Raw genomic sequence first — 72,089 nt, 5'->3', positions numbered from 1 at the left:
AACTCTTGTACAATGCTTCTCAAGCATGTTGCAGTGTAACTTGGTCTCTAAGCCATGAAGACCTCACCTAACAGTTATTGGTCCCATTTCTTAGTTAAGTCAGACCCACCGTATAACCGTAGGAATAAAGTCGTCATTGGGTCCTCACCTAACAGTTATTGGTGCCCAACCCCACCTTTACCCTACAACATCTCATGTCTATAGAGAGGTCCAGCCCCCCGATGCAACTTGACCACTGTGTCCAGCCGAGACAAATCAACATCAGAAAAGCCTTAGCAGCTCTACTACAGTGGAAGACCTATTGACTTAATATTGGTTAATCAGGTCTTAGTGTTTGCAACTTGAGCCCTTCATAAGAGGTAATCGAACAATTGGCCAGGTAAGCAGGTGGGAGGCTCCCCTTACTCAAAGAGTATGGTCCTAATTAAGTAACCACCTTTCATGCTTTCCTAGACACCAATTAGATCAATTAATCTAATATGACTTGCTCATGTCGGTTCACTCTCGACTTGATTGAGGAGGTTTTGTTTTAGGTCTCAATTGGGTTTGCTACATCACATGTAAACCTATCTACCCGACTCGCATTCACATCACATGCAAACGGTACATCACAGGCAGTTATAATCGCAGCATCAAATTAAAGTTAAACTTTAAATAGGTGATGATCATGGATTCTAATTAGGTCGTATTACAAGCACATGCACATCAATTGATCAAGTGGTCTTCAACTCTTGAATTGGTTCTAAGCCTCATTGATTCGATCCTTGATCAACTCTTGATCCCATCGCCATCAACCGCTTAGATCACCTTTCATCTCATGCCTTTGCTTCAACTTGATCGTTGATGTACATCACATCACAGAAATACAACCAGATGTAAAATAAAAATAAAAATAAATTACATCTCCTTTTAGGAGGCACGCATGCCTCTCAAAACATCAAATAAGATGCATGCAAGCATCTGAAAAATTACATGACATCGCAGATCACATCGCAGGTCATTACATTTGATACCAAAAGGGTTTGAATCCTATGATCATCACCGTATGCAACAATTATAATTTTCAGATCTGAAAACTAACTGATTATATCATGACATAGGTCGCTGATCATGCTAATCATGATTCTAAACTTTGTAATCCCATTAACAATGCAATTAGAATCATCTTTTTATCACATAAAAATCAGCATGTAAAAAATCAGCACCCCTGAAAAATCTGCATGCAGAATTTTTCAGCATGCATGATCATTCAATTTTCAGATCTAATAAGCCTTTAGATATTTAATTCTTACCTTAATCTACGAAGCCTAGGCTCTGATACCACTGTTGGGAACCCGCCCATGCCGCTGATATTTCAAAAATTAAATCAGGTGGCAGCGGAAGAGGCATGCACGGGTTCGACGTTCATCGCATGAACGTTGTTTCGAGACCTTTCGTAATTAGGTAAGAATTAAAACTTTTAAAACTATTAGGAAGATCAAATCTTCACCTTGCACGGGTAGATGATCACCGCAAATCTGAATTCGTGGTTTTTGGAAGAGGGTTCGCTTGAAGCCGTTCAAACGTCCGGCCTCTACGGGTATCCACACGAAGCAGGATCCGATCCAAGCTCTTTATCTCACCGGGGTGCTAGCTCCCTTGCAAAGATAGCTTTGATGGCTGATGTCCTCTCTTTCAATCAACTCTTGATTGCACTAGAGAGGAGGAAGAAGAAGGATCTTGAAGAAGAAGAAGAAGATCAAATCCCTTTGCAGCCTTCTTCTCTTCACACGCGCTGAAGCCAAGGAAGAAGACCAAGAGGAGGGAGACGCCTCCTCTTCTTTTCCTTTGCTGATGGCGGCTGAACCAAGGGTGGAGAGGGAGAGGGTGGCCACGGCTTGGAGGAAAAGAAGTCTCATCTAGGGCGCCGGCCCTAGTGCCTCTCTTATAGCCATCAAGGGCTCCTCCAAAGTAGGAGCCCTAGATGATTTTCCAAAGAGGGGGGCGCCGGCCCCCTCTCTTGTGCCGCACCAACCAAGATGAGAGGAGGAGGGGCGTGATCCCTCCTTCTTGTGATGCCCTAATCCTCTTCCAAAGAGGATTAGGTGCCTCTCTTATGGTTTAATCCCAATCCAATTAGGATTAGCCAAATTGGGTTCAATCTATGCTAGTCCTAATCCAATTAGGACTTGAATGAACCATGACTCAATTGAACTCTTCAATCCTAATCCAATTAGGAGTCATGTTGATTTATTAGATTATTAATTAATTTAGACTTAAGGAATCCTAATCCAATTAGGATTTGTTTAATTTTAGTCCTAATCCAATTAGGACTCTATTTGAATTCGAAGTCCTAATCCAATTAGGATTTCTAGGAATCCTACTCCAAGTAGGAATCCAATTTTAATTCAAAACTCCTAATCTCATTAGGATTTTAGGAATCTTATTCCAAGTAGGAATTTCAGTCCTACTCCAACTAGGATTCCCAGTCCTAATCCAATTAGGACTCTAGGAATCCTACCCGAAGTAGGACTCTTGTTTCAAGTCCAATTAATTAATCCCCTTTCCTTCTTCAACTTCTTTATCAATCAAATTGATTGCTCGTGATTCATAATCACTTTTCAACCATCGGATCGGTCAATACTTCTAGTGTGTGTGACCCCATAGGTTCTATTCTGACTGGTAGTGAGATATATTGTGATCTCTATCACTATATCATTGAAAACTCCTTTCAATGGGTTGGAACGATTCCAACTCAACTCATTAGGGTTTATCGATCATCAAGATAATCCCTATGAGTCCCACCATCCACCAGTGACACCTAGCAGCATGTAGTGGCTACCCAGCAGAATGGAATGATGAACCTCTAGGTGCAGTTAACATGTGATACAGTCCTACTATCGTGGATCCCTACAGGACGGAGGTCATGGACAACTCGTCAAACCCCATCGTCTGTCATATGTCAAGATTTATTCGACTCGAGTTCGATAGTGGAAAACTCTTTCTCCACTTTATATTACTGCCCTGGCCAAGGTCTTAGAACTCAGTCTAACAAATCACATAGGATCACTCCTCTTCTATCAAGGTCGATAGATTCCTTATAGGTGCATACCCTACTCCTACAGTGAACCTACTGCAGCCAATCTACACTGCATGGACCCATATGGCTAGAGACCATGTATGTGTGTAGTCAAACTACAATAACCTCACTGTGAGTAGCCGAAGCACCGCAGGTCAAAGGACCAGTCACACTACTGCAACATCAAGCAAGTCACTGACGAGTGGATAGACATCCAAGTGACTTCTTGTCTTGGTCACGCTCAGTACCCTTGTTCTCTAACAAGCACCTGCACTATCACTTCAGTGTCCCTACACTGTGGACTCAAGTCTCGTCCATCCAGAAGGAAAGTGATCTGTGCACGGATCGGATCGATCACCGTCCTCGTGATGATCCATTGATCAGGAGCATTTAGAAATTAATCACCAATGATACATGGCTCAAATTCTCAACTCTTGAGAATATGTATCATCATCTTATTAATTTCTTGGACGATTCATAGACACATAAACAATATGAATGAAAAGATGCCTTTTATTTATTCAATAATAAATAGTCAAGTACAAAATTATGTCCCTAGAATTAATAATGTGTCAGCCAGATTGGCTTCTAGGGCATACATCTAACATCCTTGCCATACGAACTCGGGCCGCCTCCCTAGTTTCCTCGACGAGGTCCAGGTTGCCCCTGAGTTGGGAGGAGTTGGAGGCTGCGTTGTAGTGTTCCACTCTTGGTGAAGGAAGCCCCACTTTCAGAGGAATAACAGCTTTCGTTCTGTATGCCAGGTTGAAGGGGGTCTCGCCGGTGGGGAGATGAAATGTTGTTCTGTAGGCCCAGAGGACATTGTAGAGGTCTTCAACCCATTGCCCCTTGGATCGGTCAAGCCTAGCTTTGAGCCCTTGAAGGATGGTGCGGTTCGTCACCTCGATTTCTTCATTTGTCTGTGGATGGGCGACCGAGGTGAAGCGGTGATCAATGCCGAGCTTGGAGCAGAATTCTCTAAAATAGATATTGTCAAACTAACGACTGTTATCAGATATAAGGATGCGGGGGAGTCCGAATCTGCAGATTATTGACTTCCAAACAAAGTTCCGCATTTTCTGCTCGGAAATCCGGGCCACAGGTTCGGCTTCGACCCATTTGGTGAAATAATCGATAGAGATGACCAGAAATTTTCTCTGCCCGGTAGCTAGAGGGAATGGCCCCAGAATGTCGATCCCCCATTGGGCGAATGGCCAAGGGGCACTGATTGAGGTCAGTGGGGTCGAGGGTCGACGCTGGATGTTGGCATTCCGCTGGCATCGGTCGCACCCCGCCTAGAGGCAACGGCCTCCTCGGCCTTTGCATACTTCCGAGCTTGGGCCAGCATCTCGGTAAAGTCGGTGGAGAAGCTCTTCTCGATGGAGAAGAGTAATCTGTAGGAGCGAGCCCCAGTCTTCAGTGCTGACATGGCTATCGACTGGTCGAGCTCGCGGACCTCCCAGGTTGCAGCGGTGAAGCGGTCGAGATACTCCCTGAGAGATTCGTCCTCCCGCTGCTTGACGTCCAGGAGGGAGTCCGATGTTCTATGCTGGCACCGGCTGGCCGCAAAGTTGGTGGTGAATTGCCTGCCGAGCTGCTCAAAAGAGGAGACCGTGCTCGGCTTTAGCTCAGAAAACCAAAGCCGAGCCGTTCCTCGGAAGGTCGCTGGGAAGGCTTTGCAGAGCACAACCTCCGAGGGCCGCTGCAATGCCATAAGGGCTCGGTAACTTTCCAGATGGTCGAGGGGGTCGGTCATCCCGTTGTAGGGCTCCACATGGGGTATTTTAAACCTCGGTGGGACCGGCTCGTCCTCAATCTGGCGGGAGAAAGGGGACTCGGTGGTAAATTCGAAGTCACCCTCGCGCCTTGCCCTCTTGCTATGGAGTGCCTCAATCTGGCGCTCAAGATTCTCGACCTTCCTGTCGAGCTCCCCAGCTTGGGGGATTGCCACAGTAGTCTGCTCCGGCTCGTGACGGTCCGGAGCTGACTCAGCTTCCGAGAGCTGCGGCCTCCTGTCTAGGCTCCTCCCCGACAGTTCTCTCCGGGGAGACGCTCGTTCTTCATTGTTAGCCCTGGAGGGGCCATGAAAATTTTGGCCCTGGGGGATCGGTCCATTTGGGGGAGACACTGGCTGGACCTGGGCCTGTGGGGGTAGCATAGGTGAGGCTTCCTGACGCCGCAGGCCTTGGACGGCGGCGGCTAAAGCCTGGACCTGCTACACCAGGATGTTGAACTATTTCGGCTGGACTTGAGGAACCGGGTCGACCGGAGGCGGCGAGTTCTGGACGGAGTGTCCAGGACTTGGTGGAAGACGCCAGGAAGCATTGGAGGCTCCTTTACTTCTCAACTTCATGGCCACGACTCGGGCCCTTCCTCTAGCGCAAATTGTTGCTGAAAATTGGACCCGGGGGTGACCGTCGACTAAGAAGGAGGAGCTCCGGAGCTGGAACAGCAGGTGAAGGTGGTCCGTCGGCGGGCGGCGTCCTCCGGGAGACCTGTAAGAAATCGGTGGCCGGGGTTTCCAGCGCCGGCCTTCCGATGCTTAAGTCAGAGGGGGCTAATGTGTAAGGGAGAGAGGAGATATGCTTTTCTGGGTTTTTGAGTCCAACCCCCTCTAAGATGGAGGGGTTCCCCTTTTATAGAGGGGTATTGTATTACCTGTGAAGTGACAGGGCTAATGATTTTTTGTCTTGATTGAACACGATCATATGCATTAATATGGTGTCGTGGGAGGTCAGACCGGAGTCAGTGAGTCGTCGTGGCTAATCAGATGTGGCGAAGTAGTTCAACTGCCTGCCGTGGAGGGCCTGAGATTCGTAGATAACATGCACATTGATTGTTGAGTGAACCGGAGATCAGCGGAGACCATGCACAATAATGGTTGAGTAAGCCGGAGATCAGCACAAGCCATGTGCATTAATTGTTGGCGGTGAAGCAGGGTATGGTCTCTGGTTGAGGTATGGAAGGGTGTGACGGTAGTAGGTGAATGGTGAGATTGGGCTTTAGAAGTCAGGCTCCCGAAGGAGATTAGATTGAGGTCGAATGCTCTGACGGGGCGTCTCGGAGTCCAGCGTCTGGTAGGGCGCCGAGCTGAACTGGTCGCCTTCAGGTCGGGCGTTCGCAGGTCGGACGCCTTCAGGTCGGGCATCTTCTGGTCGGGCGCCCGCAGGTCAGGCGCCTTCCGGTCGTTCTGGGATAACTTAGTTTTTCCCCCTGCGGGCGCCCACAGGTCAGGCGCCTTCCGGTCGTTCTGGGATAACTTAGTTTTTCCCCTAACAGAACATATCATCAAGTAGATAAATTATTGCTTACACTGAATGCATAATGCAGCCAATTACGACCGTCTCTTGTGGTGGTACATCAAGATGTACCCTTGATGAATGAGATTTCCAGAAATTAGCAGCAATTATTGATTGTATGCAAGGCCATGTGGTGCATGCAATATAAGCAATAATTTCTCCAGCAAATGGAGCCTCTGTGGACTTAGTAAAATGTTAACGGCTTTTTAAGAAGAAACTATATACTACATGGTATAAATTATGGGCTCATTTGGTTCGCAAAAAAAGGAGGAGAGAAAATGTAGTCAGTAAGACGGTAAAGAAATGCCTCTTGTTTAGTTGGAGTTTTTAAAGGGGAGAGATGCAAAAGTTGTATTTTCGTGGAAATATGATTCCCACATTTCAAAAAAAAAATTTTCCCATGAAAAATATGGAAAAGTTACTTTTCCATGATCCGAAAATCGAAATATTTTTATTTTTTTCTAAAAAGACCCTTCAGCATCAAATCAAGGATCCTTATTTGATTCAAAGCATTAAAAACCTGATTTTTATTAAGGATATAATAGGAATTACACATAACTTTTTCAAAAAAAATGAATGATCAATCAAACATAAGCACGCTAGAAATCTGTATCAAAAATATTTTTTTAGGCATTTTTCTTTTAGCTATATGCTTCACAGAAATTATATTTTTATAAAAAAAAAGTTTTCTGCAAATCAAACGAGCGTACATGACGTGTATGCTGCCAATTACAATGAATAAGATCAGTGGTTGGGACCAGTGAATGCGTGGCCATGTGGTGCACACGTGTAGGACATAATATCGATCTTTCTTTTGAGGTCTGAAAAATTATTTCTTACACTGCCTACAATCAATCACAGCCATTGAATTTTATAATAATGTACGGCGATGTGCGCCAAATCAATGGGCTCAAGTGAACCGGCGGCTGTTGTTGGCTGCCAGCACGGCAACGTGGCGCGCGCGTTGGGGGCAATAATTTCTCCTGGAAATGAGCTTCCGATCGAGGCGCCGCAACCCCACCGCCAGCCTCAGGCCCCGAACCTGAACGCCAACTCGAACACATGCACTTACCGACAATAAAGGGGTAGTTCTAAATACACCCCCCCGATTGCTCAGGACACCCCCCAAAAATTAAAAAAAAATTAAATACTCTCTACACCCCCCATTTGCTAAGGACACCCCTAAAAAATTAAAAAATCCTAAATTACCCTTCACCCTCCCCACCTCCTCACCTAAATTGCTCTCTACACCCCCCAAACCCCCCCCAACCCCGCTCTTCCCCTCCAAAACTCCACTCCAGCCGGCTTCTCCCTTCCGCCCAAAAAACTTCGCCTCAAGCACCTCAAGCACCTCGCCGGCGGCCAAACCCCCTCCGTCTCCCCCTTCTCCCTCGCCCAAAACCCCCCCGTTCCCCCTTCTCCCTCTCGTCGCCGGCATTCTCCCCTTCTCCCTCTCGTCGCCGGCATTCTCCCGGAACCACCTCCCCGGCCATCTCCCGAGCAACGAGCACCTCGCCGGCGCCTCCACGACCACGTCGAGGTAGCTCCCCGCCCCCCCGCCTCCAGTGCTCCGTTCGGCACTGGATCGCCGAACAGAACCCTTCTGTTCGGCTGAACAGTGCCGAACAGAAGCCCTCTGTTCGGCAACACTCAACCGAACAGAAGCCTTCTGTTCGGCTGCACGGTGCCGAACAGAAGCCTTCTGTTCGGCTGCACAGTGCCGAACAGAATGGTTCTGTTCGGCTCTGTGCAGCCGAACAGAAGCCTTCTGTTCGGCTCTGTGCAGCCGAACAGAAGCCTTCTGTTCGGCACTGTGCAGCCGAACAGAAGGGTTCTGGTGCCAAATCGCGTGCCGTGCTGAATTTTGTGCCGAACATTTATGTATGCAATTGAATTATTTTCTTTGATATAGCCTAACATTGAATTTCTATATTTTCAGACATGGATCCCCGTCCCGCCAGAGTTAGACCTACGGCGTCAGCTAGGAGACGTCGTGCTAGGATTGCTTCTTCCGAGCCTGCTCATATGCCATCGGACTCTCCTGAGTCAGAGCATGATGATATGCCCGCTAGGGGCGAAGACGATGAGTCCGTTGGACCATGTCCAGGAGGTCCAGAGGATGAGTCCGTCCTGATCAGTTTCAGGACGCATATAGCAGCTTCCATCTGGAGGCAACAGGTATTGTTTATTTGTTATAGCATTATATTTTGTTTATTGATGTTTTATAAAGTAGTAGTAATTATACATTTATATTACAGGAACGAGCTCCACTAAAGTGCATGAACCATACTGCCAAGGTTGGTGAATGGAAGTGGTGGTCTTCAAACCAACCAAATACCAGGTTCAGAGCACTATTGAGGCAGTCGGGCCTCGTAGAGTTAGTACAGTGCTCTTATCGATTCATCGATAAGATTCTGATTTCGGGCTTCGTAGAGAGATGGCAGCCCGAGACGAACACCTTCCATATACCATTTGGCGAGATCACTATCACGTTGGATGATGTATCCGCCATTTTAGGGATTCCTGTCGCAGGTTCCTCAGTATCAGTTTCTCCTAAGAGGATGAGTGATCGGGATGCTGAGGAGCTACTTGTGGAGTTGTTGGGGGTGTCAGCTGGAGACGCGCGTCAGGAGGTACTGTCATCGCGCGGTCAGTCTGTGAGGATGGAGTGGCTGAGGACTCAGTTTCACTCTGTATCTGATAGAGACAGGCAGCAGAGGATAGAGTGTGCAGCACGAGCCTATTTGTTATTTTTGTTAGGCTGCACACTCTTTGCTGATAAGAGTGGGACCAGGGTGCCTATAGCGTATCTGTGTTTACTGCGGGATCTGGATAGGGTGAGCACATATGCCTGGGGTACAGCTGCCTTAGCATATTTGTATCGGCAGTTGGGGATTGCGTCGAGGTCATCAGTGAGACAGATCAGTGGTTATATGACGCTTCTGCAGGCATGGATTTATGAGCATTTTCCAGCACTCAGTCCTCACCCGTCGCTCGAGTATACTGATGCCAGTCCCCGCGTGCACCGCTGGATGCCCGGTACTCCATCCCGTACCACGATGGACCATTTAGTGGTTCTACGTGAGTCATTGGACCTTTTGAGCATCGATGAGGTACGTATCATATTACCATTTGCTTGTGTTTGTCAGTACTTTTAATTTGCGATATAGTATTAAACTGAAATGGACCTTTTGTTTTACAGGTTATTTGGGATCCCCATCATCGGCTTCGGGGAGATCGCCCATATATACCCGTCGCATTTTTTAGTGGCTCCATCAAGTGCCTTGATATCGTAGAACCCTATCATCCAGAAAGGGTTCTTAGACAGTTTGGTCGTATTCAGACCATCCCTCGAGCGCCACTAGCCCCTACGCGAGCCAACAGAGGTTCCACAGCAGGCTCGTACCGGATACATTACTCCTATATGGATCAGCTTTGGGAGCGGTGGGAGGACCACGTGCTGAGCCAGGCGAGCAGGAGCCACCCAGTTACCCGGCCATCAGACAGCGTACCGGGATACATGGAGTGGTATCTCCGTATCACGCACGTTGCAGTTCAGCCTCCTCATCTGCGCTCGAGTACTCATTCTGGAGCTAGGGGAGGTCATGATGATGTTGACATGCACCGGCGGCGTAATGCAGCTGCACTCGGTATCAGTACCGACATTGTACGGATGGGTCCCTCAGAGGCTACGTCACTAGGTGCCGGGCACCTATATGATGCTATTTCTCAGATGCATCAGGTACTTCTGGGTGATGAGCCTGGCCCGAGTACAGCACCCTCTCATTCGGATCCAGGACCCTCTCATTCGGACGTACAGCAGTACACGCGTCGACGATGGCGTCATAGGGATTGATGATGGAGCCTTTGTAATCTTTGTAAAGCCTTTGATATTAATGAAAAATATATATTTTTGGTACATTTACGTGTAATCTTTGTAAAGCCTGGCCCGTTCTATTTTACACAAATATAACAGTGCACATAACAATCAATCTAACAATGCGAAGACAGATATTTTTTGATTTATATTGATGATGGAGTTTCACAGTACATGACTCTAAGAGGCCAAAAAAATTTACAACTTTCAAAAATTGTACATATATAAATAATCAATCTAACTCTACTGTCTCGCTAATTATAACATTAGGTGAGATCCTCTCTTGGAACTGTTGAATCCGTGCTTCATATGAATTTTCCCATCCGGTAGCACAAGGAAGATGATATTTTCGCCAGTTGGTCGCTACTGGCGGAACGGGATGTCCCGGCAACAAGAACACCTTCAAAATTAGAAATAAGAAAATATTAATAGCTACAAAATTATAAATAAGCAAAATTAAATAAGCAAAATTAAATATTCGCAAGTGTTGTGAACGTAGTACCTCAACAAAATGATTTCCATTTACGAATCCGATAGCGATATCTTTGCGGGATAGAAGAGGTACTGGCACAGAACGGAGAGGTAGGAAGGTCAGACATTGTTGCAACGAGAGATGGTATAGGACAACATTATAGCAGGATGCTATAAGATGACCCATGTCCGGCATAGTCATCCATCTGTCATATGGTGGACAATCATCATAATATGATAATGCATGAGTGATCTCAGCAATCGTCCCTTCCACACCATATAATGTGCGATATGTAGACGTATCAACCTTCAGTGAAGCGCGCCCACGTGAACCGGTCTTCCGTTTTGCAGGCTCTAAAAGAGGTGTACTATCTGGACTTGCAATCTCTCGTAACTTCTTGATCATCTGCAATTGAGAAGCCCCATCTAACTTCTTGAATCGTAGCGCAATCAAATCTAACTCTGCATCACAACTCAACTGAATTGGCTGCACGGGGGGGGGGGGGGGGGGGGGGTAGGCAGAATATCAAGTTTCCTCCAATGAGGATCTATGCAGTCGAGAGGAATGGGCCGACCTTCCACCCTGTACCGCGCAATCTGGTGAGCACATGGTATACCATGTGTGCGTCGAATAGCGCACCCACAATTTGAATCATCAAACCCAACTGAATTGGCTCGTTTCGATTGGGCGAGGACATGATTTAACGCACTTATAGATATGAAACCTCGCAACTCTTTGAATTCAGCTGGCTTGAAGTTGTGCTGCACTACCAATAAACTCTTCTCCAATGAGGCTTTAACGGAGCTGTGCTGCAACTCAATCAATCCATGTATTCTAGTCCAAGATGACTCGAAACTTCCTTGGCTTGATCCAAGCTGCTTTTTGAGCTTTGCATGTGCACTCTCGACCCTAGTAAACAAATGAAAGTTAGATATAAGAATTGAGGCAAATTAAAATTAAATGAGTCTTTATTTGTGATACCTATTTGTCGTCACATTTCCGTAGTGCCTGCATGTATCAGTCCACGCCGCAACAAATCTTTCCTTGTATTTGCTCAGCCAAGTATCTGACACATACTGTAGTGCATCTGGATAGGTACCGAACTCTCTCTGCAGTGCACTCCAGCGATCATTATACTCGTCTTCCGTGGAGGACAGCACTAGTACATTCCAACTCATAATAAATTTATCCCATTTCTCCTTCAATTCGAAAAATTTTTTGCACTTGGCCAAAACATTCCTACTAATATGCCATCTACATAATAAATGTCTAGCAGTAGGAAATACTCTATGAATTGCATTCATCAAAGCCAAGTCTCTATCTGTAACAATCAACTCAGGCAAAACATCATCAGCTATGACACTGCGCAATCTCTCTAATGCCCAAGTATAGCTTTCTTCCCCCTCAGAATTTAAGTATACAAAAGCAACTGAAAATGTCATGTCAGTAGATGTCACCCCCACAATCTCTAAGAGCGGAAGACGATACCTATTCGTCTTGTACGTGCAATCCATTATCAACACACGGGGAAATGCACGGAACAAATCAATGCTGCCAGGGTGTGCCCAAAATAAGTCATGCACAACATCCGTATTAGTACAATTCCTATGCCACTCAATATATTTAGCCTCTGATAATTTACCTAATAGATGTTGCATTTCAGACCTCCCGGCTTTCTCTGCAACCTTAAACCGTTGACGTACATTGTAGATAGTCTTGATAGTCGTAACATTGAGGGCATCTCTTTCCTTCAATGTGAATAATATGTCCTTTGGACGAACCAAACTCTTCGACATATCCACTAACAATTCCGTCTCCTGCTCAGATAATCTCCCTGCATATGAGTGCCCCTCCAGATTCTCTGCAGCGGGATGATTGTGCACTCCACATACGACCAGTAATATCCAATCATCCGCAGTATCCAATTTCTTTCCTCTTAATGCAAAAGGGCATCCACACTTCTTTGTCCCACAGGCAGTCTTTATTCGCTTTTCTTTTGTGGTTCGGTACGTCCCACCCCTCTCACAACCTAACGTAATTCTGGGTTTCTTAGAAATGGTACCTGCATCGGATGATTTGATTACAACAACAAAACCATTTCGCCTCCCAGCTTCACGACACCAATTACACAAGTCCTCTCTACTCTTGAAGATCTATACATTAAACAATTTATGTAAGTACACAGTTGTAAAAATAGCTCGCTAAACTAATACAAAATTGCACAATATATTATAATACCTCGTAAGTTGTAAATTCGCTTGTGTAATCCAGTACAAATTCTGATCCAATTATACTCGATTCGGTTGTAGCATAGCCCTACATATAAAATAATTTATCACCAAGAATTAATGAATCAGAGGATCTATTCGGCACAAAATTCAGCACGGCACGCGATTTGGCACGAGAAGGCTTCTGTTCGGCTGCAGAGTGCCGAACAGAAGCCTTCTGTTCGGCTGCAGTGTGCCGGACAGAAGCCTTATGTTCGGCACTGTGCAGCCGAACAGAAGCCTTCTGTTCGGTAGAGCGTTGCCGAACAGAAGGCTTCTGTTCGGCACTATGCAGCCGAACAGAAGCCTTTTGTTCGGCGATCCAATGCCGAACGGAGCACGAACCGTGAAAAAAAAAAACTTTCGAAACAAGGTGGAACACGTACCTTTGCGGCCGATTCTTCGTCCCAAATCACTAGTTGCTTGTCCATGCTTCGAATGGGGCTTAAATCTCCTTCAAAGATCGCCTAAACGATGTAAATGGATCGAGGGGTTTAAGGGGGGTTCGAGGGGTAGTTTTTTTTTTCCTTTTCAAAACGAAACGGAGGAGGAGACGGAGGAGGAGGAAGGGGGGTGTACTGAGAAAATTTCAAGGGCAATATGATAATTACACTAAAGGTTAGTTTGGGTATTTTTTTTTTGGTTTTTGGGGGGTGTCATGAGCAATCGGGGGGGTGTATTTAGAACTCCCCACAATAAAGCCATCCTTGCCACGTAGATTATCGTGGTCGTGTTGTATTGTGGGTGGTTTAGCTGATCGAGTCTGCGAACCATCACGGGTGCGCATGCTAGCCAAAGGAAGACAGCTTTTCCACGCAAGATCACCGACATTCGTGCACATAACAAGAGGGACTGAGGGAGAGACATTTTTTTTTAAAAAAAAAATAATTGAACGGTTATTCTCTAATTTGAAACAACAAATAATCACGTTGTATCGCCTCTCACAGCTGTTATTAGTGCTACAATTGTCATTAAATTTTACCTCAAAAATAATTTAAAATTTCAATACTAAAATAATAGTTATTATAAGAATTTTTTGCATGGATATCCTTCTAAATATTGAATTTTGCATGAATATCCTTCCAAAATTGATATTTGCATATGTACCCTCGTAAAACTCTGTTATTGTACGTATATCCCTAATATAACAGTTATTCTAACGGTGCTAAAAAAATCAAATTTATATTAATTAAAAATAAAATAAAATTTTAAAATTATACTATTGTTTTTGTCTTCTTTTCTGCTATCGGGATCGTGATTTATTTACACATTTACTCATTAAAAATATTTTAGTCATTTTAATTTGAAACCATCAATTTTTTAACGTCATTAGATAGTATGGATACATATGCAAAAATAAAAATAAAAAAAAGTAGAATAGCAAAACAAGTGTTTTATGAGGGTATACATGTAAATATTAATTTTGGAAGGATATTCATGTAAAATTCAATATTTAAAAGTTATGTATGCAAAAAATCCTTATTATAATGAAAAAATAATGATGTTATCATATAAAATAATATTTTTTAGAACCACACAGACATTTTTGAAGAAAATTTTGAGAAGAAAATCTGTAATAAATATTATTTTATTGAAAAAAAATAGAGATGAAAATAATGACTGTTATTTGTATTATAGCTGCCCGTCTTTAACAGAAAATAATGAAAAATAATAGCTATTATATTTTGTATGTTATTTATCCCAATAACACAGATTTAAACTCATGATTATTGCAACTACCATGGATCGTCCTTTATATAGGTTGATCTAACAAAAAAAAAATCATTATCCAATTCTTGATTTCTAATGTGGTATCATGCGAGATTGGCTAACCAATTAGTAGTGATTTGATTCATATATCTATAATTGCGTTAGACACTATAATGCTCGATATATTGGATGGCAGCGTATGATGCACCATTGTTCTAATCATCCAAGAAATTTTATCGCCTTTGTTGCAAAAAGCAAACAAGTACAAAAAAATCATATCTAATGATCAGCCTTGTAAAACCAAATTTGTTAGCCAAAAAAGGGATTTGCCATGTTGCCCAAATCCCTTCAAGCAAGAGAACTTTGGTAGCAAGTTTAATTAGCTTAGACATTGAGATAAAATATCTATTTTAAATATCACCGATCCATTCATGATTTGTGTTGTGGGCCTTCTGACCCGACAACAGCACAGTCACAATCAACTGACGACAGAGAATGGCCCGCGTTCCCCACGAGGTATTATCCTCTCTGGAACTCCGGCGCGTGCTGACGGGGGATACCCGCACGGTTTTGCCTCACAAAAGGTGCCTCGTGAGGAAAGAGGTTTCCCTTCCTTATAAGGCACAGACCTTTTCGCTGCCTAGTCGGTATGGGACTAAATTCAGGCCCTTCCCACAACATAGCCCTCCCAGCGGGAAGTTCATGTGCCGTTTTACCCGTGAGAGCCCCCTAGGCCCAGGGAAAGTTTCTATGTGCGGGCGGCCCTCCTTTTAGCGCCATATGTTGCGGGCCTTCCGACCCGACAACAGCACAGCGCTACGAAGGGAATTTTTTCCGGCCCGCGCGTGCAGCGCTGACGAGGGGATACCCGCACGGTTTTGCCCCATAAAAGGCGCCTCGTGAGGAAAGAGGTTTCCTCTCCTTATAAGGCACAGACCTTTCCGCTGCCTAGTTGGTATGGGACTAAATTCAGGCCCTTCCCAATAACAAGTTGGATATGGCATATTGGGATCGATGCGCTAATTATTGGTCTGATTTGGTATTTGGGGATTAGTGGGTGAGTAAGAGTTCTAAGTGTCGTGCAGCCAATCGTCGATCTACAAGATTAGTGGAGTGATTGATGGCTTTGCCCTTTTTCATTGTGATAACGTTTTCAATTGTATTCAAGAGAATGAGTAAGATTACAACTAAAGAATTTTCAAATTAAATGGCTGTTAGGTATGCATCGGTCAAATTAAATGATTGAAGAGTCTTATGTAGTGATAATACTTGGGTGAGGAGGCTAGAAAGCTAATCAATTTGCAACTTGATATTGTCACATAAGGTTCTCATTGATGGTAGATTAGTAGGACTGATGACTAAGTTTAAGAGAGAAGCTAATATCGTTCTAGCAAGAAATGGCCGCACTTGCGTGAATCAAGCATGATATATAATCATCAAGCAAAATGAAAGCTGGTGAACGAGAGGGAGTACTGAAAGGACACTTAGGACCATATAACTTTATAAAGTGACTCATCAAACCTTCCTTAAAAATGGTATGGTTAACGTGGAATTTGATTACATAAATTGCAGCATCTAGTTTTATGTCAGTTTTTTACAATTACATGACCCAACTAATAATTTGCTTAAGGCAGCTGGAACCAAGTAATTAGTAGTGAAAATGTGATGGAATGATCCTTTGTTGGATTATCCATATGATATATTGTGAGGCCCAATATTTCCACATCGGAAAGACTCGTTTTAGAGTCTAGGTATATGAGGCGGATGTCTCCAAACCCTGCAGACGCGTTTTGGGTGGAAAACAAAATTGGGGAGGGGTCTGAGCGGTGCGTGCGACGTACGTGCGGGCTCCGAAACCGGACAATATCTAGCAGGGGAGCCCCGTGTTCTCCCCTCATGTGGCCCCTACCTGGGCATTGGGTGCCACACGTGCTCCGCGGAGGTGGAGGCGTGACATTTGGTATCAGAGCCGAGAACGACTCTTATCCGATGGTGGAAAGGGCGTGAGACCCAATAGCCCCACATCGGAAAGACTCGTTCCAGAGCCAGCTGGGCATATAAGGCGGGTATCTCTAAATCCTGCAGATAAATTTTGGATGGAAAACAAAACCGGGAAGGGGTCTGAGCGGTGCGTGTGGACCCCGAAATCGGACAATATCTGGTAGGGGAGCCCCGTGTTCCCCCTCATGTAGCCCCCACGTGGGCACTGGGTGCCTCACGTGTTCTGCACAGGTGGGGGCGTGACATTTGGTATCAGAGCCGAGGACGACTCTTGTCCGATAGTGGGAAGGGTGTGAAGCTCAATAGTCCCATATTGGAAAGACTCGTTTCAGAGCCTGAGCATATGAGGCGGGTGTCTCCAAATCCTGCAGATGCGTTTTAGGTGGAAAACAAAATCAGAAAGAGGTCTGAGCAGAGCGTGCGGCGCGCGTGCGAGCCTTGGAACCGGATAATATCTGGCAGGAGAGCCCCGTATTCCCTCCTCATGTGGCCCCTACGTGGGTACTGGATGCTGCACGTGCCCCGCGGATGTGGGGGCGTGACATATATAGTTTAGCAGTCATGTGCGTATAGATGAGACAAGGTAACAACATAAAAAAAACAATAAGTTTCTGACCCAGAAAACATTTAGGATTGTTTTAAGGGAAATTTAGGGAATTTTGATTTGTGGTTCCATTCAAAAAAAATCCTTGTTGAACTGGGAAATTATTTGCATAGTATCCAAGAGCAGGTGGCCAACTTGCATGAGATATACCAACCTTTTAGTGTAGCTATATTCCCTTCTCAAGGGTTTATAATTGTGGTGCTCATCTCTGACTTATACTCTTTGGTCAAGAAAGCACTAGACTAGAGGTGGGGAGTATTAGGATTTAATATAATCCTTTTACTCCCAAGATGACAATGCATCATTTATCCCTCATATTTGGTCATATTGGGTTAGCTTTACATATCTTAATTTCTTTTAGGTACAAAGCTTTAAGCTTTATGTATCTTTCTTTGAAGTTCACATTGGAGGCATCTTCACATAATGTGGAGACCAAACTTTGATCCATCAAGCAGTACATGTAATTTTTTCCCCAATAAAATCTACTTTTTTATCTTCACATTTAGGACCAAGAAAAATATATTTTTCAACGCAAGATTAAATATAAACATAATCCCTCTACCGTGGCCACCCATAAATTTTGATTGATAAAGCAACTATATATCATTGTTTGCTATAGTTTCAAGTAATGGACGCATCCGATTCAATTCAGTGAAGATATACATTATCCCTTTGTATGCTGTTAACTTCATGCATATTATTTTTCTAAAAGAAAATAATCATCCATATTAGACTACTAAACATTAAGATAAAGTTCTATTGGCTAAAACATATGTGGAAAATCTTGAATATAAATTACATGATTTTAACAGGTTTATTTGCAGTATAAATTCTAGAATTCATATTCATTGATAGATCATCCAAGTTAGGGTGATAATTAATTAGTGGTTTGTGTTGATATATGTATGTATATATGTATTATGTGTGTGTACGTGCTTGCATGCAGACGTGTGTGTATGTGTGAATGGATGAATGTTTGTTATTGCCCATTCTTTTTTTTGAAAAAAAAATAAAAGAATATTTATTGGTTAAAGAAAAAATATTTACCACAAGAAGAAAAAAAATATTTTGTTTAAGATTATATCTATATGCATGCTTTGTCGGTCTTAAGGAACCATCAATATATTGAACAATTATGTTGCTGCTGCACATGGAAGGGTCACTTTCTTTCTTAACCAGCGACAGGTGTGTGCTTGGAAGTAGCACAAGGCGTACTCCTAGTAGCGGCAACCTGAAATGCTGAATATCCTCTTGCATAATATTTAAAGTTTTTAAGAGGATTGCATGCACCGAGTATATTAATGAATAAACATAACATTGTATAACCTAATTGTATGATGGCAATATAATGGAGCAAATTTAATTAGATCAAGTTGACATAATGAGAAAAATAACTTTATGCTGATTTCAGTAGAAAGTTAAGTAAAAGATGAATCATTTCGTCCCGAGAACCTAAGTGTCATCTATCATGATGTCTTTATGTTTTCTAAGATTATGGCCCTGTTTGGGAGAGCTTTTGGAGGGCCAGAAAGCACTTTCTGGCCCTCCAAAAGTACTTTTAGATTAAAAATTATGTTTGGTAAATTTTTCAAAAAGCTGTTTCAGCTTTTGCGGGAAGCTGAAAACAACTTTTGGGAGGAAGCTCCAATTTGGAGCTTTTGGGGGGAAGCTGTTTCAGCATTTTCGGAAAGCTGTATTTTTGACAAAAATGCCCATATTAAAATAACATAATTACATAGTTTGTCCCTTTATAAACCTAAAAATCTGCTGGAGCTAAGAACCCTAGCCGTCAGACTCCCTTCCATAAGAAAAGGTATTTTTCTTTTCAATTTTTGTATGCATCTCTTGAACCACATTTTAGAAGAAAAAAATTTTAATCCTTTTCCATACCTTCCAAAATCAATTTATTGTTTTTTTTTTTTAACATCAACCTCGCAGCCCACGCCGAGGTCCTCCTCGAGCGTGGACCACGAAGAAGAGCCCCTGGACCGCGGAAAATTATTTTATGAAAAACTATTTTATACTAATAATTATAATATTTTATACCTTTATTTTTGTGTTATACTATAAATATAATATCATATTATATTATATCATAATACATTAATATGTTATGTTAAATAATTTAATATTATGTTATATTATGGAAAATTAATTTATACTAATAATTATAATATTTTATACCTTTATTTTTGTATTATACTATAAATATAATATCATATTATATTATATCATAAGACATTAATATGTTATTTTAAATAATTTAATATTATGTTATATTATCGAAAATTAATTTATACTAATAATTATAATATTTTATAACTTTATTATTGTATTATACTATAAATATTATATTATATTACATTACATTATAATACATTAATATGTTATTTTAAATAATTTAATATTATGTTATATTATGGAAAATTAATTTATAATAATAATTATAATATTTTATACCTTTATTATTGTATTATACTATAAATATTGTATTATATTACATTACATTATAATACATTAATATGTTATTTTAAATAATTTAATATTATGTTATATTATGAGAAATTAATTTATACTAATAATTATAATATTTTATACTTTTATTATTGTATTATACTATATTATATTATATCATAATACATTAATATGTTATGTTAAATAATTTAATATTATGTTATATTACCAAATATTAATTTACTCTAATAATTATATTACTATTATGCTATATTAACATAATATTATTTTATATTACAATAATATTATACTATATCGTATATTTATGTATTAATTTATGTTATGTTTTATTATGTTCTGTTGTATAATACTATGCAATGTCCTTTATGGTAATTTTGTCATACAAAAGTACTTTCTCAGTTTGTTTACCAAACACAAAACAAAGTACCACAGCACTTTACGAATGTAGTTACCAAACAGCAAACAGCTTTTTATAACAGCTCTACTTCAGACAGCTCTACTTCCAACAGCTCTACTTCTAACAGCTCTATTGCCAACAGCTCCCCCAAACAGGGCCTATACCATCAAGCAAGTTATTTGGTACTAACAATACAACATATTTAGCCTTAACAAATATCCAATACAACCGTTTATTGATCACAGAAGATCATGGCTGGCCCTAAAATTTCAGATCAGCTATTATATGTTAAAAGCTCCAATGCTGACATGGGATCATTTTCCAATTGCTCTTTCTTCATAAGTTAATCACCCCGGGCCCTAATTTGACATGATGACTGACATTAGGAAAATGAATGATGGATTGTCCACGTTTGCATGACGCCGCTCCTGGTATAATAAATTTTCAAACTAATCATACAACTTGGTGTATATATTGATGCACCTATTAACAAACAACAGATGAATTATCTCTGTCCACTGAATAAGGCACTTGTAATAGCTCTGCAGCTGAAACGTCTCAGCTCAAACGGGAACAACATGAAATGTTTCAGCTGAAGACGTTTCCTTACCAGAATTCCGTTACACTAGAATCAGTTCAGATCTGATTCTCCAAACGATTCTCTAACAACTTTCTTCCCATTTTATCCTCCTTCACACCCTATATAAGCAGGGACAATGTACCCTACGATTGCAAGAAAAATGATATGATCAATTCTACTTCTTTCTCTTACCTTCTCCTTACTCTGTCTCTGATTCTTCTTCTTTTCATGGTATCAGAGCCATAAGACCTGGCCTAATATCCAGAGCTTGTCCTTCATCAATGGGAAAGCTCTAGCTATCTATGTCAGAGCAGTCAATAGAGCTGGAGGTTCGGTTGCCTATGGCGTCTCCCGGATCAGAAAACATCACAAGATCCGAAGAAGGAGCTCAAGCCATTGAGGAGAAAATCATCTCTTCTCGGCTCAAATTTTTGCTGGGTAAAATCAATACCCTGGTGCCAATCTCTCTTACCTCACAAAACTTCCTCATATGGCGATCCCAGATCACGAAAGTCTTCAAGGCAAATGGCTTTCTAGGTTTTCTGGATGGTTCGACTGCTCCTGATAGATCTGAAGCAAGTCTCTATGATTCCTGGATCAACACTGATCTCCTTCTCGCCACGGCTCTGACCTCCACAATTTCCCCCTCCATTCTACCGTCCGTCATCAATTTGGAACACTGTTCTCAAATCTGGAGCACTCTGAATAGCAGATTGAATTCTGCTTCTCGAACACACATCATTCAACTAAAGACGGAGCTGCACAATTTGAAGAAACTTGATTCCCCAATGTCTCAATATCTGGATCAAATTCGATCCAAAGTTGATACTTTAGCTGCTGCTGGAGCTCAAATTGACACTGAAGACACCATCCTACACATTCTGAATGGTCTTCCGGCTCTCTATGATTCTTTTTCAACTGCCATACGGACTCGTTCCTCGCCTATTGATCTGGAAAAGTTCTATGCCCTTTTAGCCAGTGAGGAAATCATCCTCACTAACAAAGAGAACCAACACTCTGCTCCTGACCCATCCTTTGCTCTCTCAGCCATACGAGGCAGAGGACGACATGGTAGATCAAATTCATTTCGTGGCCGTGATCGTTTCCAGATTGACCAGCGATCTACCGGCTGGAACTCCGGCCGTGGTCGACAGTTCAGATCATCGGTGGAATGCCAGATTTGTCACAAACGAGGGCATTCAGCACTCACCTGCTGGTATCGATTAGATACCAACTTTAATGGAGCGGTTTCCTCCCCTGCAGCTCATCAAGCTTATCTTACCTCCTCTGCTGGCTCATCCACTCCCTCTGAGTGGATTATTGATACCAGGGCAACATCCCATCTCACTCCTACCTCCTCCAATCTGCAGCAGCCCTCTTCATACCATGGTTCTAATCAGGTAACGGTTGGAAATGGAGACTCCCTGCATATTCAACAAACAGGGACCAGTACTCTTTCCACTCCCACTCATACTTTTAAGCTCTCCCAAATACTTCATGTACCCCACATCTCCCACAACCTCCTCTCTGTTTACAAACTAGCATCCGATAATGATTGCATCCTTATTTTCAACTCTGCTGGCTGTGTTATCAAGGACAAACACAGCCACCCAGTTCTTTTTCAGGGGCGGTGCTCTGAGGGCCTCTACAGAATACCCTTCACCTTTACACCTTCCTCAACGTCTGCAGCTTCTGCTCTAATCTCCACATCTGCCTCCGCATCCCTCTGGCATCTTCGTCTCGGTCACCCGGCTTCATCCATTTCCTTACCCGTCCTCAAGGAAAACAGCAACAACACTACCTCAGTTACTTCCACAATCTGTCCATCCTGCTGCAGGGCAAAGAGCCACAAGCTTCCCTTTTCCTCCATTAAAATTTCAACCACCGGTCCTTTACAACTAGTACACTCCGATGTATGGGGTCCTTCCCCTACCCCCTCTATCTCTAGTTTTCAGTATTATGTTCTCTTTATCGATGATTTCAGTAGGTTCAGTTGGGTCTATCCCCTAAAATTAAAATCTGATGTCTTCCAATCCTTTGTTCATTTCAAAGCATTGGTAGAAAACCAATTCTCTACCACCATAAAAAGGTTTAGAACAGATGGAGGTGGTGAATACAACAACACCAAGTTCCACAAATTATTTTCATCTCATGGTATATTACATCAAATGTCTTCCCCTCATACTCCTGAACAAAACGGCGTTGCTGAAAGGAAGCACCGCCACATCCTGGAAGTTGTCCGTAGCCTTCTCCTTCATGCCTCACTCCCACCACAATTTTGGCTTGAAGCACTGCACACTGCAGTATTTTTGATCAATCATTTACCCACCGCCTTACTTCACAATATCTCTCCCTATGAAACTCTTCATCATCACCCCCCTGACTACAGTCTTCTAAAAGTATTTGGCTGCACTTGTTTTCCCTGGCTCAAGCCCTACACAACCAACAAGCTCTCTCCACGATCCATACTGTGTGTGTTCCTTGGTTATTCCCAACATCATAAAGCCTACCGCTGCTACAATCCTACCACTAGCAGAATTTTTATCTCTCGCCACGTTAAGTTTGATGAAAATAGTTTTCCCTTTGCCCAGACCAAGCAGCAATCTTCACCCAAACCTCCATTGTTGCCTATCCCTTTACTTCAACCTAGCTCCTCTACTCCTTCCTTCTCCTCTTCACCTCCCCTATCCAGCTGTTGTTCCTCCCCCACAACAACCAGTTCCATCTACTACAATCGACAATATGGTCGACGCCACCCCATCTACCTCCATCACACTACCTCCACAACCTCCCCACAGACATCCAATGGTCACCAGATCCCAAACTGGGACTCTTAAACCACACCGGATTCTCTCCATGCTCGGCTCCATTTCCACCGGTTCGGAACCATCTTGTTTTTCACAGGCTGTCACGGATCACCATTAGAGAAGTGCTATGTCCCAGGAATTTGATGCCCTATTGGCACAAGGGACTTGGGATTTAGTTCCCCGCTCACCCTCTCAGCATACTCTAGGGTGTAAATGGACCTATAAAATCAAACATCATTCAGATGGGTCCATAGCCAGATACAAAGCCAGACTTGTGGCACAGGGGTTCAAGCAACAGTATGGGATTGACTACTTGGAAACGTTTAGCCCTGTGGCTAAATTTCAAACGATCAGGGTACTAATAGTTCTTGCCCTCTCATCTCGCTGGCCAATCAGACAAATTGATGTCTCAAATGCCTTCTTGCATGGGCAACTAGAGGAGACTATTTTCATGGAGCAACCCAAGGGGTTCATTGATCCACTCCATCCACATCATGTCTGCAAATTAAAGAAGGCCATCTATGGTCTCAAACAAGCTCCCAGGCAATGGTTCACTACATTTTCCAAATTTCTGATCACTCTAGGATTTACGATCAGCTCTGCAGATTCCTCCCTTCTTTTGTTTCACCAAGGAAGCACCGTCCTATATGTCTTGATCTATGTGGACGACATCCTCATCACCAGAAATTGTGCAGATGCCGTTTCTGTTCTACTTCAGAAACTTCAGCAACAATTCAACATTTAAGACCTCGGCACTCTCGCATATTTTCTGGGGGTCAAGGCAACTTACACACCAAATGGAGTATCTCTCTCTCAGTCCACCTATGCCTCTGATCTCCTCAATAAAGCAGGAATGTTAGATTGCAATCCGGTACAATCACCTCTCTCTACTAAAATTCAGCTATCCTCCAACACAGACCTCTTCGATGATCCTACACTTTTTCGAAGTCTGGTAGGTTCCTTGCAATATCTCACCATTACAAGACCGGACATTTCATTTGCCGTCAACTATATATGTCAGTTCATGCATCGCCCACTTCTACAACACTTTCACATGCTGAAGCGGATTCTCCGATACATCAAAGGCACTATTGATTATTCCCTATGTTTTAGTCCAGGAGAATTAACACTATCAGCTTATTATGATTCAGACTGGGCAGGCAACACAACTGATAGAAGGTCTACCATAGGGTTCTGTATTTTTCTTGGCTCTAACCTGATTTCATGGTGCGCCAAGAAGCAACCCACTGTTGCCAGATCATGTACTGAAGCTGAGTATCGAGCACTAGCCATTACAACAACAGAACTCATTTGGCTCCGACGACTTCTTCAAGAACTAGCCATTCCAGTCTCCTCCCCCACGACCCTTCTCTGCGACAACATATCCGCTATGATGCTAGCTTCCAATCCAGTATTTCATGCCAGAACCAAACATATTGAGGTCGATTATCACTTCATCCGGGAAAAGATTCAGTCTCATGAAGTTCAACTTGCACATGTCTCTTGTTGCCCAAGGTGACAAGCCAAGAGGGGGGGGGGGGGGTGAATTAGTTTCTTTTAATTTTAACTATCTTACTTGTGTTAAATGATGAGTTAGTGAACTTAAACAAATCACAATACAAACAACAAGAAGTATAGTGGTTCGGTGCTCTCCTTAGCACCTACGTCCACTCCCCAAGCGACCCCTTGAAAATTCACTATAATCCCGCGGATTACAGTTGGATTGTTTTCCGGGCTCACAATCCAAAAACCTTTACACTTTGGTTTTCCGGGTTCACCAAAAACCTATGTTGGTTTTACGGGCTCACCAACGAACCTTTGTTGGTTTTACGGGCTCACCAACGAACCTTTGCAATTGGTTTTCCGGGTTCACCAATCAACCTATGCCGTTGGTTTTGCGGGCTAACCAACCAACCTTTACAAGTAGTTTAACAAATAAAGGAAGAAGATTTAAACTCCTAGATGAGCAAATATAACAATATAATCTACAAAGAAGAGTTTAGAGAATATTTATCGCTTGATATGACTTCTCTCTTCTTTGTCAAGGATGCTTCACTCTTCAAGGGTGGATGGAGCTCTTGATGACTCTTTGAATCTGCTCAACCACTTTCTTTTGATTCTTGAATGAAGCACTTGGATGAAGCTTGCCTTGCTAGGGTTCTCTCTTGAATGCACTTGATGTATTTTCCAAAGCTTGCTTCCTCTGATGAATACTCCCTCTTAAATACTTCTCCAACCTCCAAATAGTCCTTCCTGACCGTTGGATTGAAGAAACTAGCCGTTTATAGCCGTTGGGAGTCCAAAAAGCACTTCTGCACAACTAGCCGTTATGCTTCTGCCCGTGCTTGGGTCGACCCAAATTTTTCTTGGGTCGACCCAAACCTTGGGTCAGCTCAAACTTTTTCTTGGGTCGGCCCTCTCAGAAAATTCAGAACCTTGAATTTCAGCCTTTCTTCACTTGGGTCGACTCAACCTTTCTTTGGGTCGACTCAAGGTTCAGTTGGGTCGACTCAACTTCTTCTTGGGTCGACCCTAACAGGGTTTCTAGAGAACATTTTCTGTCTTCTGTTCTGTCTTGCCTTTGGGTCGACCCACTCAGGGTTTGGGTCGACTCAAGCTTGGGTCGACTCAACTATATCTTGGGTCGACCCTCTTAGTAAATCCAGAGAACCATTTTCTGAGTTGTTTTGAGGATCTTGATGTTTGGGTCGACTCATGCTTTCCTTGGGTCGACCCAACTCACTGTTCATTTGTGCCATTTTTGCAGAAATGTGCCAAATGCTTTCTTGATGTGCCGGGGTTGACCCAATCATCCCTTGGGTCGACTCAATCCACACTTTGCTGCATCTCAAGGTTAGATTCATTCAAATAAACAATGAAATATATCTATATCAATTTATACAAATATACTGAGAGTAATAGACTTATAAATGAAGTATCGATTTAACTTATAACATACTCTAGATAATTGCTTGTTAATCATCAAAATAACACTATCATCGTCAATCTCCCCCTTTTTGATGATTACAAAATAAAGAGTATGAGCCTATTGATACTTATCTTAAAATCAGTTTTTTGAAAGGGCTTAACTTGCTGAATTTCAGCTTTTCATATATAAGAGTGAAGTCTCCCCCTATATCATTCAAATGTTGCCAATTTGACTTTTTGAATTGCTCCCCCTTTCATTTATAATTCATTAAAGATGAAACTCCAAAAATTTGAGATAAAACATGAGTTTCAGGTTATGTATCGAGGTGTGAAAGGTGCGTGCCAAATTCTGAAATTCTATGTGCCAAATTCTGAAATTTGATAGAAATTTTTGACTTGATCATTTTCATTGTTGCAAATTGCTCCCCCTTGGATGTATATGCTTTCCTATATGATTTTCAATTTGTTTTACAAGTTATTTCATTATTTCTCCTTCTTTCTTTACTTCTCCTCTTATCACTCTATCTTTACTTCTCCCCCTATTACTCTTTCTTTACTTCTCCCCCTTTTTGTTATCATCAAATAGATGCATGGGAAAAGACACATTAAATAATAAATATTCAAACTTCATTGATTAAAATAGGAACATTTTAGTATATTCATGCCCAAAAACAAAAACAAATACAATGTTCCTTAATCAAAGTTTAAAGATACATAATAAAAGCAAAATACATATGAGAACTAGATATCTAACCTAGGCTCTAAACAGAAATGCTAATATCAGCCTAGGGAGTATCTAATGGCTGGGATCTAGTCCTCATCCTCCTAGTGTATGTGGCGAGGGGAGGTCGGCTCTGTAGCTTCTCTTTCCGCACGTTGGATCCGTGAGACTCTCCCGGATCGCTTGGCTACGGCTCTCTTGGGTCCCATTTCTCCAAGATCGTGAAGTAATCTAGTATTTGGAGATGATTGGAGGAGATTGGAGAGTGGGAAATAAGGTTTTCGAAAGAGGACAAAGGGTAAATAGTGCCCTAAGAAAGCTCACGGGTCCCTCTTTTAATAGTAGGGTCCCGACGTTGGGTCGACTCAAGAATTTTCTTGGGTCGACTCAACGTTGGGTCGACCCTATTCTGGATTGGGTCGACCCAAGTTCAGAAATTTTTTCTTTCTCTTCCTTTTCGCTTCTAAAAATTTTTCTTGCTTCCAATCCTTACAAATTCTCTCTGGGACAATGATACATGAGTAAGGAATCTATAGATTACAAGTTTGACTCATGTTTCATGGGTTTTTAGAAATGGGAGGAATGTATCATGAGACTGCTTGCTCTCTTTTATATCTCTTTGTTGCCCAGTAGATACAACCCAAGAGGGGGGGTGAATTGGGTCTTTTAAAACTTTTATGCTACTTCTAACACTTTTTGATTAATTATGCAAAGTTGTATAGATGCACAGTGGAATTTAAACTTAGCAACAGTTTGATTTATTGAATGAGACTTGATTAAGTAAATTGAATATGCTTGCAACTAAAGGATGCGCGGATAAGAGTTAAGCAAGCAATTTAACTAAGTAAGTAAGTGAGCAAGTTAGACAATGACAAAAAGCATCACAAACACAACAAACATATAGTGGTTCGGTGCACCCCAGCACCTACATCCACTCCCCAAGACCTCTTGGGAATTTTACTATAATCCTACAGATTACAGCCGGTTGTTTTACAAGCTCACAACCCAACTTGTTGTTTTGCGAGATCACAACGAACTCGGTCGGTTTTTCCAGGCTCACCGACTAGAACCACCCCGATTGTTTTTCCGGGATCACAATCGAACCCTTACACCGTTGGTTTCAACCTAGGCTCACCAACAAACCTATCACCGTTGGTTTTCCCTATGGCTCACCAACAAACCTTAACCCCTTGATTCAATCCCTTGATTGAATCAAGTTACAAGATATTAAAACAAAGGTTTAAAACAAATCAAAGCTTCTTAAACAAGCAAATATAACAATATAAACAAATAGAGTAAAGAGAAGCCCTCTAACGAGTTTTGAAGATGAAGGAGCTCGGCTTCTTCTTTACTTGACCCTCTTCTGATTTGGCACGAAGTAGAGGATCACCGAGGCAGCACACGGATGGAGAGGAAGCTTTGGGATTCACTTGGATGCTCTTCTTCTCTCTATTTTACTTTGAATGGCCCTTTTTGTGCTTATGGGAGATTTCCCTTGTAATCTCTTTGAAATCTCTTTCCTAAATGTTCTCTCCCACTTCCATGCCTTCTCCCCTAGCTCTCCTCTTGATTTTATAGCTTTAGAGGGAGTCCCAACAAAAATCTAGCCGTTAGAGACAAAAATAGAGCCGTTGGAATCAAGAAAAAACTAGCCGTTATGCCTCCCAGCGTGCTCGAGTCGACTCGGCTGAAGTAGGAGTCGACTCGGCTGAAACAGGTTCGATCTGTGAATAGTAGTCTGCCGGCACTGTAGCTGGGAGTCGACTCCTGAAAGTTGGAGTCGACTCGAGATCACTGTAGCGCTGAAAATCAACTTTCTGTTTTTTTGTTTGTTCTCAGTCGGAGTCGACTCGTAGAGTATTGGAGTCGACTCGAGCACTGTTTCTTGAAACTCTAGAGTGCCAGAGTCGACTCTAAACTTCCAGGAGTCGACTCGAGGACTATTCTTTTGAATTTTTCTTTGAATTTGCTCCTTCAACTTGAATTCTTTGAACTTGAAACTTGGGCCAATAAATTGTAGCTTTCTTCCAACTTTTCTTGAGAACTTTGGAGGCCTTCTTGTATTCTTCCAACTTGCTATGTTCCTTGCAAAATAAATATCTTTCTCCTTGCAACACAAACATTAGTATTTATACTTCAAGGTTTTGTGATCATCAAAATCAATCTTTGAATCAATCTTTGGGTCATCAGTCTCCCCCTTTTTGATGATGACAAAATTTGGAGTATATGCAATATAATATGTATTGTGTTCTAGGACTAATGCATAGCTAAGTTGCATGAAGTAGAAAACATATATATTTAAAACATACTTCATGATAATGCTTTAGATTTAATCAGCTTAACACAATCAACATATTTCAATTTAAGCTGATTTGTATTCAATTCAAAACATAAAGCATCATGAGCATATACTAGGATATTTCTCCCCCTTTTTGACAACATCAAAAAGATAGTGAAATATTAAGCACAAAGATAAGAATATTCAAATATTTCTTTTTCTTATTGTACTCTGATTTGCATGTCAAATTATTGCAAGAATATGAGTCATATAACTCAAGGCAATAATATTGGAAAAAGATTAATGAGCATAGATCAGAGCCAATTAAGAACACATCGAATGTGATTTCACAGATAGTTTTCTAATCAAATGTAGGTGGAATCTTTCTTAAGTTAATTCAAGAAGTACCATAAATGATATTCAAGGAAAGCACGAATGGAAATCTAACCTCTCTTCAATAATAAGTATGAAAGCTTGTTCATTTAAGATCTTTTGCCCAATATATATTAAGTATTTTAGCACCATGAGAGCAATTTAACTAATTTTCAGAGTATAAGAGCAATATATTAAGTATGATTGCAAAGTTCTTTTATGATGTAAAAATATTATGGCATAAATACCAAAACATGAATTCATGAAATTTATGATATATCTTAGAGCATACATAAAATGCAAAGCTTTGAAAGATCATTTAGAGTTCTTTTAAAGATTTTCTTTTATTCAAAAAAAATAAGCACAATTTGATACATAAAAATATGAATTGGCACAAAATTGAAGTTCTAAAGAGCAAGCCAATTAGAACTCATTAGTGAATTCCAAAATAGATTTTCTAAGAGATACTCAAGAAAATTCAACACATTATTCTCCCCCTTTTTCATTAAGTTAGAGACTCTTAAGATGAACTGTTGAATTGAAATTTGGTTCATGATTTATGTATAAGATATATTAACCAAATAACAAGCCTCAAGGTGTATCATAAAGATTTTCAGATTTAGATTTCAGATGATACATATTGGAGAGCATTAGGATCACTTTTTATTTGGACTTTCTTTCTCCCCCTCAATTGATCATTCCATTTAAGAGTTTAGAATTTGTATATAATGTTCAATAAAATTGTCAATCTCAAAAATATATTTTCTATAAGTTTCAACTTATTTTCATAAGACTTCAAGGTTTGAGATAAGACAACTTTTATAGAACTCATCTCAAGGTATAACCTTATTATATGATTAAAGCAAGTCTTGCTATATAAGGAGGTTCATCAAAATCAATCCATAAAAATCAAGTTATGCATCAAATTAAAGTAACTTTAGGATAAGATACTGAATATCTAAAGCTCCTCCTCAAAAGATGCATTCCTCTTTAATCATTCTTTTCTTTTGTTGAATTTCAGATTTTAGTGACAAGCGTGAATAAAACTGAAATTCTATGATATCGAGAATGTAGAGTGATCAAGAATTATTCAAAATTTATAGCAATCACCCTTTTTAATCTTTCAAGAACAAGTTATGCTTCCTCTTAATCTTTGAGAAAATGTACTGAAATATTAATCAGAAAATGATTCATTTGAAGCTCAGTTTCTTTCAAAAACATTTACATTTTCTTTCTTTTAGAATCATTTGAGTGAGCTGAAATATTTCTAGCTTTAAGATCATTCACTCTATATATATTCTGATGGAAGTCTTTAAGAATGTAGGAGAGAAAAACATATAGATGATCATTGAGGTATGTATATTTATAGAACTAAATTTCTTAATCACAGTTTTTCAGCAATGTATACATGAAACACAATAACTCTTTTTAATATCAAAATAAAATCATATATTTAGAAATTTTTGTTTGCAATCAAGATCATCGAAAGACACATCATTTGGACCAATATTAGTATACTTTGAAGATAAGAAATGATATGTTTCGGATGCGTATCGGAGCAATCAACCAAAGGCATCAAAATTAATTTTGTTTTTCTTACATTAAGATTTTATTTAGAAATCATATTGAGTTATTCTCCTAAATGACATGATCATTGAAGTATATAACTAAGGTTACAATGATGTAACGATATAAGCATTTTTAAATTAAGTTTAAGCTTTTATACAAAATCAGATTCTGAATTTTCACAAGAATTTTCAAGAAGGCTCTCAAATTATGATTTGAGATATGCATCTTCTAGATTGTAGCTCATCTTAAATTACTAAGATTGAAAACACATATTTCAATAACATTAGAGCACTTTCAGAATCTTTGTATTTAGTATTGAGTTTCGATACAAAATGGAGGATATTTTAACAAGTATTAGGATATTATGTATCAAAGTTAGGCAAGTAGAAAGATAGATCAAGATCAATTCATTTTGCCTAAATAAAGATATCTTTCTTTTCTCCTTTTTACAAATTTATTCAACTTTCAGATTTTAAAGATGATTGTGAACGACAAATCTGAAATTTCTTTTCAATAATTTCCAAAAAAAAAAATATGCAGTATTTTAAACATTCAAGCATTGGAACACAAGTTAGTTTGAGGCAAGGGTGAAGCAAAGACTAGTGATCAAAGTTAAGACATATTCCAAGTTAAGACATATTTCAATCAACTTATCCAAGCATGGAGCATTGCAAAATATTGAGAACCCATAATTCAAGACATCATGCCACATGCAAAATATATTATGTGTTAAGTCATGCATTAAAATAATAAGAACAAGCATGTCAAGGATCAAAAACAATTCTTTTCAACTAAACTCCCCCTATTTAAATATAATCTTGCATTGATTTCATCCTTAAATTGTGTTTTCAAGTAATTTAAAAAAAATGACTTGATTCTTCTTATATACTTTCTTTAACTTTGTCTTTCATTTTTACTTTCTTATGCTCTATACTCTATTTGCTCCCTATCCGGTGGAGTTGGAAAGGGACACGAGGTACTACCACTAGCCTCCCTCTTGTGCCGTCCCTAATATGCCCTACACCGAATAGTTGGGTCAAATAGTGCCGGGTACTACCACTAGCCTCTCCATTGGCACCATCCCTATGATGAGCAATATAGAAAGGTTAAAATGTTCACTTCAAACTCTCCCTGTTTAAGTGTAATTAATTATGGATTTTATCCCTTCCAAATGTGCCGAATATATTATGCTTGTTTTGCTTTTCCTTAAGATTGGAGTACTTGCCTTTGCTTAGATTTTTCATCTCTTGAATAATATCCATTTTCTTTTCTTTATCTCTCTCTCTTTTTGTTATTCTCAAGTAATTTACATGAAAGAGCAGAATAAAAAAATAATCTTATGTATCATATAGATGTATATCATGCAAACAACATTTTCATTGTGCTCAAGGATTCATAACTTCTCACAAGTTATTTTAAATCAAAATTTTATGCATATACTTGTGTATTTCATGGTTATGATATAGGGAAAGAAATATTTTAGTTTGAGCAAACCATGAAACAATTTCTAAAAGCATAAGTCAATCAATATATATATATAGACATGATATCAAAAATTAATAATTAAAGACCTTAATCATGCCATAATAAGATTTAAGTTATTGACTTTGCTCAATTAATTTATGAGAGAAGTATCTAGAATTACCAATTCATTCTGCATTCTTCAGTCAAATACCTACTAGATTTCTTATGTATGAACTTTTGGCTGAAGAAGGTCCTCTCTCTTGTTTGCATGTGAATGTTTATTGTATCTTACATGGAGATATCCTTCAAGTTGAGATCTCTCATTTTCTTGCTCAAGGATCCTGCATTATTAACACACTCCTTTTCTTTCTTGAAAGAAAGTCATTAGTTTCTTCAAGATACAAAACATTCATCCAACATATTTTTTAACTAGATGACTCAATATAAGATATGACAATAGTTGAATGTTGAGTCATTTTACTCAAGAGATTGCCAAATATAAGCAAACACATGTCACTTGAACTTATGAGATAGTTTCATTAACCAAGAAGGTTCAAAGACAAGCATGTGAAGCAATAGGAAGATTTATCAAGGTCAAATCAATTTTTTTTTATTTTCAGAATCAATTGAGCTTAGATTCTATTTGCTTAAGATAATTATTAATAAGACATGTTAGCTAAGTTTTAATCAACTTTTTCTTAAACAGTTGTTTCTATCAAAATTCTGATTATGATTTATTTGTTATCAATAAAATATGATTCATTAAAGTTAGATTGAAGTCTTGCACAAGGTCACATAATGAGCATACAATCTGGTCTACTAGCTGTATGGTAAAATAATTATTCTATCATGCTTCAATACAGCTTTAAAAACAATAGATCTACTTTGCTCATCCTTTTCAAATTCTACAAGATGGGGTCATAGACATACCTTCTTCATGCCAATCTTCTATAAGAGTTTTCTTGTGGACTAACTTTGGTCAATGAAGATCCCCTTTCTTGTTTGTCTTAATTTGGAGTTTGAGAGAAGATGTTAATTCATTCATCATACATATTTCAAACTCACCTTACATGAGCTAAGTAAAATCTTCATATAACTCTTCATTAGTAGAACCAAAAATGATGTCATCAATTCATACTTTGAGCAAATAAGATATCACAAATTCTTCTTTTGATGTATAGATTTATCACTATTACTTTCTATCAAAAAGGTTACTTAAGCTTTTATATCATGCTTTTGATGCTTGTTCCAAATTATATATTGCTTTAACATATTTGTAATGAGTGTTTTCAAATATGGTGGTTATTTAACATAGATCTCCTTTTTAATGAAATAACCACATAGGAGTGCATTCTACACATTCATTTGACAGAATATAAAGCTCATGAAGCAAGCAAATGATAATGGTGATCTTTACTTTTAATCATGCAAGGATTTCATCAAGATCTAATTCATCTTTTCTTGATTGAATCTTTTAGTAGTCAAAAATTTTTCTTCATTAAGTGCATTTCTGAAAACTCAATTTGGTTCTAATTATTAACAAGTTTTCCGATTTTATCGACAAGATTTGAAATTCTCTCTCTTTTAAAAAAAAATGATTTAGTTTAACTTGACCAATTATAATCTTGCTCATTCTTCTTAAGATGTTTTAGTTTTAGATTGTTATAAGCAAGCAAAAAGATTAACATATATACATATAATCTGATTTTAGTGACTTGATGAAAGATCATTAGTCTCATAAAGAATAAAATGAATTGATATTTCTACAACTAGGATCTTTTTATTGAATATTCTATATGCATTGCTTGATGAATGATATCCAAAGATAGAAGCATCTTTATCAGATTTGGCATTATTTTCAAAAGAACATATCAAGCATAACGTGTATGACTGAAAAATATGAAAGATATGCAATGGTTCATTTTCATTTTTCAGAAGATCAAAAGGAGTTTTCATCAAAAAATAGATCTAATAGAAATCATATGTATGACAAGCAGTGATGATAGCTTTTAAAAAATATTTAAGTAGATGACTATCATACACAATTGTCTTTTTCATTTCTTCAAGAATTCTATTAACCCTATTTTACTTAAGGTGTCCTTGGTGCTGAAATAATTAATTTCTGTATAAACTTTATCAGGATTTTGGTTTTCAACACTGTGCCATGATACTCTTTATCTTCACAGTTTGGAAACCTTTATCATTTGAAACACTTTTACAAGATTTAGCAAATACAGAAAATATTTCAATTTTATTTGCCAAGAACACATCCAATGTAAGCTTTTGAAAACTTAGTGATGGAAATAACATCTTTAGATTTAGAAATTGATTTTTGTTTGTTTCCTTAGTTAGCATGCATAGTAAACTTTGAGCTTTCAGAAGATAATCTAAGTAAGCCAATAGCAAGGTCTTTTGAGATTAAGTACATACTAGCATGAGTTGATTTTATATGCCAAAGATGGTTTCTTTAATCTTGGTATTCATAGTGCATATATTCAAAAGCACACCAAGTACACATTATCATACTTATGATCAATAAACAATAATGCCATGGATAAAAACTCTCAATCAAGCATATAGAGAATTTATAGAGTTATTCTTAATAAATTGATTAATCTTTTAGCAACTTATCCAATAGTGAGTAAAGTATACTATAAAATGAAGTGATTTGATTATATTTCCAAAAGTATTTTCTATATCACAAAATTGGTCAATACTTGCAATTCATATTTTAATCAAATACTAAAGCAAAAATAATGATGAAATGCAAGGTTTACTGATTTCATTATTATTATTATTATTATTATTTTTTATTATTTAAAATTACTTTTCGTGTGTCTTGAACACCCATTTGTATGAAAGTTCTATTAGTTCCATGGGTATCTTGGCACACCTATGTCTACATCCTCATATTTTCATTTTGGGTACCCAAGCTTGCTTGGGTCCTTGAGAGTTAGGACATATGGTTCCTTTTGGAACCCAAATTTGTTTAATTGTAATAACTTTACCACTTGATTTAATTATGTTAGAACGATAGGTAAAGTTGTTATGTCCATTCTTTTCATGTTTGAAATATGTTATCTTATTTAATAGTTTGCTTGATGCATTGATAACCTTTTTCTCTAGAGATTTATTGTTAAGTAAAGGAGTCAAGCCAAGTTTTGATTTATCATAAGCAACATATTGGCTTTCAAACATCAATTTTAATCGTTCTGAACTTACAGTGAATTTGTTAATAAGAGATTTTGATTGGTTAATTTCTTCACTTAAGTTTTGATTTTCTTTAATTAAATTCTGATTTTTCTGAATCAATTGTTCTAAATTTAACCTTAAGCTTTCATTTTCAGAATTTAGTTTGTCATATATTTTAGTAATAGAATTTCTTTCTTTTGAGATTTCGAGATTTAGCTTTTTAAGATTTTTATTTTTGATAACTAATTTTCTACATTCACCATACAAATCATGAAAAGCATTTAATAGTTCATCATAAGAATATTCTTCACGAAATTCATTTGGTGTAAAATTAGATTCAGATTCTACTTTATCTTCTAATGCCATAAAACATAAGTTAGTTACCTCTTGTAGTTCATTGTTGCTTCTAGCTTTCAATTTTTTGCTTGACTCTTCCTTGGTCAAGGCTTTCTTGCTTTTTATCTCTTTCTTCCTTTCTTCTTGCTTCCTCTTCTTCTTTGTCTTTAGGAAGCTTTTGAATCTTTCGGTGTTCGGGAATGGATCCTTGTTTCCATCACCGTACTCTTTGTTTTTTGAACTAATCTGCCTCCGAGTCGACTCGGGCCTTGTTGGAGTCGACTCGGCTAACTTGGGAGTCGACTCGGAACTACTTGGAGTCGACTCGTTCACAGGGTCTTCAAGACTGTGTCTCTGCCTTTCAGACTGTTCTTCTCTAGGAGTCGACTCGGACAAACTGGGAGTCGACTCGGCTACTGTGGAGGATTCTGCAATCTCATTGTTAGTACGCAATTGAAGCACATGTGAGCTAATCTGAGATTTATCATAAATAATTGTTAAAGTATCCCAGATTTCTTTAGCAGATAAGCATGCAGAAATCTTATGAAATATAGATTCATGGATAGCACAATATAGAAAGTTCATAGCATTAGCATTCAATTGTGCTAAGTCTTTTTCATTAATAGTTTGAGAGAGTATGTGAAGGTCATTTATTATGATTTTCCATAAATAATAGTTTTGTGATTGAATAAAAATGCGCATGCGTATTTTCCAATGTGTATAGTTTATGCCATTAAATAGTGGAGGTGTGTCAATTGATTGTCCTTCTCCTAGAAAACTATCTATTTGAGTTGTCATGATCTTTGGCTCTTGATCGTGAGATCAATAATTAATCTTAGAGCACCTGCTCTGATACCACTTGTTGCCCAGTAGATACAACCCAAGAGGGGGGGTGAATTGGGTCTTTTAAAACTTTTATGCTACTTCTAACACTTTTTGATTAATTATGCAAAGTTGTATAGATGCACAGTGGAATTTAAACTTAGCAACAGTTTGATTTATTGAATGAGACTTGATTAAGTAAATTGAATATGCTTGCAACTAAAGGATGCGCGGATAAGAGTTAAGCAAGCAATTTAACTAAGTAAGTAAGTGAGCAAGTTAGACAATGACAAAAAGCATCACAAACACAACAAACATATAGTGGTTCGGTGCACCCCAGCACCTACATCCACTCCCCAAGACCTCTTGGGAATTTCACTATAATCCTACAGATTACAGCCGGTTGTTTTACAAGCTCACAACCCAACTTGTTGTTTTGCGAGATCACAACGAACTCGGTCGGTTTTTCCAGGCTCACCGACTAGAACCACCCCGATTGTTTTTCCGGGATCACAATCGAACCCTTACACCGTTGGTTTCAACCTAGGCTCACCAACAAACCTATCACCGTTGGTTTTCCCTATGGCTCACCAACAAACCTTAACCCCTTGATTCAATCCCTTGATTGAATCAAGTTACAAGATATTAAAACAAAGGTTTAAAACAAATCAAAGCTTCTTAAACAAGCAAATATAACAATATAAACAAATAGAGTAAAGAGAAGCCCTCTAACGAGTTTTGAAGATGAAGGAGCTCGGCTTCTTCTTTACTTGACCCTCTTCTGATTTGGCACGAAGTAGAGGATCACCGAGGCAGCACACAGATGGAGAGGAAGCTTTGGGATTCACTTGGATGCTCTTCTTCTCTCTATTTTACTTTGAATGGCCCTTTTTGTGCTTATGGGAGATTTCCCTTGTAATCTCTTTGAAATCTCTTTCCTAAATGTTCTCTCCCACTTCCATGCCTTCTCCCCTAGCTCTCCTCTTGATTTTATAGCTTTAGAGGGAGTCCCAACAAAAATCTAGCCGTTAGAGACAAAAATAGAGCCGTTGGAATCAAGAAAAAACTAGCCGTTATGCCTCCCAGCGTGCTCGAGTCGACTCGGCTGAAGTAGGAGTCGACTCGGCTGAAACAGGTTCGATCTGTGAATAGTAGTCTGCCGGCACTGTAGCTGGGAGTCGACTCCTGAAAGTTGGAGTCGACTCGAGATCACTGTAGCGCTGAAAATCAACTTTCTGTTTTTTTGTTTGTTCTCAGTCGGAGTCGACTCGTAGAGTATTGGAGTCGACTCGAGCACTGTTTCTTGAAACTCTAGAGTGCCAGAGTCGACTCTAAACTTCCAGAAGTCGACTCGAGGACTATTCTTTTGAATTTTTCTTTGAATTTGCTCCTTCAACTTGAATTCTTTGAACTTGAAACTTGGGCCAATGAATTGTAGCTTTCTTCCAACTTTTCTTGAGAACTTTGGAGGCCTTCTTGTATTCTTCCAACTTGCTATGTTCCTTGCAAAATAAATATCTTTCTCCTTGCAACACAAACATTAGTATTTATACTTCAAAGTTTTGTGATCATCAAAATCAATCTTTGAATCAATCTTTGGGTCATCACTCTTCAATAAAAAGGATCACATATGCCTAATTCCCTCCTTAGCGTACAGAATCTATCTTCACTCAAGGGTTTTGTGAATATGTCAGCTAATTGTTTTTCAGTACATATATGCTCAATACATATATTTCCATTTTGCACATGATCCCTAATAAAATGATATCTTATTTCTATGTGTTTGGCTTTAGAAATGAGATATTTAAGATGTGAGCCAAAAGAGATCTCTAACTGTAGATTCCAAAGATATTTTTCAAATCAAGTGTAGATGGAATCTTTTTCAAGTTATTTCAAGGAGTATCAAGAATAATATTCAAAGAAGGCACGAATGAAAATTCAACACCTTTATATATATATATATATTAAGTATATAGCAAGATGAGAGCAATCTAATTAATTTTCAGAGTATAGTATAAGAGCAAATAAAGATCAAACCTTATATACTCGAAAAACATAAAATTATGTTGAATCCTTAATTCTTAATGACTTCAAAGTTCTTTCATGATATAAAAGTATTGGGGCATAGATACCAAAATATGAATTTATGCAGTGTAGGATACATAAAATTCAAGGCTTTGAAAGTTCTTTTAGAGCTCTCTTAAAGACTTTCTTTTACTCCGTTAAAGATCATAGCATCAAAATCAATTAAAATGAATTGGCTCAGGATTGAAACACTAAAGTGCAAGCCAATAAGAACTCATAAGTAGATTCCAAGATAAATTTTCGAAACTAAGACAGATGGAATCCTTTTCAATTAATTTTTAGAAATAAATGATTTACCGATGAATACAGATGGAAATCCAACTTTCAAAAGATATTCAATGAAGCACAAAGTTTAATACCACTTTACATTTAGTATTCTTTGTCTCATCTTTAGATGCGAATTTATACGATTAAGTTCTATATGATCTCTCACTCTGAAATTTTCTTTCTCCCCCTTAATTAATCATTCCATTTGAGAGTTTAGAGTTTGAAGATAATTTTCAATAAAGAGATTGAGTATTTAAAGCTCCCCCTCAAAAGATGCATTTTCTTTCAAACCTTTTTTTTTTTTTGTTCTTCTATAATATCAACAATGTAGAGTGATCCAGAATTTTTCAAAATTTATAGCAATCACTCTTTTTAATCTTTCAAGAATAAATCATATTTCCTCTTATTTTTTTTGAATATGTATGGAAATATTAATCAGAAAATAATTCTTTTGAAGCTCAAATTTCTTTCAAAAGTAATTATATTTTCTTTCCTATAAGAATTATTGAAGTGAGTTGAAATATTTTAAGCTTTAGGATCATTAACTCTCTTCTTAAAAACAGCTTTTCTTTTTAATGATAGAAGCATTTAATTATGTAGGAGTGTATATTCAAAATATTAATTTCTTAGTCATAGTTTTTCAGCAAAGTATATATGAAGCACCATAAATCTTTTTAATATCAAAATAATATCATATGTTTAGAACCATTTATTTGCAATCAAGATCATTGAAAAACACATCATTTAGACCAATTTCAGTACACTTATAAGATAAAAAATGATATGTTTCAGATGCGTATCGGAGCAAACAACCAAGGTATCCAAAGTAATTCTATTTTTCTAGAAATCATATTGAGTTATTCCCCAAAATGATGCAATCATTGAAGTATATAATGAAAGTTACAAAAATGCAACGATAGAAGCATTTTTAAATTAAGTTTAAGCTTTTATCCTTAAGGTGTGTTTTCAAGTGATCGAAACTTCATTTGGCTTTTCACAAGCTTTTTATATACTTTCATTTATCTTGTCATTCATTTCCTCATTTTTGAATTTCTTCTTTTAACCACTCAGTGAATATTCTAATCTTCATTTCTTTTGGTTTTACTTTTCTATGCTCTATACTCTATTTGCTCCCTATCCGGTGGAGTTGGTCGGGGCACGAGGTACTACCACTAGCCTCCCTCTTGTGCCGTCCCTAATATGCCCTACACCGAATAGTTGGGTCAAATAGTGCCAGGTACTACCACTAGCCTCCCACTACAACAAATGTGGGTTTTGCCGACTATCTTTTCCCGACGCTAGGAAAAAGCGTCGGCAAAGTTTGGCTCGGCGCCACCCTTTGCCGACGCTTTTTCATAGCGTGGGGAAAACTCCGGAAACAACGACGCTATAACGCGTCGTTAAAATGTTCAAAAACAACGACGCTAAAAAGCGTCGTTAGAAAACATAAAACCCCCCAACCCGGCCCCCTCTCCTCATTTTCTATCGATCGTTGCCCTAGCTCCACGCTCGGCCGACTTCTCACCTCCATCGGCGACTTCCCCGCTGCCGTCGAACTCGCCCTCGTCTGAGGTAAGTCTCCTTCTTCTCCTCGTCCTCCTCCTCCTCCTCCTCCTCCTCCTCCTCCTCCCCCCTCTCCTCATTTTCTATCGCTCGTTGCCCTAGCTCCATCGCCCGGCCGACTTCTCACCTCCATCGGCGACTTCCCCGCTGCCGTCGAACTCGCCCTCGTCTGAGGTAAGTCTCCTTCTTCTCCTCGTCCTCCTCTTCCTCCTCCTCGTCCTCCTCCTCCTCCTCCTCCTCCAACTCTTTTTTTGTTTCTTGTCTTTAACGCTCGCCCGGCCCCGTCTGAGGTAAGTCTCCTTCTTTTTTTGTTTCAAACCCATTAAACCTATGGAAAGATCAAAGCCAAAAATACCAATTGACGATATGCTGGAAGCCACAGAACCAATGAAGCCATTCCCATTTGATCCAGTAACAGATATGAGTGTAGGTGGTGATTTTGCTGATTTTGTAGATGAATTATTTAACAAAGTAACTTCGATATTGAATCAAGATCCTTCAGAGTGAGGTCGCCATGAATAAGCATCCTAGTGATGCTATTAATGCTATTTCACACTTTTCGCTAGTCATATTTATGTACGAGTATTGACTAAATGCCATGTGAATAAGGGTTGATCAAATTTTCTTGATGTTTGTTCCCATTTGATATTCTGAATGGCTTTTCTTTTCATTTTTTTCACATCATATTACTGCACATTTTGGTATATTTGAATGGGTAGCTTAAGCTCAAATATTTGGAATAGATCTGTGCCACTCTTTCTGAAGAAACTTTAGGGTGTCATAGATGTTGAAAAATATTCAATTGGATTTTGAAGTCAATATTTTAATTTCGCTGCTCCGAAACATTTAAAATTTAGTTAATCTATATGTTCTTGAAAAGTGCAAGCGGTGCCTGGTGGTTTTCAAATTCTCCATGGACATTTAGAGACACCGTTCAGACTCAGAAAGCAGGGAGCTAAGTTAGGCAACTAGAGAATTACTGAATAAACAGATCCCCCACACATACATGCGCAACAAAAGAAGAGGGGAAACTAGAGTACGAAGAAAAGTTGAGCATTTTCTGCATCAGCATATAGCTGAAGAAGTTTTGAAAAACAATAACACTATACAGTTCAAAGAGTCTAGAGAATATAAAGGGGGAATCATTCTAGAGGTAAAGAAGTTTAACTATAGCTGTTCATTTAGTGGATGTTTGTTTGAATGATATCCCATATTCAAATTTTTCATTTTGTCTTCTTTTTAACTTTGAAAAGGAAAGAAAACGAAACACATGACCAAATTGACACTAGTTAACCAATCAATATGAACAAAGAGCTAATGGCCCTAAAATGATGAGAAATTGGACTTATATCAGCTGGTTTTAGCTGAAACTCAGTTTTAATAGTAAGTTTCGGCAATCAATTTTGGCTTAGCTATGCTGAGATGGACCAGTTTCAGCTGTATCCCATCCAACTGTTAATCATGGCTGAAGTTGTACCTTTGTGCAATTGTTATATTCTGATGGCATGATGTCTTCCTTACAGACTATGTAATTGGAGAACCAAACTATGCTGAACCAAATTACAGACTCAGAGTACAAATACAAATCTTAGGCTTTCATTAGAGGAGTCTGATTTTGTCAGCACTTATCTTGTGATGTATGTGCTGCCAGTCAATGAACTGATTTGTTTAGATTAGTCACATACTCAGTCTGTAAGTTCTAAAAGCTAAATTTACAAGATGGACAAACTTCAGTCATGAAAGCCTGGCCAACTTCACCAAATAGTTTGAACTAGCCAAGCTTGGTTTAGGAGTGGCCTAATGCAAGCCTAGCCTTGCAAAATGGGCACTAGGAAAACCAGCACAACTTTGTGATCCTGTGAAACTTTCTGTATGCGTCCAACAGCATCAAACAAGCATGCAACTTGAATTTGGCATGAGCCAACTGATGAAGTAAATGCGCCAAGGAGTTTGATTAGGATGGATGTTGAATGAGAATGTAGTTTCATAATGGTAAGTAAAATTTATCATTTAACCAAATATTATATTCTCTTTTATTAGCCCTTTATTTAGTATAAATTTATTATTTAACCAAATATTGATTCTTTTTTGTGCATACCAGGTAACAATATGCCCCGAGGGAGACGATTTAGAGATGTGGAGTTCCATCATTCTCAGGTGGGATCTACTTCTGAGCAGTCCCTGCAGTCCCAGCAGCCATGTGAGCACCAGCAGCACGAGTCAGGATCTCAGCACGAGCCTCCTGCTGATTGTCCGGAGGATGAGCTCCGGATCCAGGGTAATTCGATTTAAAGTTCAAATTTTATGTTCATATTTGTCTTCAACTTTTTAAGACTTTTAATTTTAATAGATGGACAAGGGACGGTGAGGACGAGACGGGGACCCACTCAAGCAAAGGATGTGTGGAAGCTTCCTCCGGGTGAGAAGATCATCATCCGATGCAACGAATTGGGGCAGCCCATCAATAGAGCTGGAAGTCTTCTATCAAGCTTTTTAGGATCGGTTGCACGCAAGGGTCAGCTGTGTCCGCTCAACTATACGAAGTGGAATGACATGCTTCCTTCGTATAAGGTTGAGCTTCTTAGACTTATACAGGTAATGAATTGAATTTGTTCTTTTTAATTTGACCCCTCCTGTGTGTTAATTTGCTTACTACCATAATATTACTTTTGAGGTTCTATATTATTATAACATTCTGTATCTTGTTGTAGGGTAAGTTTGTACTCCCTCCAGAGAGCCATGATTGGGTGCTAAAGTCCCTCAACCGCAAATGGAAAGAATATAAAGCAAAATTGAAGACGGACTTCAAGCATGAGGGTATGACAGAGGAGGAGGTTGCTCGTGTGACTCCTCCTGATGTATACCCTCAGCAGTGGAGGGAGCTTGTTCACTACTGGTTTTCTGAAAAAGGACAGGTCACGTATATTGTTTCAATATTTTATATTATATTTATTATTAATATAGATTGCAAATATATACATTGAATAATATTATACTGTGTGCTTTTATTTTGGCAGACATATTCTAATATTGGCAAAGCTGCACGAGCATCTCAAGCAGTTCCTCATACTTCAGGCTCGAAGAGTTATGCGAGACGTAGAAATGAATTCGTAAGTTTGTTTGAAACTATTTGAAACTCTACTAACATATAGCACGTATCATGATATATAGTTTGGCAATATACTTTCCGTATGTGTAGATAGTAGAGCATGGAAGGGAGCCTGGTGAGGTAGAGTTTTATAAGATGACCCACACTCACCGAGATGGCAGCTTTGTCCGGGACGAGTCGAGAGATATAGTTGTATGTATTCATTTTTTATTTGATCATAATTATTTTATTAATTTTACTTCCTTTAAATTATTAATGTGACTGTTTATTTTTTTGAGAGAGATATAGGAAAGAGCTACAAATCTCATTTTAGAGCGCGTCGGAGAGTCATCATCATCCGACGCGGCCAGTCGCGTCGAGGCTCAGGTCTATGCAGAATTGATGGGCCCAGAACGTTATGGTCGCGTGAGGGGTTACGGTATCGGAGTTACCCCCACTCAGCTGTCTGCAGTGAGCCGATATACCCAAGATGCCAGACAAGGTACTAGCACTGCAGAGATTTATAGTTTGAAGACAGAGATGGCACAGATAAAGCAGTCATATGAGACAAGGATAGAGGAGATGAGGCAGAGTCATATGACTGATATGGCGGAGTTGAAGCAGAGCCAAGAGTTGAAGATACAATCTTTGCAGGATCAGCTTGACCATATTTCATCTTTTTTGCAGAGATTTGCTCCTCCGGTACATAACTAAATATATTTGAATATTTTATATAATTATAATGTATTCTTGTATGAGCGTGATGACTTTCGTATTTTTAGTTTCTAAAGTATTTTTTTTCTTGTAGGTTGCTGATACTTCATCTACTCGTAGAGATGATGATGCCGTCGACTCTTGATACATCGTAGATTGTGTACTTACGATTTTGAGATGAATGTTTTTAGATTATTTTAAATTTTTTTTTTTTGATACTTACTATTGCTTGATCAATTGAAGTATTGAATTGGCATCATCCAGCTAAAAAACATGCATTTGTTAGTTATAGAAATTTAAGTTGTATGCCATATTTTAGGTGGTTAATTTTGTTTAATTTGCTTTATGATCACTTTGCAAACTGGCATTTTCTGATTGCAATACAACTTTCTTATATGGTTTACATGGTACTGTTGTGGTAAATGAAGGTGATTCATGTAATGATCGAGGTTAGTGTATGTGCCAGTCTGTATTCAATCTTTGATTTGTAAACCTACTTCACTGATTGACTTCAGTTTTCTAGATGGCCTTTGACATGTGCTCGATGTTTCCTGTGTTCCACCTGGTGTAGGTTCTGAGAGGCCTTTGCTTCCTTTTGACAAGGTAGAGGAGCAGGAAGACAGGAAGAAGGATGAGGCTAAGCCTGTCTCCTATTCATATTCCTTCTTCCACCTCATTTTCTCCCTTGCCAGCATGTACTCGGCTATGCTTCTTACTGGCTGGTCCACGTCCGTTGGTGAAAGTGGTAAGCTTGTTGATGTTGGGTGGCCCTCTGTGTGGGTCAGGATTGTGACTGGGTGGGCCACAGCAGCTCTCTACATCTGGTCTCTAATTGCTCCCATTCTCTTCCCAGATAGGGAGTTCTGACTCCCAAGTATGTAAAAGGATGCAATAATTATTTGGGACCCAAGTCCAGTATCATTGAGTCTGTACATGTCTCTGTACACAGCTCTCGATGCTGCATTTGTGGAGGAATCTGTATTATAGATGCAGGCTAAACTTATGTGTGATTCAAGAATGATAGAGATGTTGCTATAATGTTTGGAATTGTAACCATGGTGCTTCATAATTGAACAGTAAGATGGTCATCCTTTCTTGTGCATGATTCACTGGCAACATGCAAATATTTGCTGGGTAAACTTTGATTTCATTCTCTGAAACTTTAGATAATGGGAACAATTTGTATTGGGTAATCCTACTGTTTGCTCGGCCGGAAGGAAGGTATGCTTTCTTCTGCTTTACATGTTGGACTGGGAGCCGCAGTTATTGAAAATATTGGGCAGGCTTTTGGTACTAAAAAAACAGCGGCGGTTGTTGCAGTATGATCGGGTATAGATCTTGGAAAGGACTTTAATTAGTATGTTCTATATTGACTTGACAGGAACATGGTTTCAGGACAGGCAGTCCGGCTGGACGACTTGACTCCCACGATCTAGATGAGGTAACTGGAATACATCTTCTTCATGAAAGTAAACTGTAGATTTTGCTTTTCTTCCTCTTCTTCTTCTTCTTCGATGGTTAGCAGGGCTACTTGTCATACATGAGAAACCTGATAGATCATTCTTGTGGTTCTATTTTGCTGGCCAGCAATCTTGATCGTTTGCATTTTACTTGATTGTGTGCTTTTGCTAATTTTTGTTCTGTATTCTTTCAATTCTTGCAGTCTTTGGAGCTGTGGAATGTGATAGAGAACCAAACCATGACGGTCCAGGCACACGAAGGTCTTATTGCAGCATTGGCACAGTCACAAGCCACAGGAATGGTGGCCTCTGCTAGCCATGACAAGTCTGTTAAGCTGTGGAAGTAAGCATGGGGGGTGTTGCAGTGGAAGTAAGCTGTGGAAGTAAGCCACAGGAATTTTTGGAAGCTACTTTGATGGTTTATGTATTCGTAGACTAAATGTTTTGTGTCATCTGTACTGAACTTCTTGTTCTATCTTACTAATCCCAGTGGTGTAGAAATGCATACCTTGTTATAATTAGTGTTGGAAGCAGTGGAACAGAGCTACCGCTGCACTGATTGTTGGTAAATCTTAGTTTTTAAGGTAACACGTGCTTGCTTTTCCATGTCTAGCCTCCATGATGGATGTGCTTCTTGGCAAACTATGTCTTTTCAACCAAATGATACTTTATATAATATATCTATGAACCATGTAATTTATGTTGATTTGGAGAAATAGTGCGATCTGATGACTAGTGTAATTTATGTAATTTATGTAATTTATGTTGATTCATGTAATTTATGTAAGAATGCAGACAAGCCTGGAGGAAATATTGATCTAAAGAAAGGTGCTGCTGAGGTAATCTGCGCCCTAAATAATGCCGATACGCCTTTTGTTTAGCTTATTTACCTTAATGGAGTGCTGTCCATCAGCTACTATGTGCTCATGGGCCATTTGGTTCAGGTGTGCTCATGACATAATTTTGTTACTGTGTAATGCCTCCATATCTTTCCTTGTTGATAATGTTGTGCTTTTGCTGCCGGTGTTAAGCATATAAAAGCTTATAAAACAGAAATGCAAAGTCATCTCCAAAGATTACATAATGTGATATCTTTTGCTATTTCTACATTGTTTTGCTTATTTGCCTTTGTCATAACCTTCTTTTCATTTTTACAATTGTTTCTGTTCAGTTGGCGACATCATTAGTTGGTTAATTGAAAATTTCAAGAATGATAAAGCTACTGAGTCATCAACAAAAAGTAATAAAACCAATGAGAGAAAAAAAAGCTTTAGAAAAAGAGTCTGCAGAGAAGGAAGCAGAATGCAGCATTACTATTCTTAATATACATGTCGGTGTTATTTGCAAGGCATGGAAGCATCCATCTGCTGACAGGTAGTTCTGTTTCTTTCAAGGCATCTACCTTAAATTTTTAGAAGAACTTCATAGCTTTTAGTCCATTCTATAGTTTATTGGTTGAGGAGATAGACCTGGGAGAAGGCAACTTGCGCCAGGTAGTTGGTTGTCTTGCAAAGTTTTATAGCCCAGATGAACTGCTAGGCTTGGAAAGCCACGTTTGATAATAAACTCTTGAGACTGAAATCACAAATCATTTTCCTTCAGTGCTATCTATATTTACTTGTGAGACAAAATCTTCCCATTTTTAAAAGAAAAATCATCACAACTTGGGTGATGATGCATGTTTTTGTGTATGAATTGGCATGGATTTGAACTTTTTACCCATATGCCAGACTACCTACTTAAAGAACTGGTTGATTTCTTGTATTTATTGGTAATTCCAAGTTAACTCCAACACAGTTTCCATTCTATCCCTTGTGCTGGTATTTTGCAGAATTGACTGGGTATGGTAATCGAAGATATTCCTCTGTTCTGAAAGCAGCTAGAAGATGGTTCCACTGATCCACTTGTTTCTAGAAATCTTTTTGGTCTGGATGAAAATACAGCATGCCCACCTGTCTGGAGGACTGCAAGAAGAACTGCCATGCAACGAGACAGAGAAAGCAAACCTCAAGTTCACAACTACCAGAAGTTCGCAACCCATATTTTTGATGTTTAACGACGCTTTATTGCGTCGCTCAAGTAGCCTAAACCGACGCTTTTAAGCGTCGGCATAGTCCAATTCATGTAATACGGTGGGAAGCGTGGGTTGAAGTACGCCGACGCTTTTAAGCGTCGGGTTTGTATAAAATGAACGACGCTTAAAAGCATCGGCATAGTCCAACACAATACGGTGGGAAGCGTCGGTTGAAGTACGCCGACGCTTTTAAGCGTCGGGTTTGTATAAAATAAACGACGCTTAAAAGCGTCGGCATAGAGCGACGACGCTTTTTTGACGCGTCGGGTTAAACCCGACCCACGCCCACCTGCCCGACGTCTGACCCACGCTTTGCGATGCGTGGGCTAGAAATTCGCCGACGCTTAAAAGCGCCGGGAGATATCCTTTCTTTTGTAGTGTCCCCATTGGCACCATCCCTATGATGAGCAATATAGAAGGGTTAAAATGTTCACTTCAAACTTTTCTGTAATTAATTACGGATTTTATCTCTTCCAAAAGGAATATTCATATTAGTCTCACAAATGTGCCAAATATATTATGCTTGTTTTGCTTTTCCTAAAGATTGGAGTATTTGCCTTTACTTAGATTTTACTTCCCTTGAATAATTGTTCATTTTCTTTTTTTTATCTCTCTTTCTTTTTATTATTTTAAGTAATTACATGAAAGAGCAGAATAAAAAATTAATCTAATATGCTGCATATAAATATATACCATGCAAACAGCATTTTCATTATGCCCAATGATTCATAGCTTATCACAAATTATTTTGAATTAGAGGTTTGAGGCATAAGCTTGTGTATTTCATGGTTATGCATTATATAGGAAAAGATAAACTTCAATTTAATCACACCATGAAACAATTATCACTAGCATGAGAATGAAGCATGATATCAAGATGATCAGCAATTAAAGGTTTAATCATGCTACCATATAATTTCAGACTATTGATTTTGCTCAACTAACTCACAAGAGAAGAGTTTAGATTACCAGTGCATTTAGCATTCTTCAAGCCAAATACCTTTTAGATTCTTTACACCCTTGGCTGAAGAAATCTCTCCTTTTTTTTTGTTTGCAAGGGAATGTTTATTGTATCTTTCATCGATGTGTCCTTCAAGTTGAAATTTCTTGCTCATAGATTCTGTATCATTAGCAAAATCTTTTTCTTTTCTTGAAGGCAATTCATTAGGTTCTCTAGGATACAAAATCATTCATACAACATATTTCTTAACTAGATGACTCAACATGAGACATGACAATACTTGAATTTGAGTCACTTTACTCAAGAGATTGCCTAAGTATAAGCAAGCACAAGTCACTTGAACTAAAGAGATAACTTCATTAATTAAAATGGTTCAAGGACAAGCATGTGAGGCAATAGAAAGATTCATTAAAGTTAAATCAAAAATTTTTTTTTGTTTTCAGAATCAATTTAAGTTAGATTCTATTTGCATAAGATAATTATCAATAAAATATACAAGTTGAATTTTAATCAGATTATCTTAAGTAGTTGTTTCCATTAAAATTCTGATTATGATTTAGCTTTCAACACAGATACTCTTGTTTCAGGAAGACAAGCAATCTTCTTTTAGAAAAAATAAGAAATATTTTTGACTTATGAGAGATAGCTCAAGAAAATTAATATTCATGCTTTAACAGATTTTTATGCTCAGATTAAACATGATGAGTTAAAATTAATCAGTGGAATTTGAGATCATTTTAGGAAAAGATATTAATCATGGAAACAATGATTATGCTCAATGAAATATTTTAATGATCAGATTTATTAATTTTGAATTTTAGAATAGTCTTGAGCATTACTTGTAAGAGGGAAGACGATTTGTTATTATAGAAACTTTTAAGTAAGTTTCTTATTATGATCATAACACATTAATCATTTATGATTGAACCAATTTGAAATGATTATGATTTAACCTATGATGCATATATGATACTTATAAAGCAAATCATAATACATTTCAGATAATCATATAAGGAATGAATGGTATACTAACATGATGAATTACATATGAACCTTCACGAAGGATAACCTAAGATTTTATAAGTATTATGCTCAATAAAGTTTTAGCATGAAATCAGCATCAACCATTTATATTAGAGAAGAAATTTAGATTTTAAAAAAACTTAAAGGAGAAGGTTATACATATTCATTCATTGTTTTCTTATTATCATGCAAGCACTAGAAAAATTTTATGCTAAGATCGTTGAGATAAAAATTCAACATATGAGGCATTTAAGAACTTTGATGCAGAGAGTATCATAATTTCATAAAAAGATAATTTTGATACACGATGTAGAATGTTAAACCTTATACTAGATTTAATGAATAAATTGAGACTTATTTTTAATTATGTGTCAACGCACCCATTTGTATGAAAGTTTCATTTGTTCCATAGGTAGCTTGGCACACTTATATCTACACCCTCATATTTTCATTTTGGGTACCCAAGCTTGCTTGGGTCCTTGAGGGTTAGTGCATATGGTTCCTTTTGGAACCCAAATCTGTTTAAACGTAATAACTTTACCATTTGATTTATTCGTATTAGAACCATAGGTAAAGTTTTTGTGTCCAATCTTTTTATGTTTGAAATAAGTTATCTTATTTAATGGTTGGCTTGGTGAATTGATAACCTTTTTCTTTAGGAGTTTATTGTTGAGCAAAGAAATCCAGCCAAGTCTTGATTTATCAAAAACAGCATGTTGACTTTCAAACATCGTTTTTAATCTTTCTGAACTTACAGTGAATTTGTTAATAAAAGATTTCAATTGGTTAACTTCTTTACTTAAGTTTTGATTTTCTTTAATTAAATTCTGATTTTTCTGAATCAATTCTTCTGAATTTAATCTTAAGCATTCATTCTCAGAATTTAATTTGTCTTTCATTTCAGCAGTAGAATTTCTTTCCTCTGACATTTTCAGATGTAGCCTTTTATTCTTTAAACTAAGCTTCTTATTCTTTAAATTAAGCTTCTTGTATTCTAAGTATAAATCAGAAAATGCATCATGAAGTTCATCAAATGTAAAATCAAATTGAGCTTCAGTATGTACTTGATTTTTGAATGAGAAATCACTTTGTATTCGAGTACATACCTCATCTTCATGTGCCACAAAGCATAGATTTTCAATTTCAGTTTGCTGCTCTTCTTCTTCTTCGGAGCTAGTTTTAAATTCACTAGAAATGTTAGTGCATTCATATTTAACTTCAAGCATACTCCATATTTCCTTAGCAGTTATGCAAAAAGATATGTTATTAAGTTCACTATCATCCAATGCACAATATAGAATATTCATGGCTTTTGCATTTTGCTGAGCCATTTTCTTATCATGATTAGCATTTGTATGTAGCCCATTGACTATGATACTCCATAAATCGTAGTCATGTGCTTGAATGAAAATGCGCATGCGTGCTTTCCAATGTGTGTAGTTTATACCATTAAATAGTGGAGGTCTATCAATTAATTGTCCCTCACTCATAGAACATCCCACTTAGGTTGTCATGATCTTTTAACTCTTGATTGTGAGATCAATAATTACTATTGGAGCACCTTGCTCTGATACCACTTGTTGCCCAAGGTGACAAGCCAAGAGGGGGGGTGAATTGGTTTCTTTTAATTTTAACTATCTTACTTGTGTTAAATGATGAGTTAGTGAACTTAAACAAATCACAATACAAACAACAAGAAGTATAGTGGTTCGGTGCTCTCCTTAGCACCTACGTCCACTCCTCAAGCGACCCCTTGGGAATTCACTATAATTCCGCGGATTACAGTTAGATTGTTTTCCGGGCTCACAATCCAAAAACCTTTACACTTTGGTTTTCCGGGTTCACCAAAAACCTATGTTGGTTTTACGGGCTCACCAATGAACCTTTGTTGGTTTTACGGGCTCACCAACGAACCTTTGCAATTGGTTTTCCGGGTTCACCAATCAACCTATGCCGTTGGTTTTGCGGGCTAACCAACCAACCTTTACAAGTAGTTTAACAAATAAAGGAAGAAGATTTAAACTCCTAGATGAGCAAATATAACAATATAATCTACAAAGAAGAGTTTAGAGAATATTTATCGCTTGATATGACTTCTCTCTTCTTTGTCAAGGATGCTTCACTCTTCAAGGGTGGAGGAGCTCTTGATGACTCTTTGAATCTGCTCAACCACTTTCTTTTGATTCTTGAATGAAGCACTTGGATGAAGCTTGCCTTGCTAGGGTTCTCTCTTGAATGCACTTGATGTATTTTTCAAAGCTTGCTTCCTCTGATGAATACTCCCTCTTAAATACTTCTCCAACCTCCAAATAGTCCTTCCTGACCGTTGGATTGAAGAAACTAGCCGTTTATAGCCGTTGGGAGTCCAAAAAGCACTTCTGCACAACTAGCCGTTATGCTTCTGCCCGTGCTTGGGTCGACCCAAACTTTTCTTGGGTCGACCCAAACCTTAGGTCAGCTCAAACTTTTTCTTGGGTCGGCCCTCTCAGAAAATTCAGAACCTTGAATTTCAGCCTTTCTTCACTTGGGTCGACTCAGCCTTTCTTCACTTTGGTCGACTCAAGGTTCAGTTGGGTCGACTCAACTTCTTCTTGGGTCGACCCTAACAGGGTTTCCAGAGAACCTTTTCTGTCTTCTGTTCTGTCTTGCCTTTGGGTCGACCCACTCAGGGTTTGGGTCGACTCAAGCTTGGGTCGACTCAACTATATCTTGGGTCGACCCTCTCAGTAAATCCAGAGAACCATTTTCTGAGTTGTTTTGAGGATCTTGATGTTTGGGTCGACTCATGCTTTCCTTGGGTCGCCCCAACTCACTGTTCATTTGTGCCATTTTTGCAGAAGTGTGCCAAATGCTTTCTTGATGTGTCGGGGTCGACCCAATCATCCCTTGGGTCGACTCAATCCACACTTTGCTGCATCTCAAGGTTAGATTCATTCAAATAGACAATGAAATGTATCTATATCAATTTATACAAATATACTGAGAGTAATAGACTTATAAATGAAGTATCGATTTAACTTATAACATACTCTAGATAATTGCTTGTTAATCATCAAAATAACACTATCATCCTCATCTCTTCCCTGGATCAATTGGCTGATATCTTCACTAAACCTCTCTCGGTCCAAAGGCATGCTCACATCAGCTCCAAGCTTCACATCAACCCCAATGCTCAGCTTGCCGGGGGGTATTAACAAACAACAGATGAATTACCTCTGTCCACTGAACAGGGCACCTGTAACAGCTCTGCAGCTGAAACGTCTCAGCTCAAACGGGAACAACATGAAATGTTTCAGCTGAAGACGTTTCCTTACCAGAATTTCGTTACACTAGAATCAGTTCAAATCTGATTCTCCAAACGATTCTCTAACAACTTTCTTCCCATTTTATCCTTCTTCACACCCTATATAAGCAGGGACAATGTACCCTACGATTGCAAGAAAAATGATATGATCAATTCTACTTCTTTCTCTTACCTTCTCCTTACTCTGTCTCTGATTCTTCTTCTTTTCAGCACCAAGTGAGGTTCAAATGTGCAATCCTTTGTTAAGACCACCACCAAGATACTCCTAGGGTCCCCCACCCTAAAACTAACCATCATCAGTTGCTTGTTAGGAAAGGAAAACATGCTTACAAGGTTTTTAGGGGGCATGACAATGACTATTGAGCTCAACCAAGCCAATAGTATATTGGTTGACACTCAAATGGTCCCCATTCTGCTGGCTCACAAGGCCCTACTTGCAATGAATGACTCATGTCCTAATTCCATCAATCTGGTTCACTTGTTGGACAGATGGGTCATTAGCAAAAAAGAAGAAGCCCCACATCTTTTATTCCCCCTCCCCCTTGGCTCCCAAAGGAAATAGGTTAGAATATTTTGTTTCTTTGTGTATATCAAGCTTTGATGTGTTTGTTGTCGATCAATTGGTGGGGAAAGGGAGACGGGGAGGACGGAAAAGACCCGGCGGGGGCGTGGTGGTGACGGGTGAGAGAGCCCAAGAGGGGTCATGCAGCTGTCATTCGATATCCAAACCCCTCATCCAGCGAGGAGACCCCTTGCACCTGCCGGATCTCCATCCCAGCCTTGCTAGATTCCTCAACTGCCTCTCTATTTCTCTCTCTCCTCTCCTCCTCGATCTCTTGTTCTCTCCCACAAGCCTTGAAGCCAGGTCATGGAAGGTGGAGAGGCCACCAAAGAAGAGGAAGAGAAGAAGAACCCCAAGAAGAGAAGAAAGGTCACTCGGCTCACCAACTAGCTATCTACCTCTCCTTGTGTCCCTTTACAGAGAGATATATATTTAGAGAGAGAAAGAGAGAGGGTTGTTAGCTTGCTATAGATATATATTACTGTCGGTATCCATGGCTTCTTCTAGTCCATCTAGTTATAGATCAAGGTTTGGGGACACGACTTTAACCAAGGTCTTTGTGGGAGGCTTGGCATGGGAGACCCCAACCGAAGAGCTGCGCCGATACTTCCAGCAGTTTGGCGAGATCCTCGAGGCCGTCATCATAACCGACAAGAACACCGGGAGATCCAAAGGCTATGGCTTCGTGAGCTCTCTCTCTCTCTCTCCCCCTCCTCACCAATTTCATCAGGATCTATCAACAGTACTGCTATGCATCACTTCTTCATATATTTTCTTTTTTTCTCATGATGGAAGAGAACAAAAACTATAGAGTTACCTCCATCTCCTCTTGGAATCTCCAATATTAAGAATCTCCTTCTTAATCCATCTTATGGATTTTTTTTCCTTTATTCATGAAGGAAACATCTATGGATCGATAAGTACTTAGAGTAAATGAGAAAAACATCTATTCTTAGGACTGAAACTTGGTTTGATGGCTCTAAATGGAGGAGACAAGAATGGGAAGGGAGGAATAAATGGACTGTCATTTTGGTCAGGTTATTGTTTTTGGTCGATCTGTTTGCAGTAGTGGTTTTCTGCTAACATTGCGAAGGCCACGTATGGCAATGGGCAGGTGACGTTCCGTGACCCGGATTCGGCCAGGCTTTCTGTGGCGGACCCCAACCCGGTCATCGACGGCCGGCGAGCCAACTGCAACATCGCTTCCATGGGCCGTCCTCGCCCTTCCCCTCCTCGAGGTACTCTGCCCTAAAAAATATGTGCACATATATTGATCACAAATTTATTTTATTACAGTAGGACATTGATATCATGATATATATATAAATATATGTGATATATGATAAGCGTGTCATTCTAGCCTACTGCTTCTTCTCATCTCAAAGAGAGGCCATTGGTCATGGGGGATGAGACACTGGTGGGGTCCAACACCTACCTAAAAGTAGGGCTGCCAGCCCGCAGGATCAAGACCCACTAGGTGGGACAGTGGGGTGAGCTTGCAAGGCATTAGCTTGTCGAGTTGGACTCATTTGGCCACATGAGGTTGAGCCAAGCTAGGGTGGTGGTCGACTAGGTGTGGATGTTAATTTTATCATTATAATGTAGTTTTAGGCATTGATAATGTCACCAATTTTTAGTGCTGATCTGTTTCTTTAGCCAGCTCATGATGATTATCTTAATGGATAAGATTAACTATTTAACAAAATATTGGAAGTTGCCTTTGTAGGTCAAAGAAAGTGGATTACAACGAAAGAAGTGTGTCATTTTAGTTCTCCATTATACTATTATAATTGTTAATTTAGATATGGTTATAAGATTATGGTTTTAACTATGTATATGGTAGTTTACCTTTTACTTGATAATGACTATTTGCTTAATATTTAAAGATTTGTTTTTATTGCTACTAGGCCGGTATTAGTTGTCATTGGTTTGCATGCTTCATGCTCAAGTAAGCCAATTTTGTATGAGCTGAGCTAAGTCAAAACTTGGAGCCTAGGAAACCAGAAGGAGCCGCCAAACAAGAAGACGACAACCTAATGAGCCAGGCTTGAGCCGAGCTTGATTGAGCCGAAGTCCAGCTCAACTCCAATAGTTAGACGATGATAGCTTCTAGCACTAATCATTTTTTCTTCTTTTTTTTTCAGCTGGATGCGAAACTTTATATATTTATTATTTATTAGGTTTTCTCTAAGTTGGTTTTTGAATTTCTGAAAATTTGTTATGTGTGCAGGGAGGACTCAAGTTGGGAGCCTTTCTCAGGGCCCACCTCAAGATGTGGGCCCATCATATAGCAGAGTGCCAGCCCAAATGCCCCCTCCACCACCAGTCCTCTATCCTGCTCATTTTGGGTGAGTACTCCTGTCTGCTGCAACTGATCTCTACTTCAATGAATGGGTCCCATCCATATTTGTGTATGGGAAACAGGGAAAGCCCATTAAATGAATTGGTGGGAGCTATGCCACAGCATTTAATCCAATGGTCCCCCTTCCCCCTTGCACAGCTCCATCATGGACATGGAGAACCCAAAATGAATGGCTCCTGCTCCAAAGCCTAGATTCCAATTTGGCTGCTTGCCTCAGATGCATTCGATGCCTGTCATGCATCCAGAGGGCCCACATTAGCTCAACTGAATCCGGGGAATCCTGGCTGTTCATTTAGGTCAGTTTCTTTTAGGCTGATCAATCAGTCTGGGCCGGATCAAATAATCTAATGTAATCTTATATGGTGCATCCATGGAGTCCCATTGTGGATGAATGGAGCTTCATAATTACACACACACAGGTTTCTTGTTTCTGATCTAATTTTGAGGCCAATTGATTGGAATGGAATGGATCCATCCATTTTGGGCCATGAAGGACTAAAAAGCTGGCTTCAGTGCTTGCATCTGTTCTTATGCATTGTTTCTGCTTCCTTTGCAGGTATCTGACCTACCCAACTGATTACGGATACCAACAAGTTGGTGCCTTTTTCTTATTTTAATTGAAAAAAGTGTTGTCCTTTGGTCCAAATTTGACTCTCATATTCCCATTAGGACTGCTGAATTAATGAACAAATCACATTCATAACTGCTCTAAACGAGGACCAGGCCCTCCAAGATTCTGTCTAGAGAAGGGCCCCCCTCCTTGGGAATGGGGTTCTTCACTAAATGCATCCGCAGTCCATAGCACAGTCTCACATGAAATTGCCAACTTATTACGTTGGTCAAGTTTCTCGGTCATATTAAATACTTAGGCTTTCTGGGGGTTGTAAGGTCAGAGGTATTCGGATAGGTCTACCCTGCCTTCCCCTGCCATGCAGCCCATGACTCGTCGGCATCTTCTGACCTCCTAAGTCCTAACCTCCCCCCCATGCGCCAAATGAAATAAAATAAAATAATCTTCTAAATATTAAATTTTATATAAATATTTTTTTTCTATATATATATATATATATATCTTTACTTATTTTGCTATTCTATTTTTATTTTTATCCTTGCATATGTATCCATACCATCTAACGTTGTTAAAAAATTAATGGTTTCAAATTTAGAGGATAAAAAAAATTTTTCAAAATTCTATTTTATTTTTAATTAAAATAGATATAGTTTTAATTAATAATATTAGAAGAATCGCTATATTAGGAATATTTGTACAAAAATAGTATTTATGAAGATAAGGAAATAAATATAAATTTTAATAGAGTATTTACACAAATTTGACTTTTTAGAAGAATATTCATAAAAAAAAATCTCTCACAGAGAAAATAGAGGAGCTAATAAGAACTACTAGAGAATTTTTTTTTTGAGTGGCCTTGATTCGGCTACTTGCACAGACATATGGTATACTTAATGTGGAAAATAATTTTGTCTATTTAAAAGTGTTGTTTATTAGTTCAGCATTTTTTTAATTTTTTATTCTCTATATTTTCATGAAGTTATGTTAATTGTTAAGAGATTTTTTTTTTCCATAACTGAAAATTTTCAATCATATTGCAGTCAACTAATCATTCTTTTTTTTTTTCTTTTCTTTCTTTCTTGAACATCTTTGTCTTTGTATTTCCAACATGGACAAAAAAATCATTCTATTATTAATATGCAAGTAAGCAATTCTTTGATTACAATGGCTAGTCTATAACAAAACATAGATATTAAATGCTAATTACCTAGAAATATAATCTTCATCAATGCACAAGGAAAGTCAATATTTGGATCAAAGTTAGCTGTCCCTTATTATTTATGTATTGTTTTATATAATTTTGATTACCTTATGTTGCATGGATTGGTTTTTTTGTAAAATGTGTGAGCAGGCTATATACAATTCTCAAATGATGCCACATTACTACCATCAGATGTATGGTTCTTCATCATCAACTGTTAGCCCACCATATCATTATCCTCACATGGGGTACACTGTGCCAACTTCAAGGGCAACACTGCAAAATCCATGCCCACCATACATGCAATATCCTACGGTCCACATGGAGGGATCTATCTCTCCCTCATCCTCACAGCCTTCTACCTTTCAGCTACAACCCCCTCCACATGTAAGGCAACCACCAAACACAATAGGTAACTTCTAAACCTTTTACTTTCTGTATTTATGTTTGTACATTTCAATATTTTCACTCAAGGTTTCATTGGTGCTTATAAATTATCTACCAGTGGGCATAGAAAGGAGGTATAGATGTCAAGGAGTTAGATTGGCTTAAATTCTTAGAAGGCATGCTTGGGCTTGAATTTTTGGCTAGAGGGTGAAAAATGTGTCACAGATTAGCCTATTTATGAAATTATAAAAAGTCTAGATTAGAAGGCATCAATTGAATTATATAGGATAGACCTAATAGCATTTTCAAGATAATCCCGTTTATAACATTTAGCATATTTTAAATTAAGCAAAGGTTCATAAAGCTTGTTTTTTTGACACCTTTGAGGTGAGATAGCATAATATATAATTTAGGATCTTAATGAACAAATCATATCTTGCATTAAATTTTTTATCTTTTGAACTATATTTTGTAATTTTAAGTTTATGATGAAATGCATATTTATTAGCTTGAAATTTAAGACTTTTACAATTGTACTTTAGAAAGAATGGAAAGGCTAAAATAAAACAAATGGACCTTATATAAGAGTCAGGGGGAGAAATATGCTAAATAAATTTGAACTGATTATAGCACTTGAATTTAGGAATCTATTTATGCATAAGAGGTAAGTTCTTGTATCCAGATATTCTTACCATCTAATGTTAAATCAAATGTTTAACAAACTTATATGGTGGTTTTCGTTAATTCAAGCTATATAGCTTTTGCCTATTTCTAATTATATAGATTTAAAGTCCAAAGATTGACATCCATTAGTTGAAATTAATTGGCAAATGAATGCCATATTCCATATGAAAGAAAGGTTAGATGCCAATAAACATGTCTGAGTTTGTTATATGTTATTATTAGTGTAGCTTGCCTATCTTTTGACCATTAATCTTTTATCTTTAGATTATATAAAATACTATATTTTTTGAAATTTATCCGTGTTGGAAAGTAAAGATGCTAATATATGTGCCTCCATGTATATGTGCATATTTTGGTAAGAAAACAATTAGTTGTATATAAGAAGTAGCTTTAAGTTCTCCAATAGATGATATTTTCTAATAATATGAAAATACTAGAACACTAGAGGTTTTATGAGAGTTGATGCTTGCCATTTAATTACCCTATGGATTTAGATTTTCTATCTTATTATACATATTCAATATCATTTAGATTTAAATCTTTATACTTATTTCACAAACTTACTAATTAGATTATGTTCTTGCAAATTGGATAGCTAGTTAAGTCATGTTTTATGTATGTTTAAAATTTACTATGTTAGTTATAGTTCTTTGTTGCATTTCTTTTTCTTTATGATTAATTATTTTATAAGATTATGATTATCAATTTTAAGCAATGATAGTCTAAAATCTCTAAAATTTGAAATTCTTGTCAATTTTAACACTAACCAGATCTAACAAAACTAATTAAACTAGAATATATATATATATATATATATATATATATATATATATATATATATATATATATATATATATATATATATATGGCCTCCTTAAATCCTGCAGCCTCATGCACTAGGACACCCATTTAGATATTAGAGAAATGATAACTAATAAAAAGGTTGGAGAACTATATATATATATATACAACCTTACCCCTATATGCTAAGAGATTATCTGTGTATTTTGAACTTATAACACCCAAGTTAGATTGGGAAACCTTATCATTGCACCAAGGTCATTTAATAGCGTGAGGACCCATGCGGGCGTGTGTTTAGTCCCACATCGGTTATTCACTGGGTAGATCTTGGGTACTTATGTAGGATCAAGGAACCCAAATAATACTTTCCGGCTAGCCATTTTGGGTGAGGTCCTGAGTTATTACAAATGGTAACAGAGCGGATCCAGCCCATAACCTATGTGGATTAGGGGACACTGCATCACGGATCTATTGGAACTGACCACAGGCCAATCGGACGTGTGTTTAGTCCCACATCGGTTATTCGCTGGATAAATCTTGGGTACTTATACAGGATCAAGGAACCCAAATAATATCTTCCGGCTAGCCATTTTGGGTAAGGTTCTGGGTTGTTACAAATAGAATATGGATTTTATATTTTATATTTCTTTGCATATGATGATCTAAATATTAGGATGTGCTCAGCTAGTAATAATAACTCTAACGAATAGCTGCTGATGCCATTTCAATCATAATAAATCTGCTGCTTCATATTTTTTCCAATCATTATATTCTATAATCTGTTATAATCTGCAATAGCTTGATGATGTTCTATAATATTAGCGCATTTTGATTTTATTTTTGTTAATTTATTTATGTTGTACAACATTTCATAAGATAGACATTGTCTTTTAATCTTTATCTTAAGTAGATAAACAAATATTGTTCTTGATTGAATTTATAATGGCAAACATTTGTTATATTTTAAATATTTCATATGGTGAATACTTCAGATTCACAAGCTTCTCAACAACCAACAACGACTATCGCAACTACCGAGGGTGCCAATGCTTGAAGGAGAAATTTTGCGTCTTTCTAGTGCCATCTTGCTCGTTATCAGATCCGGATATTATGGAAAGTAATGGAAGGATAGAATCTTGACAAGTGCAATTAGTCCTAAAGGTTGAAATTTATTCTTTTCATGTGATGGAAAAAGATTCTTGTGGAGGGCAACTAAATCAACAATGAACTATTACAAGACTTGGGATGGGCACTAATTGGCTCAATACTATCTCTTTCCTTTTTAAAAAAATTCTTTTTGTTTTTTCATGACATGTACTTAATCTATCGGATATATTGGACATTTATGATTTTTCAAAAATTTTGAAGTTTATCAGAATCACAATTTGTAAGAAAACATGGTGCAATGATTGGATTTGTGTTATCATCAGACAAAAGGAGACGGAACAGAATATCCTTTTCAGTAGATGGTAAAGTGAAACAAGCTAGATGATGCAAGATAACACTCCTTTCAAGCTCACCAATTGATAATTAGTGTATATTCACTTTGATTAGAAGATATGAGCACATGTACAATGATTAACTGCTAAATTTTAAATTTATTGTTAAAATTAACTCCTAGCATTTGGTACACATTATACTTCACTCTATTAAAAATTGTTGCCTGTTCGGTGGATAAATTGGTAAATAATCCTATGATAAAGAAACTAGATGGAAATTTATTCATTAGTTGTGAGGACCCATGCGAGCGTGTGTTTAGTTTTACATCGGTTATTCGCTGGGTAGATCTTGGGTTCTTATACAGGATCAAGGATCCAAATATTATCTTCTGGCTAGTCATTTTGGGTGAGGTTCTGGGTTGTTACATTAGTAAATCTATTTTTTCTGTGGCAAATATTATAAACAGGAATCATTTGGACTAGATTTCCTAACATTGATGAACAACTCAAACGGAAATGACAGTTAAATCAAAGGTCTGATGTTGATTTGCCCAAATTCATTTGCCCCATAGAGATGATTAAAAGTTATTTTGGTTTGCATGAGATCCTCAAACCTTTTCTCCTCTCTTCTATAATTTTTTTCTAATCTCAATAAAAGCCGGGTGGCAATCTCTGCCTTCTTTTCATTCAAACAGTAAAAACAAAGAAAAAAGAAAGATATATCCTCATTGCTAACTATATAATATATTTCTTTTGTCATTGCAAGTGCAAATAGTTTTGCAAGTCAAATATACACGACTAAAAAGTTTTCGATTCCTATAAAACATGTAATTAGGACTCACCATGCAATGAACATTTATTTAGGTGCCTGCAGATGATCATTCTTAACATTTCAGTTATTCGTTGGAAACCCACACCAGATGATCCCTATAAAGTGAACATCAATGGTGCCCTATTTGAGAAGAAGGCGTGTGCCGGTTTGACAATTATTATCGGACATCAATCAAGCAATTAGATGCTAAAATTAGGATCGTAAAATTCCTAAAAATGGAGTTTAATCTTTCTCTGTTGGGCAACAATAACAGACATAAATGATTAGAAGAAGATTTGGAAAGTATGGCATTTCCTATGAGGAGGAAATAAGGTCGAACATCTTTTTATTTAGTTAACAATGTCTCTATTTTGTTGAAGGATGGACCCCCTTTCATCTTGAATCAATTATTGGAAGACATTGTAATTGCCGCTATGACTCGACAACATCATCATTTTCTATCAACAGAAAAGTTTTATGAGAAACACTAGAAATATAAATGTAAAATTTATACTATATAAACTATATGCTATGAGTTTGGTTCGCATCAGGTAGTATCCATGAAAGTCAAATCCATACTCTGATGGATATACATTTGGGATGAATATAGGTTTGAGTAAATTTTTGGTAGGACTTGACTTGTATAATGAAAATTTGACGGGTCGATCTTTTGATGCATGCCCGATTTATAGACTTGCAAATCCAGATTGGATATAGGTCATGTCCAACTAGGATAAGGATTTGAGGGTCATAGTGAGAATCCTAGGACTTAAATTTCAGTCATCAAATGGCCATATAAGATTGTTAGAAATGTCATGATGTTAGATTCCAAACTATAAATAAGATTGTCTAGAATCATTTGATTGGTATTGATCAACTCTTGATTAACTGGACGACAAAATCAAGCTCAGTGCCACATAATTTGAACTAGAATTAGAGAATGGACTATCCCTAAATGTGCAGAGTGATGCAAGGAGTATCAGAGGATTGGATGGCATTTATGCATCATCCATTCAATATCCTGATCAGATCCTCCTGTTCCAATGGCATGAGATGACTCAGATGATTTGGGCTATCTGATAACTTAAGGTTGCAGTTATAGAGCAATTAGATGCTTTTAGGTGAGTGAAGTTGTTGCAATTAATTTCTCAAAAAAAAAAAGATGCTGCAATTAAAGCACAAGGAATTATTCTACTTTTTGTTTTCTTGCAAAGCCCAATAATCTTGATCATGAGCTGTCTTTTACGAGAGCACTCCTACAAACTTACTTTGACATGGACAATCCTCTAATTTAGGGTTTTTTTTCCCCTGCTATTCTGGACTGCGTTAAAGTATGCTCCATAATTTTAATAGTTTTAAACATTGCCTCATTAACCCAGAAAAGTTCTAGCTTGAAACTTCTCATCTTTTCCTTTACTTTCTTAATCCGAAAATATTGAAATCTTTTATCATACAAGGATGAGTCTAAGGAAGAACATTCAGCTTTGTTTTCATAAGCGAGTTGGTACTACCAAAGGTTTGAAAACATTTGAAAGCAAATAAGGGTGGCAAACATGCCACAAGGTTCTATCATGACAATTCTATTGCTAACGACTCTTCTTCTATCTTTAAAGAAGTCCTTCATAGACTTGGTTTTTCACTGTTCTTGGGGAAAGAAATGGGCAAGCCCTTCTCTTCTTCTCTCTTCTTTTCTTTACACTTCTGTTTTTGAATGACAGTAGGCGCCATCAAATGGAATTCTGGGTCCAGCCATTAAGATTCAAACCTAGAACCTCCTCCCATAGGAGGGTTGCAACCATGGAGCCATATTGAAATAGGCTTTATTGTGCAGTCTACAGATAAATGGAACAAAGGAGGTGTAACAACAGAGAAATGGTTTATGTAAACAAGGGGAAGGAACATTTTATTGAATACCAATATTTGAGATATATAAATAAGATCTGAGCCATCACCCTATTTAGGACTAAGCAGACATTATGCATCATACTTAACCAACATTAATCTACATGCCTTATTTCATCCAGAGCCAGCTTTTTTTATCACAAGGTATGAACCAGCAAAGTAGGGAGCGAACAGGTTATGGAAATCATGCAAAACAAGCTACTACTATTCATTCTAATATTTTCAAAATGAATAATAGAGATCAACTTCAGGTACATTATCAAAATGTCAGCTGGAGGACTAGTTATTTTAGTGCTAGTGAAACCCGGCAATGCAGCAGCAGGCACGTTGCAGGGCACTTCACTCCTAAACTACCCGTACCATGTTTCTTTAGGATTGCCTGGGATCGCTGTTCGTTCTTCCATCATTATTCTTCTTCTTTTTTCTCCTTTAAGACGGAAATATGATCCAGGGAAGACCAGGGATCTTCCAACTGATATAGGATTTGCATGAGTTTGGTTAGATCCATGCTGTATTGAGTTTCTTTGACGTCAAGCTAAGTGGATAGTTTTTTTTTTTTTGGGTTATTTAGTAATATATTGAGTTTTCTATTATTGAGCTAAGTGAAATCATATATTTGGTTGTTTGGTTTGAGTTCAAATTGTAGAAGGAAACTTGTCGTGTCTGGATTATTAAGACTTGTGCCTAGGATCAACTCTGTTAGCTAAGACATTTGAATGAATATGAGACTTCCAAAGGCTCAAGATTTCCTAGTGAAAGTCTACCAATGTCATAGAGCAAGTCCTGTGTCTAGTCTTTCATCAGGATTCCATAATATTATCCAAGGATTCAATAGTCGTAGTCTTGAGGGAAGATGGTGGTTTTATCCTTTCCTTCTGACACACCGTGTCATTCCCTTTCAATCATGAAATCTACTCTTTTCATCCCGAAAAAATCTTTAAGTGCTAACTTGTGCTTCATTTGTGATCTGCTCACAAGATGGGTCTCTACAGAGCGAGTTTGACTATCCTATTGCTCTGATCCCTGCAGTTATTGGTAAAATGCAATAAATCAAAGTCTTTGGTTGTCTTTACTTAAAAAACAAGAGGTTTGGAAGTCCAAAATTTTGTGAAGTGATTTAATTTTTATTCCCTTTCATAGATCTTACAACTAAAGTTAAAAGGAAAATTAAAGAAAAAAAACAAAGAAAGAAAAGGTTGGTATTCTGTTGACAGGTGATTGGAAGAAGGCACAGACTGCAAAATGGCTCTCCTTTCTTGGTTTTATTTCTCTTCTAGTTTTCTGTTTCTGCCTGTTGATTTTCTAAGTAATCATACTCTCACTATTGCACAGCAAAATACTGCACATGTATATAAGCATTTTTTAAATTTTTCTCCAAAAACATGCGCCACCAAGATTCTTAGTCCTTACAAGCAATGCCTGCATAGTATTGATACACGCATAAAGATCCGTAAGTATTCTACTGAAGCATGATATTCACTTCCACATAGAACATGCTTGCTGTTTTCTTATCTTCGCGATCATGAAACTCAACATATTTTGGTCCTATGTTTTGAGTGACAAAGTCAAATCATCAAATTCTAAGCCGCAATCTTCTCAGGATTCAAGTCTATAATTAATCTCTCCATGCTTGCATAAGAAGATCCACCTTGTGAAGTTGCTTGCTTTGCCATCTCTTTCCACTTCATGACACTTTTCCTCACTTCCTGCCCTCTATCTCCTTCCATCAATTCCTTTATCAGGCCCTTAACTTGCTCTCTCTTCACCTCTTGGTCGATCTCCATGCCTATTCCCCATTCCTTACAGGCATATCTACAATTAGTATATTGTTCTGCGAAGCTTGGCCAGCAGATCATCGGCACACCGCTGCAAACACTCTCCAGTGTTGAATTCCAGCCGCTATGCGTCAGAAAGCCTCCAATAGAAGAGTGAGAGAGCACTTCTTCTTGCGAGCACCAACTGGCGAGGAGACTCCGCCCCTTGGTTTCCGTAATGAATTCCTCAGGCAATGCAGCCAGCCCACCCGCAACAAGATCAGGCCTGATGATCCACAAGAAAGGATGCTTGCTTTCTGCGAGGCCCCAAGCAAACTCTACCAGCTGCTGGGTTGTCATCACTGTGAGGCTTCCAAAATTCACATAGATAACTGAAGAATCTCTCTGGGTATTCAGCCATTCCATACAGCTAGAATCTTCCTTCCAAAGGCTCAAGCATATTGGATTCCTCTGCTTCTCTGTCAAACGATTGAGGAGTGCAGGCAAAGGGCCTAATGCGTACATCTGAGGGAACATATGTTTCATGGCACGCAAGACATCGCACTCCATGTGATCAAAGGTATTGAGGATTAATCCCCAGGCCCTGAGAGCATTACTCGCCGTTTCCTTCTCAAAGTTGAGAAACATGTCATCACGATCAACTGCTCTAACAAAACTAGAAATATCTCCAAGGCGTATACCTTTCATTCCAGGAATCCAATCGATAATTGTATCAAGGTATCCATTTGTGATGCAGCTCTTATCTGCACCAATACAAGAGGGCCAATTAGGCCATGGCGTTGGTAACGTATAGAATGAAGTGCTGAAGGTGAGGTGGGTTACCTTTGAGTGGTATATATCCTCTCTGAACGAGCTCGCCCAAGTGAAGGGCGCCCATGAAACCGCAAGCGCTCATAGTGCAGAACACCAACGCAGGAATGCCCAGCTGTTCGGCAACATCTAGAGAAAAAGTCATGAGCCAGTTGAATATGATGCAGGTGATGGGGGGCGTGCGAGAGGAGTTATTGAGCTCTGATAGGAGTTCTCTAAGGGGAGCAACACTGTTTATTTTTGTTGAGAGGTAGAATTTCGTACTATATTCGGGGCTCTCTCGATCAGAGGGGGAGAGACCATCAGGGATGGTTTCAAGTCGGAAATCACTGGGGCCCCTGAGAACATCTGGTGCTGCAGACTTCAGCATACAATGGTAGCTGAACTCGGTGTTGATGAAGGTGATGTGGAAGCCTTTGAAATGGAGAACCTTGGCTAGCTGCAGCATGGGGTTTATGTGGCCTGGGCTGGGAAAAGGGATCATGACAGCATGGGGCTTCTCCATTTGGGGAAGGTGCTTGGTGGTTGAATCGGGAAGTGCTTCCTGTTGCAGAGTTTATGAGTGGAAGGTGGTCGCCATTGAATATGTCTACTTTAATACCCTATTTCTTGTTCTCGGGAAGAACGAGATAAAAATGTGACCTCAGATTTTTTTTATTTTTTTATTTTTTTAAGTTTACAAGGTACAAGAAAACAGTTTAGCTGACGTAGGTAAAATATTTCAGTTCTAGTCTAATTGGTTGGCCAGCACATGAGTCTGGCATTAAGTTTGACCTCATTGTTTTTGTTTTCTAGTGAGAAATCAGCTCTTTGGAATCCTAAAACCGATAATGGTCGTGATACCTTTTATGCGTCATCTTTTACTCTTTTATATGTGAGGGAGGCTGAGAATTAACTCCTACCTTTCACTACTATTCACATCAGACGTATAGTGACTATAGCACATGACATGTAAAAAGGCATTATACCATATATTTTATGTGGCACCTGCTTTAATCTTGTCTCAGTAGTCCTTAATTGTTGATTACAGAGAGGAACAACTTTCCAAAAGTCAAAAAATACCTTTACAAGTCAATCGAAGTTATCTAATCTTTTGGTGCTTAAACAGCTGTATTTCACTTGTATAGAATCTTTGGACAACACCTTTCAGATATGCACTTGGATAAATTATAGATATCTATACGTCTACGTAACATCTTTCCGCTAGTTTTTATAGAAAGATCTGATTTCTTATACTATACAATGGATCTTTTGACCAACTTTTTATAGTAATTGATTCAGCTAGATTAATCAAATCTTTCAGTTTTTATTGCACAATGATGATTTCATTAAGAATATTAGACATGAGGAGATAAGATACTTGATTGCTGAATTTTAGAAGCGCACACGATCACAAATGCTTGGTGAATAGGTTACCAAGGTGCATGATTCCCCTCTCACAATGCACCATTGCACCAATATAACTAAACTATCAAGTCCTCATTGAAGGGTTTTAGCATGTTATAATGCGCAGGCGGAAGGTAGGAATTTTAAAAATTTCTTAATAAAGTTCCTTAACATTAAACCCTTATAAGCCTAGATCATCTTAATAGAAGCAATCAAATAATATAATATAAAATGCAGAAATAGAAAAATACCTCTAATGCCAATCCAATGTGCAGAATTTTCACTAGGTGCCTAAATGTTCACCCTCCAACGTTGATCCACACGAAAACTTAATTCAAGTCTTAAGCTCTAAAGACTTTGATCCTTAATGCAGAATTCTTCTAAAAAACTCTAATGGCTTACTTTCCTTCCTTTCTATTTTTCTTTTCACCTTCTAAAATCACTTCTAATCCTTTTGTCCTAAAGAAGACCACTTTTTCTTAGATTAGGACACCCTAGAAGCAATGCTAGAAAGAGACAAAGCCTTGTAAGAAAGAAGGGATGAGGAAGAGAGAATGCGGTGGAGTTGGAATAATGAAACCCATGGAGCGCTAGCCTATTTATAATAGGCATAGGGATGCATCTTCAAGGGATGCATCCCATCCACACATCCTTTTATGAAAGGGCATCATCTAAAGGGCCATATCAAATAAGAGGAGGCACAAATCAAGTGAGGAGGTGTATCAAATGATATGTTCTTTCATGTGGTGCCATATTTTGACCAAGTCAACATCACATGCCAATCACATGTCCATCATGCCTCACCTCTTGATCTTTCATGATGATGATCCATAATGGTAGGATTAAGATCCAATGGTCAATTATGATAGCCATCCTCTAACCCAATCCAATTAGGTTAAACCAACTCTCCATTATGTCTTCATCCAACGGTAGATTAAGATCTAACGGTTTAGATTGAATGATTTATGAAATCTAATCCAATTAGACTTAAACCAAGCCAATTAGGTGCCAACTCTTAGCTAACCCATATTAGAATATGAACTAATCAAATTAGATCAATTAAGAATCAAATTCGAATCAGATTCGAATCCCATTCGAATCAGATTCGAATCCAATTCGATTCAGGAGCTAAGGATTTGCAACACCTGCTAGGATGTTTATCTTACAAACATGATCTAATCCAATTAGACCCTTGATAAGTTTTCTTGTGTGTGACCCATTGGGTTCTATACTTAGCCAGCAATAGGTGTGAGTGCGAGTTGACCCAACTTAATTAGAACTCTTCTAATCTATTTAAGTCCAAACTACGCGAATCCGAACTTAATAATTAGAATCCTTTCTAGTTGGTGATTGAATTAAACTCTTTAAATTCGATCAAACCTATAAGACAAGATTGACATCTAGCAACGTGTCATGTCTACCCGAAAAATATGGAATTTGATGAAAATACCAAAAATACCCTTCAGTGGCAAGTTACCGTGCAATTCAATCCTTTAATCAAACTGCATCCCGAATATATATATGAGTATGAATATATGTCAAACTCAATTTCATATTCATATCTTTCTCAATCTTTTAATGATAATTCAAATAATGAAACATTAGAAACTCTTTCTAATTTTCATTCTGTTTTGATCAAATGCTTCCTGAATTATCATATGATTAGAATAAATAGGATGCTATTTCTCTTACTAGAAGTGATTAATTTCTTGTTGACCTACTCATAATCTTCGTATACAATTCATCATATTCAGAAGACCTCGTACCCAACTTATTGTCATGAATGAGTGTAAACCAAAACATGGATTCATGTGCACAAGATACCATGGTGATCTCAGGTCATACGATCAGTTGCACAACTCCCACTAAGAGAATCATCTTTTGGACATGTAATTAAGACTTCATAGATTTCTCTTTCTAAGTCAATTCAGTGAACTCATTTATTCTAATGAGCACCCACATCTTTGTATTAGTGTCTCCACATAAGTGATTGTTAGATCAATCACCATCTGCATCGAGCATACATAAGATGTGCCAGACTTTCTGGTAAACATTGATCCCCGACTCAATGTACCAATGACTTGGAATATTTAAGATTAGGATTTTAAGATTTTAGGTCTCACTAGTATGATCTCATCATAGCCTCAAAACCATTGCCCTAATCTAAGGAGTTTATCACAAATATAATCAACAGCATATGATAAACACAATACCTTTATTTATATTTAAATGTCATGTACATGATTTGGAGAATCAAAAGAAAATTCTTCGCAATACATATTGCGATTGGCTTGTAGGGCATCTACTTTTTCAATCTCCCACTTGCACTAAAATCGCTCTTATATTTCATCCCTATACAATCGAGGTGGCGATCGAACTGCTGTTGTGGTAGAGCTTTAGTGAACGAGTCTGCTAGGTTGTTCTTTGTGTTTACTCGTTCAATCACTATGTCTTGTCTCTCGACGATCTCTCGAACGAAGGTGGAAGCGTCTTAGAATGTGCTTGGATTTGTGATGAGATCTTGGTTCCTTGCTTGAGCAACAGCTCCAGTATTATCACAATAAACTAGAACTGGTTCAGCAATCTCAGGAACTACTCTTAACTCAGAGATGAACTTCTTCATCCAGACAGTTTCTTTACCGGCTTCACTTACAGCAATGTATTCTGCCTCAGTAGTTGAGTCAGCTACAGTTTGCTGTTTGGAACTCTTCCAGCTCACTACACCCACCATTTAGGGTAAAGACATACCCTGAAATGGACTTGCTATCATCTGGGTCTGACGAAAAACTAGAATCAGAAAATTCTTCTAGTTTCAACTCAGATCCTCCATAAACTAGAAAAATATCTTTAGTCCTTCTCAAGTACTTAAGAATATTTTTCACAGCTATCTAATTGATCCTCTCCTAGATCAGCCTAAAATCTGCTATTATGCCTAAGGCATAAGCAACATCAGGCCTAGTACATAGCATAGCATACATAATCGATCCTACTGCCGAAGCATAGGGAATAGAATTCATTCTATTTCTCTCTTCAGATGTCTTAGGAGACATCTTCTTAGAAAGACGTATGCCATGACTCATAGGTAAGTAACCTCTTTTACTTCCTTCCATGTTGAATCTTTTCAGCACAATGATCTATGTACCTAGACTGGAACAAGTCTACCATCCTTTTAGATCTATCCCTATAGATCTTTATACCAAGTATATAGGGATGCTTCTTCCAAGTCTTTCATGGAAAAGCTTTTTTGATAGCCAAGTCTTGACCGATTGTAACATTGGAATATCATTTCCAATGATTAGTATGTCATCTACATACAATATTAAGAAGACAATGGCACTCCCACTAGTCTTCTTGTACACACATGGTCCATCCACATTTTTGATAAAACCAAACTCTTGGACTGTTGTATCAAAACGGATGTTCCAACTCCTCAATGCTTGCTTTAATCCATAAATGGATCTCTTAAGCTTGCATACTTGATTTGCTCTCCCACTTGAGACAAATCTTTCTGGCTGTGTCATGTAAACCTCTTCCTCAAGATAACCATTAAGGAAGGCGGTTTTGACATCCATCTGCCAGATTTCATAATCATAGTAATGCAGCTATTGCAAGCAACAATCCGAATAAATT

The 72,089-nt window shown here is 38.3% G+C and overlaps 2 protein-coding genes and 1 long non-coding RNA gene across 5 annotated transcripts; 2 read left to right on the top strand and 1 right to left on the bottom strand.

Annotated features, from left to right (window-relative positions):
* Positions 1-45,827: 45,827 nt before the first annotated feature.
* Positions 45,828-47,018, top strand: LOC120108709. Its single transcript, XR_005509951.1, has 2 exons — positions 45,828-46,387; positions 46,610-47,018. It is a non-coding gene; the product is annotated as an uncharacterized LOC120108709 (long non-coding RNA).
* A 7,359-nt stretch (positions 47,019-54,377) lies between these two features.
* Positions 54,378-61,759, top strand: LOC120108708 (RNA-binding protein 38-like). Of its 2 annotated transcripts, none has more exons than XM_039122396.1 (6): positions 54,378-55,015; positions 55,424-55,568; positions 56,561-56,678; positions 57,249-57,285; positions 58,615-58,876; positions 61,329-61,759. In XM_039122396.1, the coding sequence occupies exons 1-6, from the start codon at positions 54,824-54,826 to the stop codon at positions 61,388-61,390; spliced, it is 816 nt and encodes a 271-aa protein (XP_038978324.1). In that variant the 5' UTR covers positions 54,378-54,823; the 3' UTR covers positions 61,391-61,759. The 2 variants fall into 2 exon arrangements, with proteins under 2 accessions (XP_038978324.1, XP_038978325.1); XM_039122397.1 differs by having other exon boundaries at positions 54,379-55,015; positions 55,445-55,568.
* Positions 61,760-65,838: 4,079 nt separating this feature from the next.
* On the bottom strand, positions 65,839-67,655 carry LOC103722405 (7-deoxyloganetin glucosyltransferase-like). 2 transcript variants are annotated; one of them, XM_026810517.2, is made up of 3 exons: positions 67,338-67,655; positions 67,086-67,202; positions 65,839-67,006 (listed from the first exon to the last, which is right to left on the bottom strand). In XM_026810517.2, the coding sequence occupies exons 1-3, from the start codon at positions 67,576-67,578 to the stop codon at positions 66,069-66,071; spliced, it is 1,296 nt and encodes a 431-aa protein (XP_026666318.2). In that variant the 5' UTR covers positions 67,579-67,655; the 3' UTR covers positions 65,839-66,068. The 2 variants fall into 2 exon arrangements, with proteins under 2 accessions (XP_026666318.2, XP_008811178.2); XM_008812956.4 differs by having other exon boundaries at positions 67,086-67,655.
* Between the last annotated feature and the right edge of the window lie 4,434 nt (positions 67,656-72,089).

Source organism: Phoenix dactylifera, unplaced genomic scaffold (genome assembly GCF_009389715.1).
Source record: "Phoenix dactylifera cultivar Barhee BC4 unplaced genomic scaffold, palm_55x_up_171113_PBpolish2nd_filt_p 001509F, whole genome shotgun sequence".
Lineage (NCBI taxonomy): Eukaryota > Viridiplantae > Streptophyta > Magnoliopsida > Arecales > Arecaceae > Phoenix > Phoenix dactylifera.
This window is presented reverse-complemented; position numbering and strand designations above follow the sequence as displayed.

What these genes read in the sequence shown, in the direction of transcription:
- LOC120108708 (XM_039122396.1), top strand. Translation starts at nt 54,824, where the DNA reads ATGGCTTCTTCTAGTCCATCTAGTTATAGATCAAGGTTTGGGGACACG. An exon ending in CTCTATCCTGCTCATTTTGG is followed by an intron (nt 56,679 to 57,248) that starts GTGAGTACTCCT and finishes CTTCCTTTGCAG; the next exon opens with GTATCTGACCTACCCAACTG. An exon ending in CTGATTACGGATACCAACAA is followed by an intron (nt 57,286 to 58,614) that starts GTTGGTGCCTTT and finishes ATGTGTGAGCAG; the next exon opens with GCTATATACAATTCTCAAAT.
- LOC103722405 (XM_008812956.4), bottom strand. Translation starts at nt 67,578, where the DNA reads ATGGAGAAGCCCCATGCTGTCATGATCCCTTTTCCCAGCCCAGGCCAC. An exon ending in AGGATATATACCACTCAAAG is followed by an intron (nt 67,007 to 67,085) that starts GTAACCCACCTC and finishes GTATTGGTGCAG; the next exon opens with ATAAGAGCTGCATCACAAAT.